Source organism: Trichosurus vulpecula, chromosome 5, assembly GCF_011100635.1.
Source record: "Trichosurus vulpecula isolate mTriVul1 chromosome 5, mTriVul1.pri, whole genome shotgun sequence".
Classification (NCBI taxonomy): domain Eukaryota; kingdom Metazoa; phylum Chordata; class Mammalia; order Diprotodontia; family Phalangeridae; genus Trichosurus; species Trichosurus vulpecula.
This window is the reverse complement of record NC_050577.1, coordinates 265237979-265310067: the sequence shown is the minus strand read 5'-3', so window position 1 is coordinate 265310067 and position 72089 is coordinate 265237979. Positions and strand designations below refer to the sequence as shown.

Here is a 72089-nt window from a genome sequence, read left to right as displayed (position 1 = left end):
CAATTTTGTAGCATTGTGTGTGTGTGTGTGTGTGTGTGTGTGATTGTCCTTTCTATTTATATTGCTGTAGTCTTTTTATATATCATTATATTGGTTCTACTTACTTTACTCTGCTTTGGTTCATGAATATCTTTCCATGTTTCTCTGTATTCACCATATTCGTCATTTTTTACAGCACAATAATATTCATTTCACTCATGTCTCACAATTTTTAGCCATTCCCCAATCAGTGGGAGCTACTTTGTCTCCAATTCCTTGCTATTATCAAAAAAAAAGTGTTGCTATATATGGGGACTTTCTTTTTACCTATGGCCTCCTTGGGGTATAGGCCTAGTAGTGGAATCTCTGTGATTATGGGCTATTTAACCACTTTATTTGCATAATTTCCATTTGTTTTCCAATTTTTTTTTTTACTGATTCAAAGTTCCACCAGCAATGTACCAGTGGGTTTATCTTCCCACAAACTTACTAACATTGGCTATTCCCATTTTTTTTGGTCATAATTGCCAATTTGTAGATTATAAGGCAAAAATTTAGGGTTGTTTTGATTTGTATTTCTCTTATGATTAGTTTTTTGGAGGATTCTTTCATATGGTTTGTTAATAGTTTGCAATTTTTTTGAGAACCTGGTTCGTATCCATTGGTCTCTTATTTATTGGGGAATGGCTTTTACACGCATACACACACACACATATTACCGAAGGTATAGAAACAATTAGCATATATATTCACACCTAGAAATATATATATTCATTCACACATAGAAATATATTCACACGTACATAGAAATACAGATGTATATATTTGATATCCAAGGTATATAAATAATCACATTCATATATATCTGTCAATTGTTTATATACCTTGGATATCAAACATACATATGTGTGTGTATATATATACATATATATATACGTGTGTGTATATTAATTGTTTATATATCTTGAATACCAAACCCTTACCTGAAAAATTTAACACAGTTTTTTTTTGTTTTTTTTTTTCCCATTCACCTCCTTCCTAGGGATTCATTTGTACAAGCTGGGGGACACTGTGAGATGTAGCATGGTGATAGTACTCTAGACTTGATGTCAGGAGAGACCTAGGTTCAAATCCCAACTTACTTGTATAACCTTGGGCAAGTCACTTAATATCCCTTGGTTTCCTTATCTGTAAAATGGGGATTATAGGCTCACAGATTTAAAGCTGGAAGGGATTTAAAGTCATTTACTTCCTTTCCCTCCTTTCACAGATGAGGAAACTGAGGCCCAGAGAAGTTAAATAACTTGCTCCAGGTAGTAAGCATCAGAGTCCTGGATTTGAACTCAGGTCCTCCGACTCCACATTTTTTGCACTATCTATTATAATAATTTTAAGGCCTGCCTTTCAAGATTATTGCAAGGAAAGCACTTCCTAATGCTTAAAATGCTATATAAATATTGTCGTTAGCAAATTTTTCAAGGGGAGGCTGAAATAATCTGAGACTTTGAAAATAGTTTCTTTGATGAGTTCCTGAATGATTGAGGGGAGAAAATGTGTCTCTGGACTAGAAATTGAAAGCTAGTAGCTCAAAATGGATTCCTATAAAGGGAATGAGTTCTGAGGGGTAAAGTCCCTAGGAATGGGGGCAAATTGAGCTACATTCTGCTCTATAGGGGAGACCCTAACTTTGAGAGATACCTCTAAGTAGGATCAGTGGTGCAAGAGGAAGGAGTTTGAGACTGACCAAGAAATCAATAAGCATTAATTAAGAACCTACTTAATGTGTACTAGGCACTGTGCCAGGTGCTAGGGATGCGAAACTAAAAAAGAAGTGGTCCCTGCCCTCAGGGAGCTTATACTCTATCAAGGGAAATAACACAAACACATATAAGCAAATACCACATTTTTGAAAGGGGGTGTGGGGGGAGTCACACTAGCCAAGGAAGGAGGGGTTATGGATCAGGAAGAGCCTCATTGAGATAGTTGTGTCTGAGCTGAGCTTTGAAAGGAGTTAGGGGATTCTGAGGTGAGGAAGTGAGGAAGGAGCATGTTTCAGGGCAAGGAAGACATCCCATCTCTGGAGTGATAAGGTTAGGGAAAGTGGAAGGATTTTTTTGGACTAGGACCCTCTTACAGATTTTCTCCCCTCTCTGCAGTGAGGCAGATTTCAATTGAATTTTCAAAATGATTCGCTTTTCAGAAATGGAATGGTCTCAGGAGTTAGGCAATTAGATTTCCCATCACTGGAGATCTACAAGCAGAGGCCAGATGTCTTAGAAAATCATTGTTTAAGTAAGTACTGAACTACATGACCTCTAAGATTCCTTCCAGTTGCAGGATTCTGTGAAATGTTGGATAGAGGATGGGAAGAGAGTATGGGACCAATCTCTGTGGCAGGAGTCTTTGACCCTTTTTGTCTCATGGTAGCCTTTGGCAATCTGGTGAAACCAATGGAACCCTTCTTAGAATCGTGTTTTTAGCTGCAGCTAGGTGAATCCATGAATAAAGAGGCTGGGCATGGAGCCAGGAAGACCTGAATTCAAATCCAGCCTCAGATACTTATTAGCTGTTTGACCTTGGGTAAGTCAATTAACTTCTCTTAGACTGCATTTCCTCATCTGTAAAAAGAAGGATAAGAACAGTCCCTACCTCTCCCTAGGGTTGTTGTGAAGATAAAATGAGATAACATTGGTAAAGCACTTTGCTATAAATGCTAGCTATTATCAATATGCATAAAACAAAATACATAGGATTACCAAAACAAGACAAATTCTATTGAAATAAAGATGCAATTGTTTTCTCTATATAAGTTCCTGAAATCCATCCACAGATCCCATGAGGGTCCACGGTTCCAAATTAAGAACCCCTCTCTATAGATACCTGAGAACTAACAAGTAAAGGGAGGGTAGTGGGGATTTTAGAGGTAACTCAGTAATTCATCTCTCTCCACCCCACAGAAGAAAAGGCCTGATCTCTCCATGAAAGAAAGAGGAAGAAAAAGGCAAAAGAAAGGGAGTGGGAAGACAGAAGAGGGAGAAAGGGCCATCTGCTTTCCACTTTCTCATATTCATTAATTCTTAGATTCAGGGTCCACTATGGATGGAGTAAGGAGATACCTGGCATGAGGATCAAGGACCCGCAGCTCCTCCAGGTCTCCTCCTCTCTCCCCACCCTGTGCCTGATAGGGGAGAAGGAGCGGAGGAGGGAGCAGCCGTTATATGCTCTCCTGAAATTGCTTCTGAAAATGACCAGACACTTCACCAGAAAATGATGACAATTTGGGCCCTGGGCACAGGAAGAGACAGACGATGCTGATTATAGGAGGAATGGGAGGGACAGCCAACCCCACGGTTGCGTATCCTCTCCTCTTCAGGGCTTTTATAAAGGTCTGTGTCAGAGGCATGGGGTGAGGCTGCCCTCTGCCTCTGAGAACAAACAGCCCTGGAGTCAAGCCAAGAGACGAAGTGAAAACCCTAACTGCCCTCTCTAAAAGATGGGGAAAACCGAACCCTCTCTGTCCTGACTCAGCTCAAGCCTTCAAAGGGTACTGTGCAGGGAGAATTAGATTAATTTGCAGTCTAAATGAAAAGTTACTCATTTCCTCTCCAACTTGATTACGTGGGGCTGGGAGCTGACCGCAGATGGATCTGGGAAAAGGAGGCACCCCCATCCTCAAGGTACAGTGGGTATAGAGATAGGGTTGGAAAGAAAGAAGTGAGAGAAGTGATAGAAGAGGGAAAAGATACAGTGATGGAGGGGAGGCTAAGAGAGGAAAAGAGATACGGGAAAGAGGGAAGCTATAATAAAAACAGAGACCAAAACAGCAGAGAGGGAGGCATGCAGCATGCACCTGAATAAATATTTGGCTGGCTGAGGCAGAGAGAGAGGGACTGAGATGAGGCAAAACAGAACAAGTGAATAGATAATGAATAGGAAAAGACTTTGTAAAGTAAAAGTAGGATTTAAAGTATTAGACATTACTATTAAAGGCAGATAATAAGAAATTCAGAGAGACACAGACTGATGCAGAGAAACTGCAAAAGAAGGTGAGACAATAAGAAGGAATAATCGGGAAGAGAAAAATTGGCGGGGGTGGGGGGGGGTTGTGGTGGAGAGTGAGAGTCTGTCCCCCTCCCTCTCAGTACCACCAGCTGCAGGCCCCAGCTGCGGGACATCGATTGGCAATATAATTGTCTGGCATCAGTGTGGCATCTAGGGTGTGTGTGGGAGATAAGGGGGAATGAAAGGGCCAGGGAGGCAGGTGTGGTCCAGCCAGCCCAACGCCAAGGAGAGGGGCTTCAAAACGGATGAGGAGACACCTGGCTGCTGGAGGTGGGAGTGGGCATTTTCTCCCCACTTCTGCCTCAACCTATCTCTGTCCTCTCTCCTCTGCCCCCCTCCCAGATGAAATCTCCATGAGATCTAGCATTTCCCTGGGACCAGTATGCCCAGCCCATCAGGGACATAGTTAATATGTTGGTCCATGGGCCTCCTTCCTTTTCTTCTCCCACACAGCCTCCTCAAACCTCACCTAAGCTCAGCAGGTCAAAGGGTCAAGAAGTAATTTTCCTTCTAACCTGGCCTCATTACCTGTATTACTGAATCCAGGGAGTCTGATGAGGTTTGGGGTGGGGGAGTGAAGAGGAGAGACTGGTGGTCTAGGGACAACTAGAAGAGGAATTTGGGGAGAGCTGGCTGGTCCTAGAGATGCCCCCACTCAAAATAACCAGACCTTCCATGGCTGACATGTTTTATTAGAAGACAAAAAGGGGCAGGAGGTGGACCTTGAGGAGAAGACAGAAAGGCTGGAAAGGGACTTCTCTATTTCCCCCTCTCCCTTCCTATTCTCCAACTCCTGGCCATGACATTGCTCCTGGAAGGCTGGGGGACTCAAAATCTGCTGCCATTCCAGGAGACAGGCCTTCATGGTTCTCCAACACTCTCACTGTGCAGAAACCTCCAAATGGTTGCTTCCTTTCTTCTTGCAGCTTACTTTGTTTCCCTCCTTCTTTTGGCTCTGAATGACCTTCACGGTCATGTTGTCTTCTTTGAACTTCACAGTGAACCTTGGGATAAGATTAGCGGTGAGAATAAAGGCTGGAGCCCCTAGCAGCTCAGTGATGGGTTTTTTACCCCCTAGACCAGGCACCCTCCCACTCTATGGGGAATTGATCCCTGTTGCCAGATGTCTCAGCAAGCAATCTAAGCAACCAAGAGAACCGGGCTTAGCACATAGTAGATCAATGTTTGTTGAATGAATAAGTGAATTGTCTGGGAGGGAGGACTGAGAGAGAGTTCTCAAAGCACTGTTCACGCACAAGGTAGAGTTCTGCCCAGCATTCTTTCTCCCTTAATGACTCCCAGGTCGTGGTGACCCATAGCTTCCTGGTCACGACCTCCCCAGCCTTTCCCCTAGTGATAATCCTTACTCTTCAGTCACAGTAATTGGCAGCTGCCTCTCCATTTTGTCCAGTGTAGCCTGGTATAGCTTGGTCAACAACTCAATCACATGCTCACTGACCAGTAGAAGGTCTCCCTTGGAGCCCACTGAAGAGATCTTGGGGAGTGGAATGAGAAGAGAAGGAAACCACTGGATAAGGGAGTCATAACAATAATGGGGAAACTGAGGCCTGGATTGCCAGGCCCGGCCCCTACCCTTGCCCCCTTTTCTGGCCTCTGAGAGTCACGCCCATCCTCTGGGTACCTCAGCGAGATGTAAACCAAAGAGTCCATTTTGAAGGCTGCTGACCGACACCTTAGCCACATTCTCCAGCCCAATGACAGCCTTGACTTTGGAGCCCTTGGAATCGGCAAGGATCACATGACCCTTGGTCAGGAGGAGAATCCTTGGGGTCATCTGCGTAGGGTAAAGAAGGATAAGAATAACAATTCACATTTCTATAGTGTTTTTTAAGGATTTACAAAGTCTTTCCTCCCGGCAACCCTATGTTATGCTTGTAAATGTTATTGGGATAATATGACAGATGTGGAAACTGAGGCACAGAGACATGGCAACTTGCTTATGATCATACCACTGGTCAGCGGCCAGGCTAGGACCCCACTGGATTTCTTCCACACTCTACCCCTCCCATGGGGAGGACCTGGTATATACCTTACCTTACTCAGTGCCAGAATCCACATGGTTACTATGTGGTGGTTACAAGGGGTAGAGGTTGGGGATTCAAACCTTGCCACTGGCTCGGTTGACTTTATTCACAGTCTCAGCCATCAGCACAGGCTCATCAGCCTCTCTCTGTAGCTTCTGCAGCTTGGGTTTCTCACGAAGCATCACATAGTCACTTCGGAATGGCACAGGGACACTGAGGGGCACAGACAAGGCATGAGAAAGTAAGCCCCTTCTGGCTTCCCCCTAGCTCCCGCCTCTATCTCCCCAGGTCCCCCTCTCCCCAAGTGTTCCCTTAGAGCTGTCTTCATTATCCATCTTTATTATCCCTTTCTGGATCAGATGGGGCTGGCCGCACTTGGAAAATCTCCTGGTTGTGGCTAACGTAGCCCAGACTCTCCACTGTCCTTACCTTTGGGGATATGAAGCCTTTTTGTCTTTAAACAATTCACTAGCACAGAGCTTCTCCTTCAGGGCCTCTTTCTTCTGTGGGGAAAGCTGATCCCAAAACTTTTTACACTGGACAGAGAGAAAGAAGGACCCAGGCACTAATGGAGAGGGTCAGAACCAGAAACTGGAGATGCTTGAGCAGGGGGTAAGGGGTGGGGAGTAGAGGTGGGGGAGACACTTGTGTACAGAAAAGATTGGATGGAAAGAGGCCTTCTTTATCCTCTACCTCTTCCAACAGTTTACTCACTCTACAATAGTGGAAAATCTTCTTCAGCTCCTGATTTGCCTGAGTAAAGATTTTATAAGGAGGAGGTGGCCAGCTGTGATCAGTGATTTTAGAGGGCAGGTTATTCCTCAGGCCCATCAGGAATTTCTGCACCTGGGGGTGGAAGGCAGGAGAGAAGATTGAGAAAAGGGGCAAAATTGAATCCAGAAATTGAACTTGCAGAAGGACTGAGGCCTCTTCATGGTCATAAAAGTCCCAGGGTGCCTGGGGAGTGGGGACAAAGAAGGGGAAGGGTCTTTATTTTTTTCCAGAGATCTGTCAGCTTAAGGATGTGGGCTATAGAAATGGGAGAGCAGAGGAAACAAGCAATTTGTGTGGGTTGGGGACATGTGCTGGGGTAGAGGGGTGGTAGAGGGAATTCCAAATTCCTCATTTCCTTTTTCTAGCTCTGAAGGTAGGGGTTTGCTGCTACTAACAGTATAGAAGTAACTCCTCCACCTCCTCTCCCCTAGCCACTCTCCCATATCAATGTGTGGGAAACTCCTTGACCACAGGAAGTCCCAAGCTGCTGACTGGTTTTTTTTTGTTTTATTTTGTTTCAAAACAAATTTCTACAAAGAAAGCCTTAGTGAATGGAGAGCTGGCCTTAAAGCCAGGAAGACCTGGGGTCAAGTTCTATCTCTGACATCTACTGGCTGAATGACCTTGGGGAAGACATTTTATCTAGGCAGCTTTCTAAGATTAGAAATTGCAGAAAAGTTGCCAACGTACATTGGTTAGAGGGAGTTTCCTTAACCAGAAATTCCCTATATTGGTGAAATCGCAGGTTCAGTCCTTTCCCTATTTCCTCTACTAGTAGAATCAGTTGGTCAACAAGCATTTAAGTTCGAGAAAATAAATTGGAAAATACTAAGCTACAAAAAGAAAGGGTTTACAGAGTCCAGGCTCCTGAACTGTAAAGGGGGAGAACCAAATTGCCCTGATTTTATGCATAGCGGATACAGTTTAGAACCGTGGCCTGTCTTTCCACCATCCTGTTTTCCATATGTTGCAGAAACCCAGTTTTCACTCTCTGGACCCAGACCACACCGCCTCTCTCTCTGCAGTGGACCCTCTGCCCTTCTGCGTTCAAGCATGATGAAGACACTTTCCTGTCTGATTCTCTCTCATACGTCGAGGGTGCGTGGCACTTTGGAAAAGGTCCCCCTTTGCCCTTTTCATTTGGATTGTCTATCTGGTTCCTTGCCTCAGGAAGTCTTATTTCCTTCCCTTTCTGGTTCCTGCCAAACACTAAAGCTAATTCTTCTCTTAGGTTTAGCTAGATCTATTGTCCTTTGCTCACTGGCATCCAGGTTCACTCTTGAGCAGCCATTTAAGATGATAAGAAGCATTCAACCTCCTTCCGTGACATGAATTTACCTGGAACCTTCCTTACTAACCAAACCTCACCCTTGGCTCTCCTCCTCCTGGGACAAGAAGGTTCCCAAGGTACTTGTTACCCTTTTTACCCATAGCCTCATGCAGGGCACTCCATTCCCTGCCCACCCATCGACTCCACCCCTCCTCCCTTGGCATCTCTTGTGCAAAAAGAGAGAAAACTTTCAGTCTCTCCCTCAATTCTGTTTTCTCCCTTCTCCCAGCCCTATGTTTCACATCTGACGAACTCACCATTCTCCTGTAGATGAAATTTGACAACTGCAAGGCTGCCCCTGACCGGAAATACTTCCGATACTCCTTTCGGATCTGGCAAGAGTGAGGGTGGAAAAGAAAAAAGTAAAGAGTTCCTTAATTCAATTCAATTCTGCAATGGTGTATTGGTGCTGGCTGTGTGCTAGGTGATATAAAGGAAAGACAGTTGCTACCCTTGAGGACCCTACATTCTTTTGGCTTCAGTCCCATATCATCAACTTCCTCTTGGCTATTTCAGTCTATATATTCCAAAGAAATCTTAAACTTATATCTTAAACTTATATCTAAACTTATTATCTTTCCCCCTATAGGAACTCATTATCTTTTCCACCTAAGCTGCTAGGTGGCACAGTGGATAGAGAGCTCAGCCAAGAGTCAGAAACACCTGAGTTCAAACCCAACCTCAGACACTTGCTAGCTGTACGACCCTGAACAAGTCATTTAACCTCTGCCTGCCTCAGATGGTGCTCTCAGGCTTGCAAAGTGACAATAAAGAACAGTTGAAAGAATCTGGGATGTGGACGTAGGTTTGGAAAGGAAAAACATTTTACCTGACTTCAGATGTTTAAAGGGCTCTTACTTAGAAGAAATAGACCTGTCCTGTATTGTTCCAGAGGTTAGCTCGAGGCCAACATTGATGGAAATTGAAGACAGGAAAATGTCAATCCAACTTTAAGAAGACCTTTTGTCCAGCAATGGAATAAATGATCGCTGGTTCCTGAGAGAGTGGACTCACTTTCACTAGACATTTGAGAGCCGTGACTGGGCGACTGTCAGGGAAGAAGAATCCCAGTTCTTGGACTCTGTAACTCTCAAGTTAAAAAAGCTTGATGTTTCAGTGTGAGGCTCTTGAGGGAATCCATCAGAACTAACAAGATTTTTTTTTAAATTTCTTTGTTGAAATGATTGCTGCAGACAAAGGGTATTCAGTGTAGTGCAGCAGTAGAAGCATCAGATTGGAAATAAGCACACTCCACCCCCTCCCCTTTCATTCAGGTTGTGAGTATGCCGTACCTCCCCTTGGTCGAACTGAGACCTGGGAAAGATCTTAGCTTGAAAAGGCCAAGGTCTCCCATTGCACCCTGGGTCACCTCCAGTCATCCTGATCTATATCTGGCTGCTGGACCCAGATGGTTGCAGAGGAGAAAGCGAGGCTGGCACCTCTGCACAGCCCTCCCTCATTTAAATCCCATGCACTTGCAAATCATGGCATCACCTCCCTGATGCCATGGTCCTCTTCTAGAATGGTTTCCTCAACTGTAAAAGAGGGATAGTCACAGCTCCTACCTCACATGATTGTGAGGATTAAATGAGAAAATATTTGTAAAGCGCTTCTTGCACTGCCCAGCACATAGTGGTGCTGTGTTCTTGGTGACCCCATTGGAGATGTTCTTAGCAAAGATACTGCAGTGGTTTAACATTTCCTTCTCCATCTCCAGTCTCCACGCTTTTGCAATGGTTGTTGTCCTCCCCCCACCGATACCTAGTGTATGCTCCCTTCTTTTTTTAAAAAATCAAGTCTTTTCAGTTGCAAATTCTCTCTCTTCCTCCACCCCTCCCCCATCCACTGAAAAGGCAAGAAATATAATATCCATTATTCATATGAAGTCAATGCACTCCCTTCTTATTTTGTCTTAGTCCCTCTCTTCCTCAAAGATGCAGTTCAGACACAATTTTTTACATGAACTTTCCTGATCCCAACTCTTACTTTCACCCCCCCAAATTACCTTGTATTTAACTACTTTGTCCATATATACATAATATGTATGTGTATGTGTATGTATGCGTATATGTATATGTGTGTATATATACATATATAATATAATACACATTATTTATAATGTAATAATATATATTATATATAATATATATGAATGTCTGTATTACTGTGATACTTTGGCATACATTTTTTATATATGCTTGCTGTTTCTCCCATTGGGAACTAAGTTCATTTCAAGCAGACATTGCTTCATTCTTTGTGCTTGTATTCCCAGCACCTAGCATGGAGCCTGGCACATAGTAGATACTTAATAAATACAGACTGATTGATTCTCTGTTCCTTCAACCTCTTAGAGGGCCAAGTAAGAGAGGAGAGGCTGAAATGACAGATAAGCATATCACAAGGAAGAGAGATTAGATGATCTCTCAGGGCCTTTCCTATTTGAGGATTCAGCGATTCTGGGCCAGAGGGCAGAGAATGAGAAGGCAGACATGCACATGCACATACACACACACACACACACACACACACACACACACACACACACGGTCATTATTCTAGACTTCCTTCTCTGTGATCACGAAGTCTATGAACAATGTCTGTTCCTCTCCCCCCACCTCCCGTCAACATCTTCTCTCTGTTAAGTGACCAGCACAATCTGGCCCTGACAGGAATGGGGGACAGAGTGGGATCTGGGGGAGCCACCAGTCCCCCCATGATCCCTTTATTATTTACCTTCCACCCTCTCACAAAGGCCTGGATCATTAATGTTGATGCTCTTATCTTCCCGTAGTGTTTCTTTTGCTGCAGAAAGCATTGGGGGGATGAGGAAGGGGAAGGAAAGGTGTCTCCTTCCTCTCTTCAACCCTCCCCAACCATTACCAGGGATGAACCTTTCCCTCCCATAAGGCCTCAGTGGAACGGACAGGAGGATATACATGTGGTTATGTTGGGAGAGGGGGAAGGGAGAGTGATGGGAGGAGCCCGGGGGTGACTCCTACCACGTTGCCTCGAAACCAGGCAGAAATGAGTATCTGACTTTTGCGCATGAGCTGGTAATTGGTACGGCATCGCCAGCCCCGGTACATCTTCTGGACAAGTGTAACTATCTGATGTATTCGAATTCTCCTTTTCTCCTCCAGATAGAACAGCTAAGGGGAGGTAGGGGTAGGGCGAAGGTGCAGAAAACAGAAAGGAATGGAAGAGGATTGGAATAGGGGACCAGTCTCTAGCCCTTCCCCATTTTGCTCCTATCAGCACGAAGGGTTATTCACAGTCTCTTTCCACAGCCAATCTACAGGCAGAGGTACATACATGTATTTAAAAACCCTCTTGGTTCCATGAGGTGGAAACTCCCCAAATAAGGCCAGATTCCACCCTCCTTCATTGCTCCATCTCCCTTCCCTAATTCCCACTCACCGTCTTGGGGCTACGGATGAAGATCTTGGTCCGACCAAAAGCCAGCTCCCCGGAGCCCAATCTTAGTTCTTCCAGAAGCTTCTCTACCCCTTCCCTATATAGGAAAGCAGATGGGTGGCCATGCCAGGGAGGTGTGTCCCACTGAGAAGTACCCTACCACCCCAGGTGAGAGATCAGGCATAGGGCAGGTCATTCTATGCTCAAGGGAATTGGTTTGAACCAAACACTACCACCACCACCATATTTAGAAGTTTGGCGTTGGGAGGGGGTCTGAGAATGGGGGTCCTTGTTTTTCCTTTTGGTTCTATCCTTAGATCTTTTCCCTTTGACTCTTAGACCCTCATCTTCCCAGATCCCTTGAAACCTACCCTCAATCCTTGCAGTGATTTCCCCTATGACTGCCCTTTCCCCGTTTCCCCCGTTACCGAGCTTGGCCATGCCACCGGGGCCAGGTAGACCGGCTCAGCATCTTGTATCTGTCCAGGAAGGCGCCGTAAACCTGTCGAAAGGCGTAGCCAGCCCTTCGCACACGAATGTTCTCTAGCAGTCCCAGGTACCGGGCCTGGGTGCCCACTAGTTCAGATGAGAACAGACCTTGTTGCTGACGCTCATTTGGCTTGATGCACCTGAGGAAAGGTAGGGTTCATGAACAAGTACCTTTATGGGCGAGGCCCCCTGGAGGATTTCCCTTTGAGATTTTCATGCCCATCCCTCTGACTCTATGTCCTCCAGCCAACAGAGACCAGGGCATTCCTATATTTCCCCATATTTCTGCCCACACCAAGGACGAAGAGATTTGGGGGGAATAGAACATCTGGCCTCCCCTCCTCCACTCTCATTAACCTTTTCTCCTTCTCATCCCACTCCCTTCATTTGTGCTTTGTGAGAATGGAGGATGGTTTGTTTCCACCCTGTTGGGACTTCCTTTTTCAATGTGTTATTTTGTGCTTGCATGGTAGACATTTGTACTTGCTGTGCTTTAATAACACCGGCTTGCATGTACAGAGTTTAAAGCGCCATGGTTACAAGACTCTCTCATGGGCCGTTTAAAAATTTTAACTTTTTTTTTGAGGGGGGAAGACAGGGCAATTGGGGTTAAGTGACTTGCCCAAGGTCACACAGCTAGTAAAGTGTGTCAGGTGTCTGATGCTGAGTTTGAGCTCAGGTCCTCCTGGCTCCAGGGCCGTTGCTCTACTCACTGCGCCACCTAGCTGCCCCTCAAAATTTTAACTTCGTACCCATTCCATAAGGGAGGCTGAAGAAACTGAGATTCAGGTCAAAGGGATTACCTGAGGTCTCACAACTCAGAGATGGTGGAGCCAAGATTTGATCCCAGATGAGGGAACTGGATTAATGGCCTCTAGCTTTGTTCTTATTATTGCAATTCAGTTGTGTCCCACTCTTTGTGACCCCATTTGAGGTTTTCTTGGCAGAGATACTGGAGTGATTTGCCATTTCCTTCTCCAGCTCATTTTACAGGTGACAAACTGAGGCAAACAGGGTTAAGTGACTTGCCCAAGGTCACACAGCTAGTAAGTGTCTGAGGCCAGATTTGAACTCATGAAGAGAAGTCTTCCTTGATTCCAAGCCCAGTGCTCTATCCACTGTGACATCTGGCTGCCCCCAGCTCTAAATCTAGAATTCTATAATTCTATGATCTTAGCAAGACATATCACCTAATATAGTTGGGATTCTTGGAATACAGGTTCTTCATGAGTGTGACTATAGAGTTCTTGAACTGGGTCCCAGCTGTGGGGGGTCGCTTAAGGGAGGCTTGTTTGGGGTCCCCCTCAGGGAACAGTGTCCAAAGCAGGGGGTGCTTGGAACTCCACAGAGCCTGTGACAGATCTCGGAATAGCAGATCATTGTTCTTGTCCAAGAAGCCATCCACGTTGTACGTCACCTGGTTGGAGGGGTGAAGCACGTGTGGGAGGTGGGTTAGCTAGAACCCCCATGGTCTTAGCCTCTTAGTACCCTACTGCCCAGGTTTCCCCAGTCTCCAGCTTTAGTCCCTTTGCCACAATCCCTGGACTTTATCCTCTTTAACTTCAGCACTCCCATGGACCTCAGTTCTTGTATCTTATTCCTCAAATTTCCCTCCCCCAACTCATCTACTCTCCCCTATTCCCCAGTTCCCATCTCCTGCTCCTGGCTTATCCCTACTCCTTCTCCACTCTACTCATGGCCTGCCTATCCCTGATTTCTCTTCTAACCTTTCCCCTCCACCCATCACTCCACTCACCTTGCCGGCATAGTGTTGGATACGAAAGCAGCTAAGGCCCAAGCTGGGGTCATGCTGGTGCTGGGCATTCTGGGTGACCCGGCTTTCATAGTAATTATGTTTAGAGAACATCTGATTCAGCTTCGCTAGTAAGGTAGAATCACTGATCACACCAGGCCGAAGACACTCCTCATCCAACATGGCCAGGATACCCTGCCGATTCTGGTAGGGTGGTTTTAAGGATCAAAAGAGATAGTATTTGTAAAGCACAATTCCTGCATGTGTTTAATAAATGTTTATTCCCTCCTTCCCATCCATGGAGGGGGAAAAGGATTGTCTATCCCAATCTCCCCAAAAAACAACTGTTCCCTGGACCTACAAAACATGGAAGTTCCAACCCTTGGACTCAGTGCTTTCAAAGGACCCTATCCCCTTCTTCCTCTCCTTTCTTCCCTTCAGTCCCTGCCTGGCTGAGGGTGAGAACAGGTGGCTTAGGATGCATCCCATATTCATTGGGGATTCAAATATGGGGGAAAGGGGAAGAGTTGCTCACATGTTCGATGAGGTTGCAGATGATGCTGTTATCAAAATATTCAATCTTATCCCAAGGTATGCCCTAGGGCAGAAAGGTCAAGATAAGTCAGAGGAATAGCACAATGAATGCCAGCTGATGCCTAAACCCCACAAAATGAAGATTAGTGCCTCTCAAAGCTGAGGGAAATCCTCAGTAGGGCTGCTCCCTCCATAATTGGTGATTGGTTGAGAATATTTGAATGGAGCTAGGGTGACATGGGAGCATGAGGAAAGAGAAGAGGAGCTGGAAGGAAAGCCAGGGTTATGAGAGGAAGAATATATCTTGGGAATGAAGCTGGGCTATGAATTGTGAGGTGCAAGAGTTCTGGGATGGAGAAGAGAAGGGGAAGGGTAGGAAGTTGAGGGATGGGGAGGGAGTGTACTCCTTGTGTAGGGGATCTGTGATCAAGGGGGTGGGCAATTTTCCCTAGAGTTGTTAAGTTGTTAAAAGTTGCATGTACTAAGTTGAGTGTTGTAACAAAACAGAAATCACACACACACACACACACAAATTAATCCAACATAAGCTAAATAGATTGCCTTTTCACCTCCACCTCCTTTCCCCCACTCCCCACTACCTTTTGGAATAAGCTGAGTGGTGATATTAAAGAGAAGGGATCTCTGTCCTCCTCTTCCCCGGAAAAAAAGAACAATTTTTTTAATGTCACTGAAATGTCACTAATGAGAAATTCATTGAAGTTAACCAAATATTTGGTTGTTAGAACATCTGGAATGGGAAATCCTTTGGGGCAGAGTTGTACTGGATTGTGTAATGCAACCTGGACAGTTAGCAGGAAGGCAAGCAGCTCCTAGGGAGGACAGTAAGAGCTTCTAAAAGCTGGGACTGGGCAGAAGAGGGATGAAGAAAGGCCAGTAGAGGCCAAAGCCCAACTTTGCTTCTCAGTTTTCTCCAGGCCTGCCCTGCCCTTTACCCCATGCTCCTGGAGGTCAAGCCAAGAATTCTTTAAACTCTTGTTCATTAAGTCCCACTTCATACTCCTGCTGGGAGTATGCCTGGGTGGAAGGGAGGTACATAAGTGAGCATCTCAATGGGAGGGACTATTCTTTTGCCTTTCTTTGTACCCACAGTGCTTACCATAGTGCCTCACCCATCGTAGGTGCTTGCCAAATGGTTATCGATTGACTGACAACATGGGGACTTGGTGCCCTATGTGTCCTGAATGAAAGTTGGGCAGGATCATGATCCGAGATGAGTGTCTAGGACACGGTGGGGAGGAATGAGGGTTTGGGGGTTCATGTGGGGGAAAGATATTTACCTCTTTCATGTATTCTTCCTGTTCCTCCCTCAGTGTCAGCTCTATGAACACCTGCTGTAGTTTCTCATTACAATAATTAATCACGAACTGCTCAAAACTGTTATCCTGGGTGGAGAGATTAGAATACACGGGTTAGAGAGGAATGGGCCCAGCACCCCCTGTGACCAGCCCCTCCTCTCCAATCCAGTCCAATCCAATCCAACAAGCATACATTCCGTTCCTACTATGTGCAAGGTGTTTTGACAAAGACAAAACACCAAAAACAGTCCCTGCCCTCAAGGAACTTACGTTAGGCTTTGTCGGATGCTACATTGGATCTTAGATTTAGAGCTATAAGGAAATTCAGAGGTCATCTAGTCCAACCCCTTTATTTTTACATATGGGGAAGCTGAGGCCCAGAGAAGTTGAGTGATTTTCCCAAGGTCAGACATCTAAGCTAGCAAGTGTCAGAGGCAGGAAGTGAATCCAGGAAAACAAATGTGCATACACAGTGATCTGAGGACGGAAACAGGGCTAAGGACCAGGGGTATAGGAAGAAAGTTACAATAGGCAAGTAGAACATGAGCTGAACCTTGGGTGAACTGAGAGATTCAAGAAGTAGAGGCGAGGAGGCAGTGCATTGAAGGAATGGGGAGCGGGGGGGGGGGACAGTCTGTGCAGAGAATCAGAGGCTAATAATGAAATGCCAAGTTTGGGAAACAGCAGAATCCGAATCAATAAACATTTGTGTGCCTATGCGTGCCTACTACGTGTACTACCACGCTCAGTGTTGGAAATACAAAAAAATAAAAGGATAAAGTAATCTCTGCCTCCAAGAAACTCACAGTCTAATGGGGGAGACAACACATAAGAAGCTAGTGAAGGGGTCTGTCTCAAATCTAGAGTATGTGAAAGGGGGTTATGTGGGAAAAAAGCAGACTGGGAAAGGCTATAAATTCCAGGCTGAGGAGTTGCTGTTATCCTGAGCAGGAGAGTGATATGGTAAAACCTGAGCTTTAGGAAGACTATTTTGGACCCTATATGGAGAATGGATTGGAGAGAGGAAAAACTAGGAGGGACAGCAGTTAGGAGGCTGTTGTGGCAGTTTAGTTGAGATATGTGAACAAGGCCTGAACTAGGGTGTGTGGAACATTTTATACCATTTTATATCATTTTTGTAATTTCAATCAAGGGCCAGGGCCTGAATTAATGATCATCTGGGCCTGGGCTTCTTTGTTCTCTAAAGTTTGCTCAGAGAATATCTTTTATCTGTCAACCAGGCCAGATCCGGCTGACCTAAGAATATTCTTTCCCCTGTTAACCATTAAGGGATGAGACCGTAATCCTGAGAGACTACCTCAATTAATATTCTATGGGTATATACTTCAACTGACCCTTGTCAATACTCTTATCTTACTGTATTTACAAATCTATTCCACTGAGGAAAATCCTCTTCTTGTATCCTGGTTAAACATACATGGGGATCATAAAAGTGAGGTAACACAGGCTTGTTGAGTCCGCTAAAAATAATGTATATAAGTTTCCTCATTCCTTTGTTCAGGTAGCCAGAGCTTATGCTCTGACTCCTTGTATGTACAAGTAAGCTAGCTTAGCTATGCTTTAAGAGAAAATAATAAGCAACATGGATTTTTCTATCACCTAGCTTGTTTGCCTCCTTCAACCAAACTTTCAGGTTTAACAGGTGGTAGCTGTGGGAGGTGGGATTGAAGAAGACAGAGAATGGAGATGTTATAGAGGAAGAATAGACAAGATCTGGCAACTGGTTAGATGGACGTGGGTGGTGGTAGGGAAGTAAGGAAGAGGGAAGGGTCAAGAGTAACTCTGCTTTGGATATGTTATATATGGGAGAAAGTTCCAGCTAGCAATTGGTGAGGTGGAATTGAAGCTTGGTAGAGAAAGTATGGATGTAGAGAACTAGAAATCATTGGCATAGATGGCCACGGGGAACCGAGAGAGAGTGGAAGAGAGAGACAGATAGAGAGAGAGAGAGAGACAGAGAGAGAGGGAAAGAGACAGAGAGAGACAGAGAGAGAGAGACAGAGAGAGGAGAGCAGGGATTCTAGACCTTTTCTGTGTCCTTGATCCCTGGTGACAATGTCTAGTCAAGGAGGACCAGGAAAGAGTAGTTTCCCCAGGCTACTCCAGCTCTAATTTGCCCTCTACTCATCATGTTTCCCATGGGATAAGCTCACTTCCAGTGATTTCATCATCATGGAGATTGCTTTGGTTCTGGCATTCAACACCTCACAAGTAATCTCAGTTGCCTCTTTCCCCTCTGATTCAAGAGCTGGAGAGCAGAGAAAAATCTCCTCCCAAAGCCTCCCTTTATATAGAGGGCAGAATTTTCACTAGAATTAGAATTTCCAGACAACTTTGCATTTCTCACCAGCTGTGGTTTCAACTCTACAAATTGTAAGCTCCTAGACAGCAAAGACCATCTTTGTCTTTCTTATTCGTATCCCCAGCAGTTAGCAGAGTGCCTGGCATATAGTAAGTGCTTAAGAAATGTTTATTGACTATTGACTATCCCCTAGAAGTCATGAGTCAGCCAGCAATCCATCTATCAGTCAATAAGTATTAATGGAACTTCAGAAAGGGAAGAAATTCTCACCTCCAGTATCTCAAAGCCATAGATATCCAGCACACCCATGACCTTCTTTTTAGCTGAATCACTCACCTGAAGGGGGAATGGGAGATAGACTTGGATAGCCAGCCCCATACATGTACAAGAGAAGGAGGCTCAGGGGAGAGGTGATGGGAAGAGGGGGTAGAATCATGTAGGTATAAGCAGGCTGGGCTTGTGGTGAACAAGAAAGAAACTCTAAAGGTTCTTGTTCTCTTCTAGAGGAGGGTTCCAGGGGGAGGGCGGGGGGGGGGGGGGGGGGCGGGACTTAGGATCGTTAAGTCCTGAGGTGGGAACAATGAGGTCTGTGTCACCTTAATGTTCTCATTAATCCGGTTAACTATCCAATTGAAGAGACGACTGTAGATGTTCTTGGCCAGGGCATCTCGGGCATAGCATGCCTGTGAAAGTCCCCAGACTAGGTGAGTCTCAAGTGGGGATGATGAGGCTTCAAAACATCTCAGAAGAACCCAGACTTATCCCCTCCCTCTCACCTGAATTTTGCTCAATGCAGTGACCACTTTCTCCTTGTTTGTTTCCATGGTCCGGGAGCACAGGGCTCTTTCCAGTACCTCTGGCTGCAGCCTCATGAGGTCTGAAATCTCCTTGACAACTAAGAATGAGACTCGATGTCAAGAGGCTGAGGCAGCTTTACCACCCATTCTCCAGAAGAGGAGGGGTCAGAAAGTGAGTAACAAAGAAATATTCAATTGAATCTAATTATTTATATTTAATTTGATATTTGTAAACACTAAAGATTTCATGGAGAAAACTCATTAGCATAAATAGATAAATCAACAAAACTGGAAGGAAAGATGAGCATTTGGTGGACAGAAAGACTATCCGGACAGACAGGAAACCTCTGTTTGAATTCTGCCACAGAAACTTGTTAGTTATGTGACCCTGGGCAAGTCACTTAATCTCCTTCAGCCCCAATTACCTCATCTGTAAAATGAGGATAACAAAGGCATGTACTCTACAGGGTTGTTACGAGGATCAAATGAGACAGTGTGTGCAAAGTGTTTGGCAAATCATAACAAAATATGTAGAAATAACATTTAAGCTATTATTGTTGTTATAAAAGAGATTACAAAGTTCTTTTAACAAATACCATAAGATAAAGAAAAGTGAAGTTTTATGAAATACAGACTTTCAAAAAGCACAGAAAAACAATTTTAAAATTCCAGAATAACTCAAAATAAAAATGAAATTCACAAAAGAAGAAATTAGAAATGAAGGTAGATCAGAATTTAATGTTCTCAATGCAGAATTTTAATTTAGTGGATTAGGAAAAAATGAGACTACAATAAATAGTTTCCCTAAAGAAGTGAGAGATTAATAGATATGTAGCACAAAATTCTGCAGTAGTAGAAAATCTGTCAGAAAAAAGCAAAAGGCAATGATGTTAAGAACACAAGATTTCTATAGAAGTTTAAAGTGATTGACCATGAAGATAGAATTGGAAAGACAACTTAAAGATAAGTCTCCCAGAAGAACATGACATATTAAAAAAAACTCTAAATATTATAGTGCAGGAAAAAATGCAAGCAAACTGCCCAGAACTTCTAAATATAAACCACAAATAGAGAGTAGTCATGGATTTTCTCCAGAGAAGCACAAGCATCTCAAACTCCAAGACACATAGGGGTTACATTTAACAATTTCAATGACAACAAATTCTGCAAGCAGCCAAGAGAAAGATCTTAGAAATTGAATAACCCAAGATTATTCTATACTCATGAGAAACTGCAAGAGAGAATAGAATAGTATTTCCAAAAAGAAAGGAGCTCAAGCTGCAACCCAAAATTATATACCCTGCAAATCTAAATCCTAATCATCATTGTAAAAGGATGATAGGGAAACATTATGGTCTCAGTGTAAGCAGGAGAATCAAAGGGGTTTTTCCCCAGTGAAAGTTCTGGGACTATCTAGGGATGACTAGCAGGAAATTAGGATAAAGAAAAGTTATCTCCAGGATTCACGTGTGTGTGTGTGTGTGTGTGTGTGTGTGTGTGTGTGTGCATGTACATGCGCCTTCACATGAACTTGCTTGCATACACATATGAGCTGAGATTAGCATATAGCCAGAAATAGAGAAAGAATATAGTCCAAAGGAGGAAGATGTAAGAGTTTGTAGAGTGGATTCCAGCTAGGGTAATATTACCTTTTTCGTCACAAATACTGCTCCCTGCCACCCCATTGGCTTGGAACTCATCCCTCAGCTCCACATTTCCCAGCTTCAGCACCATGGCTATCACCTCAAAAATCTGCTGGATCTCCTCAGTGGAGAATCCAATGATGCCCATGGCATTCTTAGGGAGAAAACAGATATCAGACCCTGGCTTAGACAATGGCCCCTACCCAATTATCCCACCTCCCATACCCATACTCTGATGTCCATAGATTCTTAGGGAGAAGATAGAAATCAGATACCTGATTTAGACAATTGCCTCTACTCAATTATCCCACCCTCTGTTCCCACCCTCCCTTTCTTGGCCCCTTGCATAGGGGACCCTCCCTCCTCCTTCCTTCTCAAGGTGAAAGAAGTGGACTTGAGGAGATGAGCTCAAGGGCACAAACTTGCCCAGTTGCACCTGTAGACCATCCCATACCCTCACCTGCACCACTATGAAGTTGGCTGCATCATCCATCCCGCCAACCCTGGAAGCTTCACGGTTCAAATAAGAGTAGCAACTCCCATCCCTTTCCAGCCTCAGTGCCCCTGGAAATAGGAGTTGGTGGAAGAAGAGTTAGTTTGTTCCCCACCTGCAATGCCTAGTCTTAATCCCTTTTACCCCTGAGCCTAATATCTACCTCTCCCACTCCTAGACTGTATCAGGACAGAAATGGTGATAACCTAGGGGAGGGTTGGAATATGTCAGCATCTTCAGAAAACACTTTTCCAGGATCTAGTGTACTGATGCTGCATATATTTATCCAGTACTGGGAGTCAGGACTATAAAGAGGTAGAAGACTCCGACCTCCAGAAATAAACCATGTAGTTGAGGGAGGAGTACAGAAAATGACCAAACCCCACAATATAACATATGCAAAGTACATATGGAGAAGCACAGAAAATGACCAAACAATGCAATATAGCATATGCAAAACATCAAATATTCTTATTATACAAACAATAGATGCTATGGGAAACAGGGTCATGAGTGGTCATGTTGGGCTAGGATAGCTACAACATGGGTAATAAAAGAGGGGGAGAGAAGGGTCCAGATACATGTCTTGGAAGACCTGGGTTGTTCAATGAGGTGTCTTCCCCAAGGGTTCCTAGAGAGAGACAGGAAGAAGGCTCTATGGGAGAGTCAGAGGTAGGTACATACTCAGCAACTGGGCATCTGCCCCAGCCAGCAGCTGGTAGAAGATATGGAAGTTCCTTTCTCCTTTGATATGCTTCACTACTCGGGATTTTTCCAGCAGATCTGGGAAGGAGTAGATAATGAAGTCCTGGGAAGAATCCCACCTATATTGGAAAATATCTTGGCCCCTCTTCGTGATTCTCCCCATGCCTGGTTCTCCATGGAATTTAGGAAACTACCTCTCTCCCTACAGCTGCAGGGGTAGGTCAGGGAGCACAGTAAGATGATAGGGTGAATGGAAATGGCAAAGTACTTACAATTTGTGATGACACCACCAAGCGGGGAACCCTTAAAATCAAATTCGATGTCCATGTATTTGCCCTAAGAATGAAGGAAACAGATACAGAGACCCAAGAGAAAAAGTCTTTATTCCCATGACTAGCAGAGGATGCATGGGTCAGGGCAATAAACTCGGTGATCACTAAAGTCTTCTATACCTCTGAGGCCCTGTTTTACCAGTCCATATGTTTGATCCCAAATGTTCCCCCAAATGTCCAGAACCTTTCCCTCAAGTCCATCCAAGGTTTCACTCACAAATCTGGAGGAGTTGTTGTTTCGGGTCGTCTTGGCATTGCCAAAAGCTGCAGAGATGTGGGTAGAGGATAGATAAGGCAAGTGAGATAGGAGAACTGGGAGAAAGCAAGGAAGAAGGGCAAGGGAAAGGGGGTGGCGGTTCTAGTGAGGGCAGGCACACCTCAGATTTGGTCATGGATGAACCACAGCAATGGTTGGCAGAGCACTTTGGGGTGGGGTGGGGAAGAGAGCATAGAATGATGCAGTATGGGTATGGCTTCTTACCCTCCAGTACAGGGTTTGATTGCAATAGCTGCTCCTTCACTGAATTCACCTCCTCTTCCTTCTCACACACGGCTGCCACATATGACATCACCAACTTACTGGCTTCTGCTCCAAAAAAAAAAATTCCCATCATCCCCACTCAGGGTCAACCATTTCCCTCACCAGCCACATTTCCACCTCTCCCCTCACTTTCAGGATCTCATTTCCCAGCAGGGAGTCCTTCCCAATGTCTATCTCAAATCCCTCTTGCCACAGTTTGTACCTTGGAAATCTGAGGTGGGCATGGCTTAGAGGATAGTATAGGGTGGAGATGAGAGCATGAATACATTAGGAAGGGGTGTTTAGGGATTCCTCTAGCCAGTCCCCTCACCAGTTTTCCCAGATCCGCTCTCTCCCGTGATGATAATGCACTGGTCCCTGTCATGATCCTTCAATGATTGATAGGCTTCATTTGCCAATGCATAACTAGGAATAGAGGGCAGGATGATGATTAAGATGGAGTCTGCAGCTAAGGGAAAAACCTCTCACTCACTTCCCATCCTTCAACTCAGCCACCACTTTCGTCATGGATTGGGTGGAGGTAAAAGGTGGTGATGAGGTGAGAAGCATCAACTTCATGAGACCAAGGGGTTCTCAGGAATCAAGGGCCATGGAGAACCATTAGGGTAGAGATGGAGGAAACGAGGCAGCCAGTGGAGAACAATGGATGAGGGGAATTTGAGAAGCTGGAATTGTTTGGGGCAGAGAATCTGGGGTTCTCCAGAGAAGGAAGTTTCTCTGGGCCTCTCCCCACCCACAGGGGCTCTCACATGTGGGGCTTCAGCTCATAGAAATTGTACTCCTTGTACTTATCAATGAACTCAGGGCCAAAGATGGGCAGCTGTTGGTAGGGATTCACAGAAATCAACACATTCCCAATGTAGGTCTGGAATATGGAGAAAGGAGAGCAGAGTGAGCTTGAGGGGTATGGTTCCTTGGCCAGCTCCCTCCTCCCTGAAAATCCAACTCTGTCCTCTGCCCTCTTCTCCAGAACTTAGAGCTCATCCCAAAGCCTGACTGTTCATCTCTAACCCAGCCATGTTGGGAGTAGAAGGGTGAGGTGGGACAGGCAGATTCTTATACTTACATAAATCTCTTTGTGCTGAAATCGCTTGTCAAGGTTCTCGAGCAAAGATTTTTCATTCAGGGGTTCCAGAAGGACCATGTCCCCCACCCCCACTGAACCCTCTAGTAAAGACATCTCTTTAGGGAGAGGTATAGAACCTGGGGGAGGAAAGGGAAGAGGATGGAGAAGAGTAAGACAGGTTGATGGGAATTTCCCAGCTCTAAGGCATGATTTGTATTTTTATGAGGATGGAATGTAAAAGAATCCAAGGGAGATCCTTCACCCATGAACAAACTTCCACTGAAATCCTCAAAAAGGAGTTCCCAAGCTTAGGAGGGGCTTCTAGACCAGGTCAAAGTTAGAATAAAAATGCCCAAGAACTCTGCTGGAAGCAGAAACACTCTCTGTCCTTGACCCTCCTGCCACAGAAGAGGCAGAGGTGGTGAGGGGGACCCTTCTCTTGGACCACCAGGAGAAAGGACAGGGTGATGGTAGAGACTAAGGGGTCAGAGCAGGGTGAATTTGTGTATCCTGGTCAGTCCCATGGTAGGTAGGACTGCAAAGCTGTTTGCCTCCTTCATTGTGACTCCAGCCAGAATCCAAACCCACCGATTACTCAGGGGAGGGTCCCTTTAGCCGAGTAGTCATCCACCTCCTTGGATAGTTTTCTCCCCAACCTCATCCCTTCTTGTTACTATTTGAATATATTTGTAAATAAGGATTGATGAGAAGGGCAGACTGAGAAATAGAATTGCCCAAAATGCAATTGTTATCTCTCCCCCAAAAGGGCAAGAAAGGTCAATACTGATTCCCAAATGCCCAAAGAACCACTGTAAAACCCCCTAGGTCTGTGAATGGGCCTAAACACCTGCACCTATATAGATTCTATCCATCTCCACAACCTTCCGGCTTGGACTCTGCCCCAGAGGGACGCACCCACACCCAGTTTTTTAGTAGTGGGAATGCAGGAGGTGTGTGTGTGGTCATGGTGGTTAGCTGGGGGTGGGGGGAAATGCATAAGGTGCCAAGGGTAGGCCGGGGTGGGGGGGAAGAAATCTCTAAGGAGTTCTATTGGTAGGTGATTTTTCCTCACAATTGTGTCAGATCACGTTCCATGCAGCTGGCACATGGCAGAACTCCCTAAGGTGACATGAGGGGAAGGTCCTCTGTGGGACAGGGGTGGGGACCCAGGGCAGAGGAGATAAACATCAGCACAATGGTCAATGTCTCTGCTGCAACCTCTATACCCGCTCCCCACCTCCACTCTTCCAGCAAAAGAGCAACATTATTTTGCTCTTTGCTTTTCCTCTGAAGTTCTCAGCAGGAGGAAATGGAAAAGGAAGGAGGATTCCTGGCAAGAGGTCAAGAGAATCATTCTTCTTCCCTTGTGTTCCTCCTCCAGGGGTCCCAAGAGAAGGGAAATACTTTTGTTGCCACATCCTTTTGGAAAGTGGCTGAAGGAGTAGCTGTGGGTAGGGGTGGTTAGTGGGAGAGAAAAGGAGAGGGGAGGAGAAGATATTTCCTTGGGAAGTTTTAGAAGAGCTTTGTCAAGAGTCACTGTCCTGAGTTCTCCATGGAGCCATCGAACTCAAGGGAATGTGGAGATGGAGGGATGTGGGAGAGAGAGAAGGGCAAAGAGTCAGGATAGACTTAGCTAATTGGGAAGTGGGGAGTGAAGACAGGAGGGGAACAGAACTCACCTGATGCTGGAACAAGAATATGGCAGCAGCGATCCTTTGGAAGGCAGTAAGATATCAAATACTAGGCAAGACCGGAATAGAAGGCTTAAAGGGCACCTGAGAGCAAAGAAGTAATTCCTTTAGGAGGAGCTGTCCATGGTGTGGAGCAGTGGGGTTGGTTGGGAGCCCACTGGATGACCAAGACTGGGAGGCTGCTCTCTTCTCCTCCTCCACTCTCCTGTCTTTTCCTGTATGTGTCCAGCCAGGGTTCCCAGTGCTGCTCAAGCAAGTTGACAGGCAAGCACAAAGTCCAGGGCAACTCCTGTGGAGGGTGTGGTCCAATTAACCCATCAGAGCTCATATGCCTTAGTGAGAGAGGCTGTTTCTTCCAAGAATCTCAGCTGGAAAGAGAAGGTGATTTAATTGGCCCTGGTTCTGACCTTGGCCTTGGCCCTGGGATATCTTGGAGAGGAGGAGGTGTGGGGAGTGGATAGGAAATAAATTTTCTAATAACAAGAGATAGGTTCTCTGCTGTCACTTTGGAAAAAAATAGCAAGAAATGACACCTAGAAGCAAGAATGTCTCCATCCCAAAGAAATGACATCGATTAACTCTGTTCCCTCCCTCCCTGCCTGGGCTGGAGGAGAGTCCATCTAGACAGTGGGTAAGGTGAATGTGCCAAGCTGTTGAGTCTACCATTCAAATCTGGAGGACAAATGCTACCTGCTTACTCAGCAGAATGAGCTCTGAGGCCAAACAGAGGGAACTCAAGGAGACAAGCTTCTAATACCTTCAGTCTCTCCCATAGTGAACCACAGCCCTTCCTGATGTCTCCAACTTTAACCCTTTCTGCCTGGTTTGGGACACCAAAGACCTTGGAGTCTCTTGATTATCCATGAGAATGGTCTCGTCTCTGTCTTTTGGAACAAGGCACCTGTTTTGTTGTTGGCCAAGACAATCTTAAAATTCTCTTGCTCCTTCCTACTCCTGTACAGACAGGGTGATCTGTCTTTAAGAATAGATGCTTCCGTACTAGACTCTTCCTTCACCCCTGCAACCAAACTGCTTGGCTCTCTATTCCAGGGAGTGAAGTAAATTCCCAGGGAGTCAACTGATCACCTTTCCTACATCAAGCTTGAGTGACTCTGGTATAAGGTCCATGTTTTATTGGCCTCACAAAAAGCATTACCCATCTGCTCCTCTGAGTACTCATCTGCACACATCCACACACTCAAACACAAACATGAGAAAAAAGCAACTCAAGATGGAAAATTGAGAGTAAAAGTGTAACCCTGGGTAGAGGCTTGTGATGATAAACAAAGGTCCATGGTCTGACAAAAAGGTTGCTTAGAATAATAACACACTGCAGGCTAAAATACAAGGAAACAGCATTTGTGAACTGTTTCTTTAGACTGGGAATCCAGGTAAGGGACCCAAATAATTCTCCCTTTCCTCCAAATCTTTGTAGCTGGAGCCAGAGGGAATTGAAAAGCAGCTGCCAAGTATGCTAAGGACATACTAATTTTTACATTAACAAATGTTGGTCCCAGAGGAGCAAAATTAGATGGCAACATGCCACCGACATGAGTTGAAGTAGGGAAATGCTTTGCAGTTAGGGGAAGGGGAAAGCTGGTTAGTGAACAAGCATTTGTTAAGCACCTACTATGTGCCAGCCAAGTGCTAAAGCCAATTTATAAATATTAGAACCAATGGCTAAAGCCATTTATAAATATTAGAACAGAGGAGAGACATGGAAAAAGAGGAGAATGTAAAGGAAGGAAAAGAAGGGTTCCTTAAAGAAGGACTTACCCTTCCACAGATGCTACTATAAATTCTTGTTAGTACAGTAGCAAAAAAGTACTGAATTTGGAGTAAAGATAATACAATGGAGAGAGCACTGGTTTTGAAGTTTTAAAGGACTTAAGTTCAAATTCTACTTCTGAAACCACCCTGTGGGATGTTGGCTAAGTCATTCAGTTTTCTGGACCTCAGTTTTCTCATCTGCAAAAATGAGAGAATTGGACCAGTTGACTTCAAAGTCTCTTCCAACTTTAAATTCTATGAATTTCCTGCAAGAAGGTGACCTTTGGGGAGGGGGTCTGGGTAAGGCTACACCTCCTTCTAGGAAATAATAAGCATGCTGAATTTCCAGCTTGCAATGCAAAGAAAAAGTAAAACTACCCTCCCATCTTAGTTTCTCTGAGGTAGGGACAAAGTAAATGATATACTTTGGGAACCATGTTATTTCTTTCAGACACTATCAATGTGAATTATATCTCTAGCACCTTCAGAGTGCCCTAGTCACTTGAAATTCCCCTACACACCAAAGATTTGCTGATAGGTGATTTTGGCAGAGGAGAAAAGTCCATTTTATTTCATAAAACTTCCATATAGAGATTGTATGAATTGCTAGGAAAGAAATGCTATGTTCCTATACAATACTTAATACAATTCTGTAGCAGAATAGCTATGAATAAGCAGAAAAATATATTCCATATTTATACATGATTGATCTTTTGTCAAGAAATATATTAATTAAAGTTTTAACACTATCAGATTTTTTTTTCAAAGAGGGCCAGCCCCACCCCAAAACTTTGTATCAAACACTTCTGCTAAAAGTCTAGCACCCAAAATGTGTAAGTAACTGACATATTTACAGAGCAAACAATTCTCCAGTAGACAAAGTGATTCAGGACTACAGTATAAAGAAGCAATTCTTGAAAGAAGAAACCTAGATTATCAACAATTACATTAAAAAGTTCAAAATCTTTAATAAACAAACAAACATTAAAACAGTTCTGAGATTCCATCTTGTGCCTGTCAATTTCACAAAAATAATAAAAGACAAGTTTAATGCTGGTTTAGCTGTGGCAAAACAATTATGCTATGTGGGATATATGTGCTGGTGGGATTGCAAATTAAGTCTAGCAGTATGGAAATATGTGCACACCCTTTGACCTAAGGGTCCTGCTAGTTGAACTATCTTTCAAGGAGACTGCTGAAAGGTAACTGAGGCTGTAGCACCTACAGGAGCAATTTCGAGGCTGCATTTCTCCAGCTATTGCTCCCCAAGATGATAGGTACAGTCACTGTGCTGGAAGCACCGCTATCCTAAGGCTCTTGGGTCCAGGGTCCTAGCTTGTCTCCATCTGGAAGTGAGGGGAGATTTTGGTGATCAAGGTGGTGATGATTTGATGCATCTGGCTCTTGCTACTTCCCTTCTGACCTTCAGGGTGCCCTGATGCTTCAGCTAGAATGGATGACCTATCTTAGGGGCAGCGGTTGGTTGGAATGGCTAGCCCCATTTCTACAGGAGCTGCAGATGGTGGCTAAGAGGGCTGGGTGAGAAGTAGGACCAGCGGTCTTGGGGATGCTGCCATTCTCACGGCTCTTTATCTTTTTATCTGCCTGTTGATGGCAGCTGCCGAGCAGTTGTTCCTGATGGTGAATGATTTCTCCTCTCACTGATGACTTCAGGGGCTGGAAGCAACTTTGGTGAAGACTGCTATTTCCAAGGCTCTTGTCTAATGAAGGAAGACCATACATAAACAGTGGCTTGAAAAGGGGAAGGGAGTAGAAAAGGTTCCCACCTGGGGGTAAGGTGAAAAATGGGCTCAGGAGAGGAATTGAGAATTGCTGCTGCCCTTCCTGAAAGTGTTCTGGGTAGTCAGTCTCCAATGAGGAATGTGGAGCTCCAGAGCACATGTTTCTTGACTGTAGCAAGGCGGTCCCCTCCTGTTGAGGAGGAAATTAGCTTACTGCAAGAAAGTAATTTTGTTCAGTTGTGTCCAACTCTTTATGACTCCATTTGGGGTTTTCTTGGCACAGATACTGGAATGATTTGCCATTTCCTTCTTCAGTGCTTATTTTACAGATGAGGAAACTGAGGCAAACAGGGTTAAGTGACTTGCCCAGGGTCACCCAGCTAGTAAGTGCCTGAAGCCATATTTGAACTCAGGAACTCTTCCTGACTCCAAGCCTGGCACTCTGTCCACTGCACCATCTAGCTGCCCTGTGCAAGAAAGTGATACGTTGTAGTTTAACTGGGGAGAGGAGGTGGCCAAAGTGGGGGGAACTAGTTTTAGGCAAAATCAAATGTCTGATGATCACCAATACCAGTCCCTCCCTTCTTCGCCAGACCCCTCAGCTTGTGCTAAGTCCCCAACACAGCACCTCACTTAGCAATGCCACCCCACCCCAAGATGCTGCATCCTACTAAATTACCACTCCTACTCTTAGCCTAATCAAAAGACCCATCTAGTCATTGCAACTCATCTCACCTAAAGTTCATTTAAATGCCTCTTTCCTCATTTTCCTCACAAGTCTGTATAAGCTAGGATATTGCTAAAGGCTTGTGCCCAGATTTTTTTATCTCAATTTCCTCATCAGCCTTCCGAAGGACATTTGCTCCTAAACTAAGTTACAGGGAAGAGGGGCCTCCTTAAATCTCACCATGCCTGCATCAGCTAACCTGAGCTATTCGGCTCTTCAAACCCTCCACTTCCAAACACACAGGTCCTCTAAAAGCTACACATCTCTCCCCACCACACTCTATCCCCAATTCACATCAACAGGTAACCATATTCTCTTTTTTTCTGGGACAAAAATAAGCATAAATACTAATATGTCTGTCACACCTAGCAATTAGGCTTTTATTTCCCATCCCTGGCCAAAGACATTTGGAGAGGGAAGAGTTTTCTTGAGCAAACCTCCAAGACTGAATAATGAAGACAGGTGAGCCACTTCTCCTAGGGCCCCCTGAGATCCCTGCTCAAATTTATTTTGCTTTAGGAAGAAAGGGAGGGGGTGGAGATGTCAGTCCCACCAGTGTTTAGTAATTTACATAAACTTGCATAGAGACTGCATCATATCTTTTTTCTTCTGTCCTCCCACTCTGTCTTTAAAAATGGCCAATTTATTTCCATGGAGTCTAAAAAGCGGGGAAGAATGGATAGACATAATCTATGCAAATACTTGAAAGATAATGCAAGTGAACGGATCCCAGAGCTAAGAAAATAGTCAATAAATATAGTGGAAATGAGAGTTCTCAGACTGCTACTTCAGACAAATAGTCTGGATAAAAATTGGGCCTCTTTCTTCATGGCGCCTCACGCTTGCAGCAACCCTGCTTGCCCTCACACAAAGTTTTCCTCGGGTACTTCACAGCTAAGCCTGTGACCTATCTGGAAGCTTCTTTCTGCAGACAAACAAGGTCCAGAACAGAAAATGCTCTAAGGCAGAAAAAGACAGGCAGCAAAGCCGGAGGGGCTCAGAGAGGCAGCCAGGGTTAATGTACACTACACTCTACTAGAAGACGGTTTGCAAACCTGACAATGTAGGAAATTCTACCTAATCCACCTGGTGCAGGTACATCTAATTCTGACCCAAGAACTGAAAGATGGAGGCTGTGGAAAGGGAAATGTTTAAGTCATTAAAAATGAGAAACCTCCACCTAGAAAGATGATGATAGAAGTCAATCCTGGAGATGCGAAAATAGGGTGGTAAAATTAAAAAAAAAAACACACACACACAAGAAAATCACAATGTATAAAACTTTATTAAAACTATTTACAAGCTATAAAACAAGTCAAGATCAAGCTAAAGAAATCATTTTTGTTTTTGAAAAGGGGAGGACATCAACATTTTAAATATTCATAGAAATGTTTTTTTTAAAGGCAAGCACCAAGGCATTGCCCATTGACTGATACTACTTCCTCACCCTCATCCCTTCCCCCCACCCCCATTCCAAAGGCACATGGCAGATCAACTCTACTCTGAGAAGACCACAGCCTAGATCTAATGCTTCTCTCACTGGTATAGTAGGTTTGACCTAAAATGGAGTTTAAACACAGAAAACATTTCTTGGGAGTGACTCAAGACAGTGTCACCACCTTCAAAGTTGTCACAGGTTACTGGGAGCTGAGGGGGAAAGAGGCATTAGGTGAGTGAGGCCAAGGATCCTGTATTTAGGGAAGGGGTAAATTGATCTTGAAAGTTACCTCATAATTATAGCTCATAGAACACTCCATCTTTCACCCTTAAGACGTTAAACCCTAAGAGGGCAAAGACCACAGCTTACCTAAGCTTTCTAACATCTTCAGCACCTAACACAGCACTCCACAAGTGCTTGATAAATGTTTCTTGAATGACCGAACATTTGGGATACTTAGCAACCCCTATAAAACCCAAGGGAGACGCTTCCCCAGTTATGAACTGGGACCCATTTCTCAGGGTTTCATCCACTGAGAAGCAACCTGAATCCAAACCCATATTAATAAGACACTGTGGGGCTAAGATTTTACAGGAGCCCAGGCTCCATTTTTGCATAGTTAGTTCACTTCTGCTCCTGCTATAGTGAAGTCCATAGAAACAAGAAGCTAGGTGCATTTACTGTGTGCAATGTCTATCTTATAGATAGGTTTATTACTTAATTTCAGTGCTAGTAGAACATGTAGGCACAATAAATCTGTTAAACTACCTTTCTCTGTGGTTCTAATCAGTTCAGATAAAATTCTTGGCATTTTCACAGGCAGTAGTATCCTGAAAATCTGACCTGAGTCCAGGGGAATACTTAAAGGACATCTCATTTCCTTTCCTCTTCCAACTTTCACTCTTCATTTTGCAGAAAAACACAGCACACAACCTGGAAATATTTTTATGTCAGCTTCGGCGTTACTCTATCATTTTGCTGGGTGAAAACTGTTCAACTCACTTTCGAATGTTACAACGATATCAAGGTTTAGATGTGACTAACAGTCTATCTCCAGTTCTTTCACAGATCCCAGTCTAATCATTCATTCATGTATGTTGCGTACACACACACACACACACACACACACACACACACACACACACACACTCTAATTTGGGTTTGGGAAGGGTGGAGAGCTTGCTAATCGATGGAGAAAAGGCATGTGATTACTAACATACAATGTAACATTGAGATCCAAAGATCACCAGCATAGCAGCTTTACCCTAGTGATCCACGAGTAAAAGGTCTGGACAGAGAACAATCTCCTTTTTGGGTGGGATTAAAAGCGGCTGCTAGGGTTTTCTGATGAGGTGTGGAAAGGCATCCCAACGATGCTTGAATTTAAGGTAGCAGAATACAAGTTCCAGGTCCAGACAGACAGGATCTCCTCCACAGGAGACAAGAGATCTCCAATGTGATGACAGAGTGCCCTTGGGCCAATTTATGGCCTGGCATTTGCCACACAGAGACTGATGTAGTGGCAGCAGACAGGGCTCCAACATTCAGCTCACTCTGTAGTTATCTCCTTGATGAAATCAGTCTGGGAACCCAGAGACGAGGCAGTGCTGAAATTGCAGGAGATATAACTGCCAAAGAAAATTAAATGGGGGCTTCAAGTAGTGACTGAGGCAGGAGGCTAAGCAGCAGAGGGGAAGCAAAGCAATCTCTGCAACACAGCCCTGAAGCACCTGGGGCAGAGGAACACAATGAGTAAGAAGGAACAGGGTCAGGGCAGCACACAAAAGACACCTCCCTCCTTGACTTTCAAGGACTGTTTGAGGCTTTGGTTGAGCTTTGAGAACCAAATGCCGTCTGCACTGACAATAACCCCTTACTTCCAAAGAGATAATGTCAAATGTGATCCTACTGCACTCCCAGCTCAGGGAGGACCCTTCCTCTGCACAGAAGCAGCTTTCTGGAGGGATTAAATACCTGGCTCCACCTCACCCCCCCCCCCCAGTCAGCCAGGCAAGCAAATTCATTTAATCAGAGTCTATACTACTGAATGCTAACCCCAAAGGAAGAGCTTATGAGCAAGAAAATATGCTGGGTCCCAACCAAAAACTGTAAATAAAAACAAGTCCCTGAAAACAGATGTCTAAGATTTCCATAGGGTTAAGTGAGCAACCCACTCCTCCTTCCCCTTCCAGATAAGCAATATACTCGACTCAGGGCATCCAGGACTGGACATGGCTTCCATGAAATTCCTTTTGTACTCATGTCCCTTTTCTATCCCTTAAGCTCTGGCTTCTTCAGTTTCCACTGTGTGACTACTCCCCTGTCCAAGGAATGAACTTCAAGTCTGTGATTATCCATGAGGCCTGAGGATTATTCATTTTTGGGAATCACTGTTAGAAATAACCTCTTCCTCCACAGTTTATCCTTTTCTCCCATCACACCACTGGCCACACAAAGGGTGGAATCTCAGAAGTGCCGTTTTGAAAGTCCACAGCTAAGCTTAAGGCATTTCAGAATCTCTGCCAGAAAGACTGCTCTGGAAAGAGTCACTGTTGTTTTCACAGACTGACTCGCCTTTTCCATGTTTACAGTGGGATCAATGAGTGTGAAGCCTCTCCTGATCATGCTGTTCTGATGGATTTCTATTCTCTGAACTAATTTACTTTTCTAAGAGGTCTGAATTTCATGGGGTTCTTGGTTGAAATCATGGAAAGTCAAACAAGAAAAAGGCACTTGGCAACTCAGCCACCCTTAAATGACCAACTTAGGATGGAAGGCTTTTCTAATAATCCTTTGCTGGTGGGTGCAGGTCAGCTCCCAATCCATCAGTCTTTCTTACGGTGAGAAAATCTAAAATGAGGGGTTAATGTCCCTCTATCCCAGATGATAAAGTCACTCACAAAGCCTCGAGCAAAGATCACTTCGATGCTTATCTATCAACTTCAATGGCAATGAGAGGCCATCCTGAGGTCTACTTTGCTGGTCCCCTGAATGGTGGCACTTGAATAGTTTGGGATTATTATTTTTTAATCACGAAGCTCTTACTGGCAGCACTATAACTACTTCCTCACCTCTATTCCTCCATTCTGAAGGCACATGGCAGAAAAATTCTACTCTGAGAAGACCACAGCCTAGATAACACCTCTCCCACTGACTCCCATAGACGGCATGGGGTGAGAAGGAGAGATGAACTAGACAGAAAAAGAAAGAGGAACAGGAGGTAGCAGGCTGCCTGATTTCTCTGCTGACTCAAAGGCATGTGGCCCCTGAATGGAGAAATGGGGAAGTAGGGGGAAAAATTATCTAAGTTTTCGGGACAAAGTTACACACTGCCCATGCCACCCCAACTGGCCCAGACAAAGCTAACAGGCTTTTCTGAGAAAAAGACCAACAAAACTTCAGATGAGAAAATGAACTGTAGCCACTTCAAAGCGAAAGCAGCAGACAATTCTTGGAGGGAATGGAAACTGATACTCTTAAACGGAATGCAGAGTTCCATAAAGAACCCTTTGACAATCTCTTATAACCAGAGTGAATTAATCAAAAGCTGAAGCATTCTAATTTATAAGGCTTAAAATGGCTGACAAGCATGACAGTGTGATCCAATGATTCTTGTCACTCTGAAGCATGAACTTTTTTTAATTTAAATGCAGTTCAGTCAAAATCCAAGAGAAAGAAGCGCACCTTCTCCTCCAAACAGCCAAATAAAAATCTCATCAGGGACAGAGGAAGTTCCCAAGGACCTGTGGACTGCCCTATAAAGAAGCAGAGATTGAGAAACTTGCCCCACTCTCTATCCGAACACATTTCTGCACTTATAATGAACGGTGGTCCTCAGTGCCAACCACACAGAACACTGGAACAGGCCCAGCTGCACAAAATCCTTGTGTAGAAGACATCAACCAGATGCCAGGGCTATAAAAACATCGGCATGAACACCATGGGCAGGATGGCCTGCAGGGGGAGAGGAGGCGAGGGCACAGCTCACTCCATCTAGAAGGAAGTGCCCATGTTCTTTGGTTTGTTGACTCAACTCCTAGCTTCCCATAAGATCCTTACACAGATCCCAACCAGGGTTCAGAAGGCATGCCCATCAGGCTTCTAAAGTGGCATCTCTGTAGCATCTCATGCCTCTTTCAGATGGCCAGGAAACACTTGTATACACACACATAGAGTGTTAAAGCTCTGGCCACCTTGAAATTAATTCAGTCTATGCGAAAATACCAAGATGCCACCTAAGACACTAAATGGTTCTGTATGACTGAGGGACCTATGTAGTCCTCCTCGTCCTCTTCCTCCAATGACATGTCCTCAAAGAGTTCATCCTCTGTAAAATTGCTCCCTAGTCCGTATTCTTGCTCATGGACAGAAACTTCACTTGGTGTGAGGTGAGAAGATCCTTCCACAAAGTCAGCAAACCTGAAACACAGAGAAAGTAGTCAGCCATTAGGAAACTGCCTTTCTTCTTCTCAGCTCACCTTTGTGCCTAAACACAAAGCAACATGACATGGGGGAGCTCCTAAGCCATGTTGAATCTAGCCAGCCTGCTCCTGCTCAACATATAGATAGGGAGATCAAGGCATAAAGAAAAAGAAGACAGAGAGGTGCGCCACCACACCCAGACTTCCCTGCGTCTCAACCACGCTTAACAAGCAATAAGTCTGCTTGCCTTTAGTCACAGCAGCCCTCTATTTCCTTTAGTCATCCATAATCCTGATAAGAAGGGACTAAGGAACATTACACATTTACAGCTGTTTACTGCTTTATGGACCTAGAAACTATAAACTTTATGCTGGCAGGACAGCGAGTGTTTCAGCCTTACTTACTCACTGGTACACTCGCTCCCGAGACGAGGGAAAAAAACACAGCTCTGAGAGAACATGGCAAGAATGCAAGCTACGAAACGATTTAATTTAACAGGCCTCTCATCTCAAGGTTACAAAAATTTGGAATCAACAGGTGTAAGCGGCATGTTGTGCCCAGTTGTGAGGAGGCTGGCTCCTGCTGAACTCATGAAGATTCACCCAACTCTGCTTTGATCGCAGGATCAAGATGGGTGGGGAGGCTAAAGAGATGCACGCACTGTCATCTAGATAAGAAAGATGAGTGCTAGAAGTCAAGATCGCCTCGTGACCAAACCCCTCAGATAACAGCTGCACTTGTACCTCTTGGGAGACTGGATCCGAGCAATGGCCTTCCACGCAGAAAACTCTGGGCTGCTGCAGTAGTCTCGGAGCTCCTCCAGGGCCTTTCGGGTCTCTACTTCCCCTTGGACGCGGTATTCTTCTTCAGTCAGGAGACGAGGGGGTGTCGGCTTTTCTGCTGCCTTATACACCTTTCTGTGCTCACCAAAATAACACCGCGAATGATTAATCACATGCACCTAGATCTCCATCCTTATTTTCTATCTCCCTTCATGGTGCCAATGGCAACTTGCGTCCTGAGGGCCAGTCCTACTTTATCCCCTTTCCAAAGTCTCCCTTGGTGATCCTCGGTCACAATGACCTCTTTCCACTTTAGGATGGGAGGGAGGGCCAGCCACAGAAGTCAATGCTGTTCTCCGACCGCAATGGAGGAAATGGGGGGGCAAATGCATAGACAAAAGGGAAACCATGACATAGATCAGCAGGATGGTTAATTCGGTTTCTCAGCCTGACAGGGTTTATCATGTCCATTTCTCATTCAAAAAGATAATCAAAGCCAGAATGAATGACTGCAGATAATATCGCAGGATTAGAGTAACTATGTGCAAGACAGTACCATGCTGTGGGTTACTTTCAGTTTTATCTACATACTGAGATAAGAATATAGCCATACACCCCGTCAGGCAACAGGAAGTATCTGAAAACCACAACGTGGTGTAGAAGTGCTAAGTGTCTAAGTGATGCATCTTGCGCCACCTAGTGGCCACAGGAACAAATGACACTATACAAGAACAATTTTTATTTTATAAAAACTAGAGGGAATTCCAGATATCAGGTACTTTAGACTCAGAAACAAAAGTCAAAAATGCTAGAGAAAAAGCATAACCCAGTAACAGTTACTTGCAAACAAGGCCCTACGGTCACCATCTGCCGCTGCCTCAGGCGACTGCACATGCTGATGAACAAAGACAACGCAGGTATTGCTTTCTAATCACCTGTAGGTGGTGTAAATCCACTGAATGGGGTATTCCAGGTTTTTAGTGCAGAAGGCAATGATGATAAGGGCGAAGGCAATCTGCCGTATCTGCACACCACAATACATGAGCAGCAGGCCTGTCAGCTGCAAGGCCCAGGTCAGCAGGTTGATGCTGCGTTCATTCTCCAAGGGTCCGTACTTGTAACACACAGCAAAACTCAAGAATCCAACTATGAGGACATAACCTATAGGAACAGCAATCAGGAGAAACACTTGAATCACTGCAGAAAGGATAGCACAGGAAGTGGCGGCGGTGTTGACAGTGGCGGTGGTGAATATTTTATGTGCTGAACCAGGAAGCAACACAAAGCCAATAACAGCTAATGAACTACAATATCCCTCTCTTCTAAAAGTAAGATGTGTCTACTTTGATGCCACTCCATTCTTTATTCCTCCCCCAAAGTTTCTGGTGTGTTAACAAGTTACCTGGTTTAAGAAAAACCAAAATATAGAAATCCAAATTACTTCCCCCCAAACAATAATTATCTGCCAAAAAAAGGGATTTGTTTATTTAAAAATTAATTTACCACAGGATTCTTCAGGTAATACTTTGCTCCTCTAGCATACTTAAAATGAATAAATTTACAAAAATTCAACTTACAACTCTAAAAATACACCTATTATGTAAATGAAACAAATTCAAGCTCTATCCCTAGAAACATTTTACTTTAAGCATAGAAGATAATTGTAAAGGGAGTATAAATACATGAGGACTGGAGGCTAAGGCATGAACAATAAAAATGACACATGGCATTAATTCCTTTGACAACACCATTCGTAGCACAAAGTAAACTTAAGTATCTTAATGTATGCATAAAATAGAATAGCAAGACTAAACACTTACTTAAAAGATACTGCCAATAAAACCTGCAGATTTCTTGTAAGTTTTTAAAAACCAGCTGTATTAGGTACAAAGAAATGGACCAGCCTCCAACCAAGATGATGTAGAGGGGACTTTTCTAGGACAGAAGGGTAGGAGTGAAAGCAAAAAGTTACCACAACAGACTTTCTACATATAAGAGAAGCAAACTAGAACTGTAATTTTTAAAAATGAAATGATTAAATGCTGCCCACTGAAAAGTTTCACAAAACCCTGTTACTCTTAAAGAGGTCGAACTTCAAAGGAGGTAAGATAATATGCTAAATACTTTAAGAGCAGTTACATAATTAACAGATGGAGAAACTTCCACTTCCTACTAAACTCCCGATTAATTATGAAAAAAAAAATCTGATAGCCAGTTTCTCCAATAACATATATAATAAATACCTTTCTGGATAAGGGTATTAGCCAAAAATTGATCAACCACCAATTCCCATTTTCTAAGACAATCCTTGAAATTTTATTAAATTTAATAAAATTTTATTTCTTTAAATTTATTTAAAATAAATTTAATATTAAATCTAAACTACATGTACATGGCACTCCCCCCCCAACCCCAATAAATGCACATGGAAACAGTTCTACTCACCTTGGGCATGAACTTGGACATCAGGAAAATCAAAATTAGCAGAGAGGCCAAAATCCCCAGGCTCATCCCAGTGGAGTAGTAGAAAATCTGACTTCTGCAAAGACAAAAGAATTTCAAGACACTACTCAGATTTGTTTTATGCATAAAGGATTAATTAGTCTCTGTAAGTATTAAGTAGTGTTACTGACATACAATCACCCCCCTCCCAAGAAAACATGAAAACATTTAAGAGAAAATGTCCTTATTTTTCATTATTAGGCCTCAAAATGCCATCAGCTACTCATATGATATTAAGTGCACTTGCTCTCCTAAAATCAATTTGTATCTTGCATTTACTTATCTATGTACATCTTGTAGCCCCTCTAGTAGAATGTAAGTGTCTCAAGAGCAGAGGCCATCTCATTTCTGCCTTCGTATCCACATCTACCCTGATGCCACTCCATTCTTTATTCTTCCCCCAAAGTTTCTGGTATGTTGACAAGTTACCTGCTTCAAGAAAAACCAATACATGGAAATCCAAATTACTTCCCCCAAATGATATATTAGAGGGTGATTATCTGCCCAAACAAAGGATTTGTTTATTTAATTAATTTATTACAATTTATCACAATCACAATTTAGCACTATGCACAGTGCCTAGTGCATTTTGGGCACTTAATCAATGTTTCTTGAACTGAATTAGTGCAGTAAGATTAATCAAAAAGTAGAAAGAAACAAGAAAACAAAACCAAGGAAGAGCCAGTGGGGGGTCCACCTGTGTTTAAAACTTGCCTTTCAGACCAGAGGACTGGCCCAAAGCAGTGGGTACTGAATCTAACTGGGGATTTTAGTGTTAGCAATGCAAGGCCCTTCAAAGAGACACTGCTTTCTGTGCTCCTGTCCTCACCTGGATTTAGTAAAAATCTTGCTTATATGGAGCAGGCAAGTAAACTATTCCCTTTCAGAGGAGCCAAGAAGGTTGTATAACAATGAATGGCCTCGCCTAGAGATAGAGCCAGGAATAGGGCACAGGTCCCCACAATGGCTCTTCCAGAACTGTCTGCTCAACAGCCTCCTGAGTTCCCAGTTACTACAAGTGTCCAAAGAGAGACAGGCGGGGATATTATAGGAGGGGCTCCAATATGGAGAGGGAGGTTAGACTAGATAAACCCTCATTAAACCATCTATTAAGAAATGAAGGAGTTGTAATATGCACTGGTAGAAGTAACATATTTCTGAAAACATGGATCCCTAAAGTATAAATTATTAATATTTACTTTCATCTTTGCTCAGTGTTTATTATTAATCATCTATACGTCTTTATGTTTATACGCAGAGCTTAGAGGTATGTAGTACCATAAAGTTAAGTTCCTAGCAGTCTACCCAACAGCCTGACTCAGAGAATATCATCATAAAGAAAAAAATTTGTTAATTTTACAAAAGATTATTTTTGAGGGCTATCCTGTCTTACAACTTAATATAATCTTCCTAGCTGTAGATGAATACCATAATGGCCCAATCTATCAAGAAGTTACACTGCTGTCGATCTCAATGAACACAAGACAATAAAAACATCACACGCTAGAAAATGGATGACTTCTCCATACCAGGCAGAGGCTAGCCAAATAAATTCCAGGATTAGGAACGAAAGTGTTTATTGCTTTTATGGAAATAGCAAAGCAATTGAATTCTGAGCCCAGAAGAGCTGCACACCCTGATGGGCAACCTACCTGCTTAGTAAGTCCCCGCAAAAGAAGAGCAAAAGTCCAAGGAGGAAAACTAGGAAGAGTTTGGGGTCAAATCCTGGGGGGAAAAAATTAAACATATACTTAAATGAAAGGCTGAATATCTAAGGAAATACATAATACAAGGTCATTTTTAGCCATGTTAGACTATAGCCCATCCAAACAGCAGCATAAACACCGGGAGAAGGAGAGAGAATCGATACGACAACCCTTCGAGGTCAGTGCTATTATTATCCCCAGGTTATAGTCCAGGGAGGTGAAGCCAACAGAGCTTGAGTGACTTGCTCAGGGGCCGAGTCTGAACTCCGGTCTTCCTGACTCCAGACCCCTAGGTCTGGAGAGGCCTCCATCTGCCGCACTGCCTCACAGAAGGCATGTTTCCAGAGACACAGGGTAATTCCATCTCTGCCCAGTCTATACTTTCTTGAAGATCTTTTTAAAATTTTGGTTACTTCTTACCTAGAAAACTGAGACTCCTATTAGGTGAAATGCCATCCGTCCTTCTCTTGACTGACCACAAGGGGTCTTCGCTACTCTGATTCTCAAGCTCTGAGGCTTCCTCAGGCTGGGTTCAGCAGCTGTTCCTTGGAATTTTGGTCCTGATGTCAGGAGCTCCCACTGGTCCCTGTCTTGGCACCTCTCCCTACCCAACACCACTTCTCACTAACAGGAGAGCTTCACTAGAAAAGGCCCCAGTGAATCCCATCCCATCATCACTGGGCTTGGGCACGCTAGACACTTCAACAGTTCCAACGCTAAGTATCCCAAACCAGGCCAGTCCTGACACCAGCAGAAGAGTCACTGTTCCTCAGGCCAGCTGGCAGGGTACATCAACAGTGGTAGAGGTGACATCCCATCCCAAGTGTCCTCTGAAGTAACCACAGAAGCCAGAGGATCATACCGAGGACATCCTTTCTCCAAGAGAGCATAACCTTGGCCACCTTCCCTCTTACCAGATCCTGATGACTAACACCACTCGACTGCAGCATGAAAATATTCTCTTTTCTTAGGTACAATGTTCATCTTGAATTGTACCCTTGTTTTACGTTTAAATATCCATTTTTTCCTCTAAATGCTTAAACATTTCAATGTAAATACTCCAGAGAGGGCAGGAATCGTGCCAACCTTTCTGATGTGCTCTGAAGAGCAGAGAACATATCAGCAAATGGATACTAACAGTCAGGAGCATAAATCTTCACAAGCTTGGCTAAGGAGGGAGTCCTAGATAACTCTAAGAATCCTCTTTCATATGAGAAGGTACCTCTCCCTCTCCCAGCTTCTTTGTACAAGTGGGGGCCCACATGTATAAAACATTGCATATGATGTTAGACTTCTTGATATGATGGTTAACTAAACTATTTTTTCCAATTTTTAATTTGCTGTTATAAAAGATTACTCTCTAAGAGGAGGGGGATCACAATGGGAAATACAGCTGATATAAAAACAAAAGGTTTCAATAAAAAGTTCCTTAAAAAATTTTTAAAGAGTGCTCTCTAACCTAATAAAATCACCTAAGAGGTAATGGCCAACCCACCTCAGGATTTTCACTCTCGTCAGTGAAAGACTTAACTTGATGAGAAGCAATTAGAGCCCAGGTGGTAGTATCCTAATGGGGATGGAGTCTTCTGATAAACTAATCAGAATCTCTGAAGCTCAGAACTTCTTCCAGCCCGGTAAAACCATTTCCTCCTTGCTCCTCTAACTCCTATGATTTGACCTTTGATATCTAGGTTATGTATCCACTTGGATCTTATCTTGGTACATGGTTCATGAGGTGTTGGTCTGAACCTAATTTCTGCCAGAGTCCTGTCCAGTTTTCTCAACAGTGTTGGTCAAGTAATAAGTCCTGACTCCATTGGTCGAGGTCTTCCATTTATCCAGTATATACTTGATTGGTTCCCCGACTGAGCTCTCTATTTTTTAACCAGTACCAAACCATTTTGATGATTACTGCTTTGGGGGATAGTCTGAGATCGGGTGCTGCTAGGTTGTCTTCCTCCCCACTTGTTTGCATGATTGCACTTGAGATTCCTGACCTTGAAGTTCCCTAAGATGGAAAAGAAGGCCCTAGTGGAGAGGAGGCTTACTTCGGGACAGGCTGATGCTGTACTCCGTGTCCTTCTCAAGGACCTCAACTTTGAGGCAGACCTTGGTGCTGTAGAGGTCCACATTGACATAGGTGTCGTTCAGCTTCTCCTTCAGGAAGGATGAGAACAAGTTCCAGAGACTGAACTGCTCTAGTTCTTTCAGCTTCTCTTCATTTTCCACTTGCGTAACTCTCACCACTCTGGAGCTATTTACCCGAATCTGTCAGTCAGGAGGTGAAGGGAAGAAAGAGAAGGGAAGGAAAGATGAATTTCCAAAGTCGACAAACACATAGCCACAATGTTAAACCATCATCACCGCTGGGGTTTTTCCCACAAGACTAATCAGAAGTGTTGAAAGTTATAGTAACTAAAAAAAAAACTGACAAAGAATGTTTTCTATATGCAACAACATGAAACAGAGAGGTGTGTATGAGACTAACTTGATTTTATTACAGTGTCTCTAGAACTACCATTTGTTACAGAAAAAAAAAAGTCTTTCAAATGAAAGGGGTCATCAGCTATTTACAAAAGAGTTTACAAAACCTAGGGCAAGAGCATTAAGCAAATTGGCAGGTTCCAGCTAGGCCTAGGAAGATTGAAAATAATTCCCATTATGGTGGTGAAGAGATTCTCCTCATTGTCTGCCACAAATCACTGGTTCTGGGAACATGCCGGTCACACATGCTCTGCAAGGGCTAAGATCTTTGCATCAAACAATAAAATAAAGAAAAATAGATTTTAAAAAACCCAACCACCAAATTACCTTAATCATCAACATGACTATTACCCCCCATAAGCTGCAGTAAGAGTGCCCCTAAGTGAAAGAACAGGCACCCATCTCCAAAAGGACTCATTTTGTTCAATCACCATTAGATCCAGATGCAACGGGCTGCCAGCTAACTTGATAGTGTTAGGGAATAAATGACCAAAATAATTCTTCTGAGGGGACATACTGGACTCAGGGTGTTTATGAAAACTATGCTCGTGTGAAATCAAAACAGAATTAGGAATAGCAAGTTAAAAGTGGTTATGTCAGCATAGACATACAATTTCCAGCTCAAGAAAGGAAAGAGGGCTGTGAAACTGGGGTGCAGGGGCATTCAGGGTCCTTGAGATGGAGGAAATATGCCACAAAAACACACCAAGGAATACAGAATATTCTATGCTCCTCAAGAGTGAGGACCATCTGTTATTATTTCTTTTAGATCCTCCACATAATAATTATAACAACTCACAGTACCCTGGTACTGATGAGCCAGGAGAGGTGAGTGGTAATTAATGGCAAAATCTAGAATAATGCTAAAGAGGTTATGAGAAATAATTTCCTTATCCCAGGGGCCTAAACAAATACATAATCTTGACTATTTGCATGGCAATTATGCCCTCCAATGGTCTTCAGGTATCTTACCGTCACTCGGGTCCACAATTCATGCCACTTTGGGACAAGAGTGTTCTTATAACAGAATTGCTGACTACTAGTCTCATTATAAAATTGGGATTCTTGCAGAGTCACCACTTGTACTTCAATTCCAGCTTTATGCAGAAAGGAAGGAAAAGAAAATGTTTAAGCATAGCAAAGACATGAACATTCCGTTAACAAAGAACAAAATGGCCATTTTCTTGAAGTCTGTATTTTACCTTTGAACTAACAGATTAAAGGACAGAAAGATTCAATTAAGGTAAAAAGCCTGACTTTGCAAACATCACAATTTCGGACAAATACCATTAATCTGGCCTTTTAAATAATCACTCATCCCGGGTATGTAAAAAACAACGTATGGTTTCTCCAACAATTTCCTGGGCAGGATAAGGAAATTAGCAAAATTTCTTTACTTACAATAAGGCAGTAGTAATTGGTTTTTAATGCAGTTCAATTTTTTAGCCTTTTGTTCCATCCAAAGAGCTTAGGAGAAGTTAATTGTTACATCTGCTCCTATTATCTTTCATTAAACAAGTCATGTTCCTCCGGGAATTGTCTTGAATCTTAGTCAATTTGGTGCTCAAAGATGGCTATTCTGCGGCCCCCAGGCCTTCCTTCCCTCCCACGGCTCAAGCAATAGCACCTGGTCCAGAAACCTGGGTAGAGATTACCAGCTTGCGAAACAGTTCAGTAAAAGGAGGAATTCAGCAAGCATCCTAGCAAAAATGATTTTCTGAGGATGCAGGTGCATGGATTTTAAATGCAACAAAGGGGAATCTCAGCCAAATGTCTTGAAAACACCAAAAATCACACAGAAAAAAACTGACCTGGGACATCAGCCCATCAGGCCAGGAACAGGTTGGGGATGAAGGTAGGATTACTCAGGTGTCTAAAACCAGTCTTTGTTTCCCAGTGTCTCCCTAAGTGGAAGTACAATAAGAAATTTGTAAAGGAAGAAAGGGAAGGGAGAGTAGAGGAGCACCAGCTGGTTTAGAGACTTAATTTACATGACATCATAGGTATTAGGGGATGGGGCAGAGGGTTTTAGAAAGATCACTTTTTGGCACCTACTTTAGCTATCCCAGGTCTCGCTGAGCTAAAAATTCAGTACAAGTGCCAGGCTGTCAGGAGTTTTGCTAACCTCCTTAAACCCAGCAGCTGGACTAAATCTAGACTCAAAGGAAAATGGTTCGTAAGCTGTTATTTTCCTCCAAGCTCATATTTCAGAAGATGCAATTCTCACAAAACCTTACGTCCATTCTGTTTGCTAACGCTAAGTCCATGAAAGCACTGAGAGCACAGGAGCCCGCAAACGTGAATTAGCTGGGAAGTGAACTCCAAAGCTACAGAGGACAGCTTGACGCCGTTTACAAATGTACTGAGGCCTGCAACGGAACCGAATTGCCCAGGAGAGCTGTCAGGTAACATCAGAAAATAAAGAGTAGTTTCGTACACAAGTCCAATAGCTATAATATTTGATTTCAAATCATTTTCAGTCAATTCATTAAAGCCCTGAGCAGCAGGCACACCTATTAACTGAAGCTCACCCAAAATTCATATTTATTCACCCCCAAGAAATGTCAGAATGACTCACTTTAAAATCCACTGATCCACTCAAGAGTGAAGTAAGATACAAATAACATACGGTAATAACATCAGGCCTTTCGAAAAGTGTCGGGTCAAGAGAAGTTCTATTTGTTTCTAAACTAGCTCAAAAACCCTCAGATGACATTTCCCTAAAGAAGATTTATGCCTATGATACTAACTGAAGACATCACAGAATTATATCATCCCTTGAAATCCAGTCTCTATTTCCAAAGGCTCTCACTATGCCCAAACTGGTGGGGGGGGCCCGCAAAGAGGGGGGTGAAGAAGACACCCCCCCCATCACAGCCTCCTACAGAGACCAGCATTTGTCTCCTTCTGCAGGTCAGGAGGAGTGCCAACGCTGGAAGGAGCCGATATTTGAAACTCTTACCACACAGGCTATGGCCTGAAACTGTGGCAACCCAGGCTGGTACACAGGTCACTATGTGACGTTTACAGAGAAAAGCTGGCAAGATGCCCAACAGTGGCACTGTGTATGCCCCATTTTAAAATGCCAAATGACAAACAAATGCTTTCCCCCCTCTCTCCTACCCAAGTAGTTGTTTCACCTTCTCATGTGTTAGAAAGCAGGCCCATCACCCCTCTCACCACAGATAGGAATCTGGCTCCTTGGCAAGATCCCTCTCTTGAACATCAATGACCATACTAAACTTATGTGCAAAGTTCATTAAAACATACGACCCCAAACGGTCTGATATTCATCTTACCCCAGAGATTTTCCCCCTCCCCCATCTTATAACTTGTATGTCACCAGCTCAGATAGTGGTCACTTTCCTTTTAGTCAACAAATACTAAGGCCCTACAACGCACAAGATACCAATCAGTATGGGTGTGTATCTCTTATTCCAATTAGAGGCATCATGGTTTAGAAGGAAAAGTAATATATTTGGAGTAAAAATTTAAAAAACCCTGCCTCTCCCACTTACTAGTTCTGTGACACTCCCTGAACTCTATGAACCTGATTCCTCATCTGTAAAGCAGGACCTCCCTCAGACGGTGGTTTCTGAACTCCTACCGAGATCATGAAGATGAAAGCACCACACAAATAAAAAAGATTCTTCTCCCCCGATCCTGATTTACCTATCTCTTTCGATGGTATCTCCCATGGCCACAACCACAGGGACATTTTTAATGCTCCCACACATCCCATCCATTCCCCAGTCCTTTTGAGCCTATCTTTCACTACCACCGGAATCCAATCTACCTAACACTGTCTAAGCACCTACAACATGCCAGTCTCTGGGGATGCAAAGCCCACCAAAAGAGAGCTAGTGCCATCCTCCCTACCAGAGACACAGAACGTCTAAACAGCGAAGCAAACACACAGTAGTTTGGGGAAGAGGAGAGCCAGAAAGGCTGAACCCTGGAAAGCCAGGAAGAGAAGGGCTCTGGGAAGGAGAGACCACAACCAGGCATGGGGCGCATCTCTGATCTCGTGGAAGGCCCCACCCAGGGGCCCTTCATTTCTTAATGTCACAGAAACATTCAAAAATACAAAGAATAGAAAGAAAAGAGAGTTCCATATAAAACTGTGTTAAAGCACACACTCAATTTAACATGACTAACAAAGCTGCCATGCTGGTCTGCATCCCCCCTCCCAAATCTCCTTCTTGCATACTGTTTGAAATGCTACATGGATATGCCTTCCTTCTTTTAAAATCTCTATCACTACCCATCAATCCCTACTCCTCCACCATAAGATACTGGAAACACTGCCCCCTCACCCCCCATGATAACCAAAAAGTGGAGATGAACAAAACAAATCAGCACCTTTGCTAGGCTGATAAACATCATGCCTCTTTGTGCACCTCTGGTTCATCCCTTCTGTTGTCTTCAGGGGTCACGCCTGGTCACTGCACTGATGACGTCTCAACTGTTTTCCTTTATATCCTCCTGGTCACAGTGTAAACTGCTCTGGTTCTGCTCACTTCACTCTCATCAGGCTTCTTATGAATCTGTCATTAGTCATTTCTTACAGTGCAATACTAATATTCCATTAAACTCCTTTCTCATTTCTATGTTAAAAATCTTTCTAATGCTTCTTCAAGATGAGAGATGGATGCTGAGTTCAGGGAACAGCAAAGAGGGCAGTCTGACTAGAACGGAAAGAGGGTGAAGAAGGCTGTGTGAAACAAGCCTCCAACTGATAAACGGTCAAAGGCAGTTTTCAAATGAAGCAATCAAACCACTATCTATAGTCATGAGAAAAAATGCTCTAAATCAGTATTGATTAGAGAAATGCAAATCCAGACAACTCAGTGGTACAAACTCACACCTATCAGATGGACTAGTTTGACAGAAAAGGAAAACGACAAATGTTGGAGAAGATGCGGGGAAACTGGGACACTAATGCGCTGCTGGTGAAGTTGTGAACTGATCCAACCATTGCGGAGAACAATTTGGAATAATGCCCAAAGGGCCATAAAACTGTGCATACCCAGCAATGCCACTACTCGGTTATATTCCAAATAGATTTTTTAAAAAGGAAAAGGACTCATAGGTACAAAAATATTTATAACAACTCTTTTTGTGGGGGCAAAGAATTGGAAAATGAGGGAATATTCATCAATTGGAGAATGGCTGAACAAGTTGTGGTATATGAATGTAATGGAATACTCTTGTGCTATAAGAAATGATAAGCAGGATACTTTTAGAAGAACTTGGGAAGACTTACACGAACTGACACAAAGAGGAGAGCAGAACCAGAACATTGTACACAGTTACAGCAATACCATACAGTGATTGACTGTGAATGACTTGGCTATTCTCAGCCACAAAATGATCCAAGACAACCCCAAAGGACTTACCATGAAAAACGCTATCTACCTCCAGAGAGTGAATGGATGGAGTGTGAATATAGACTGAAGCATGCTTTTTGTTTATTTTTCTTGGGGCTGGTTTTTCTTTTGGTCTGTATTTTCTTTCACAACATGACTAATATGGAAATGTTTTACATAACTATACCAAATTGCTTGTCTTCTCAAGAGAGAGGAGGGAAGGAGAATGTCAAAAGTTGTTTTTATATGTAATTGAAAAAATTATTAAAAAATAAAAACAAGCCTGCAAAATGAGGCTAGAGTTAAACTGGGAAGGACTTGAAATGCCAATCTCAAGAGTTGGTATTTTATCTTAGAGAAACTGAACCACTGAAGATTCTTGGGCATGGGAATAGTATAGTTAAATTAGCCCCCCCCCCACTCCCACTATTCCCCTTGCCCCCCACCCCCATATTTTTTATATATATATATGATGTGTGTGTGTGTGTATACATATACCTATACACACACACATACATACACATAAAAATAAAAATAAAATTCAGGCCTCTATTAGTACTGCAATAATCACAATTTGAATCTCCTAGTCTCCTGAGGCATCGTCCCATTTCAATCCTTCCCATATAACACTACCAAATTAATGCACATATGTCAACAAATTATTGGCCTGCTCAAAAAACCTCCAATGACTCCCAACTATTTTGCCTACCACAATCTGGCACCAATCGAACACTGCAGCCTTACTGGCACACTACTCAACCTAACATAGTCCATGCTCCCATCAAAGAAGATTATTCAATATTCCCTCCTCCACGGGCTCCTGCTGTTCCCTAAAGCTTAACCCCAATGCCATTTCCTCTGCAAAGCCTTTCCTCCCAAGCCCAGCCCTCTGCTAGAAGTGACCTCTCCCCTCACTTAATATCCTTTATACTGCTCTTCTACATTTATATTCCAATTTCTATCATGTGTGTCTCTTAACTCCTACTAAAAGAGTTGGGGAAGCCTGTAAGAGGAAGTCACAAAAGGCTGCCTGGGTCAACTAGAAATTCATGCTATTTAATGTGAACTCTCACCACTGCCAGCAGATCCTTCTACTAATCTCTGACAGACTTCCTACCATACTCCCCATAATGGCTGCTTCAAACCTCCTCTCCTCTAGCTCTGCAAAGAGTCTTAGATTTCTACATTACTGAGAGTAAGGCAGCCTCCTCCATCAGCCCCAGCTTTTTCCATCAAGCCAGAAGCCTAACCTCACACCTCTTGATATAGCTCCTCTGTCTGTTGGAGAGCTAAACTCCTCTAGTTATACTCTCTTCTAGTATATAAACTCACCATGTTCCCTTCCCCACTCGCTAGTCATTCTTTAATTCAGGCTTCCAACTTTACTCAAACTGTTCTCTCTAAAAATCATTTAAGGGTCTTTATAATTTGGTTGCACCCTGCCTTTCCAGCTTAACTTTACATTAGTAAATCTTATTTAACCAAGAAAATTGGGGCCATTGGCTCTGACTTCCCTCTTCTTCTCAGAACCTCTTGCTCACTCTTCCCCTTCTCTTTGCCATGGTCACCTCCTCCACATGGGACCTTGATTCCATCCACTCTCTTCTTCAGCTGACTTCCCCTCCTCTTCCTCTAATCTTAAAACTCTCCCTATCTAGTTGGCTTCATCTCTATTGCCTTCAAACATGCCCAAGTCTCCCTCATCCTTAAGAAATCTTCATCTGACCTTACTGTCCTTAATCCATCCTTAACCTTCTTGCTCCGTTTCTCAGCTAAATCACTAGAAAAAGCTGTCTACAACAGAAGTGCTAAGCACCCCACCACCACTAGTGCCATCTCCACCAAAATGAAATGTAATCGGAAAATATGTAAAAAACAATAAAACACAGATAATGCATTTTAAAACTAGTACATGGACTGCAGACTTTCTTATTCTATTTAGGGGTCCCATTTCTATTTGCATTGGACACCACTGGTTCCTCACTCCTCTACCCTTTGCATCTGGCTTCTGAACTCATTACTCAAAATCAAACTGTTCCCTCTGACGTCACCAATGTTTCCTTAATTACCAAATCTGATGATCTTTTCGAGCCCTTATCCTACTTTACATCTCTGTTGACCACCATATTCTCCTAGATACTTTTTGCTCTCTGGATTTTCCCAGCACTGCTCCCTCTTGGTTCTCTTTCTACATGCCTTATCACACATCCTTGGTCTCCTTTACTGTTCACTGTCCATATCATGGTCTCTATCTCTGACTTCCCCAAGGTTCTGTCTGGGGGTCCTATTTTCTCTCTTGCTGATCTCATCAACTCTCACAGGTTTAATTATCATCTCTATGGACCAAGCTATCTATAGCCCTTTGAAAAATGCTCCAAATAGCTAATCATTAGAGAAATGCAAATTAGAGCAACTCTGAGGCTTCACCTCACAAAAATAAGATAGGGAAAGATGACAAAAAAATGGAAAATGACAAACTGTGGAAGGGCTGTTAATGCACTCTTCATGGACTTGTAAATTGGTACAACCATTCTGGAGAGCAATTTGGAATTATGTCCCCAAAGCCACTAAACCGTGCATACCCTTTGACCCAGCCAAAAATACCACTACTAGGCCTATATCCCCGAGAGATCAGTCAGAAAAGAATCCATATTTACAAAAATATTTATAGCAGCTCTTTTTTTGTAGTGGCAAAGAATAAAAATCTAAAGGAATGGCTAAATAAATTATAGTATATGAATGTAGTGGAATTATGTCATAAGAAAGTATGAAAGGGACAGTTTCAGAGAAACCTAGGAAGCCATGTATGAAGTGATGCAGAGTTAAATGAATATAATCAGAACAATAAATAACAACATTGTAAAAACAAACAACTTGAAAGATATAAGAACAATGGAATGACTTACTTATGATTCCAGGTGCTACCCACCTCCAGATATAAAGGTGAGAGACAAGACACAGAATAAGACATATTTTTTGGACATGGCCAGTTTGAGAATTTGTTTTAACTGTTTACAATTGTTACGAGGGTATGGTTTTCTTTTTTCTTTTTTTTCCCCTCTGGGGGCAGGAGAAGTGGGATCAAGAGAAAATAAATGCTGGTCAGTTGAGGAAAAAAATGTTTTAAAAAATTATCTCTATGTAATATGACTTCGATCTCTCCAGTCCTCATCTTCTCTGAACTTTTGTCTCCTATCGGCAAAGGTCAATTGGATATTTCAAACTAGGTGTTCTACAAGCATCTTAAACTTAGTTATGTCCAAAACAGAATTCTTTCCCCAAAAAACTGTCACTTTGCCCAACTTCCCTATTTCTATGGTAGGAAACTCCATTCTTCCAATCTCTCGTGCTCATAACTTCAGTGATACCCTCACCTTTTTTTTCCCCTTGCCCCATACATCCAATAAATTGCCAAATCTTGCCACCTCTCATCTAGATTGCTGCATGACCTCCCAGATGGTTTCCCTGCTTCAGGGCTCTCCCCACTCAAATCAATTCTCCATCAACTCCAAAAAAGATTTTCCTTCAACACAGATCTGACCCTGTCACTCCCCCAATCAATAAACTCCAGTGGCTCCCTATGACCTCTAGGATAAACCAGAAGCTCCTCTTTTAAAACCTTCCACAACTTGTTATCAACCCATCTTTCCAGCTTCACATTAGTCCATTTCTACTCTCCACAATCCAGACAAACAGGCCTTTTCTCTGTTCCTTACACATAGCACTTTGTCTTCAGTGCCTTTGAACTAACCATCCACACACACCCTGCCCCCCGCCCCACCTCACCCACCCATATACTCCCTGCTCATAAGTGCTTCATGGGAGGCAGCTCAAACACTACCTTCTCCAGGAAGACTTTCGGATTGCCCCAAGTGCTGGTGCCAGCCAGCCCTCCCTCCCTATTTTACATGTATTGTTTATTTGCATGTGTAATGTTTCCTTTGATAGAATGAAAACTCCCAAGGAGTAGGGAGGTCTCCTTATCCTTTACATTTGTATCCACAGTGCCTAGCACAATCCCTGGTACACGGCAGACACTTAATCACTGTTTGTCAGCTAACAGATTCAGTACCTCTACTGTGAAGGCCTCTCACAACCCTCCTTCCTCCTTTCTATCTGCTACAAAATCTTTCTCCTATTTCGTGGCTCAGTTCAGATGTCATGTCTTCTATGAAGCCATCCCTAATTCCCCAAACTCAAAGTGTTCAATCTACCTTGGAATCTTCCTGGCAATGGGCACTTTGTACGGCTCTCTCACTTGCTGTATCACACTCTATCTTATACTGTACTTTTCGGTGTGTCCTATGTTGCCAGTATAGCAGTGATTTGTACATAGTTAATAAATGTTTGTTGTATTAAACTGTAAATGTCATTAATATTTCTATCTCCTCCAGCGCCTCTTCCAGGGCAGTCTAATGCGCACAGTCATCAACTGGCATCAGGTCTGCACGACCTGAGATATCCAGGGGTAAGGATGATAAGGAATGACAGCCGGCCACCAAGGGGATGCCTGGAGGGTTTATCATAAACTCCCTGCTGCTGAAGGTTCTACTCCCTCTTAGCAGAGCCTCAAAAACCCTGGCTAGGCTCCAGAGGTACCACATTTATAATTCCTTGAAGGACGATGAAAAAGGGCCTTCAAGCACCACTTTTCTCCCAATTCTGCCTACTTCTCAAAGGGGTGGGGTATTGCTACCAGCCCAAAGTCTAGCATCCATCAAGCACTGCTCCATTGGAGAAGCATGAATTTCGGGTCAAGGCTTGGTGCGGATGGGGGTACCTGCCTAGGCTCGGGCAGCTTGGGGATACAATCTTCCTTTCTCCTGCTTTCCAGAAGCAAGCACGTTTTCTCCTCTTCCTCCTCCTCCTCCCCCACCCCAGATGCAGCCCGGAACGCTACCCGTGCTTGATAGAATTATCGATTTTGGTCTGGAAGAGACCCGACTGAGCCCGGCGCTCTCTCCGTTTTCCAGGCTTTCGCCTTGGATAAGGGAGCATTTGGAACCAGAGTCCCGGGTTCGAATCGCGGCTCCGCTACTTTCCAGCGAGAAGACCCTTGGGACTGGTCCTTTTTTTTCTCTCTGGGCCTGAACCCGGGCTCGGGCACCTCTCCGCTGCCCGCCCGCCCCCCGCACGCCGCCCGCCGGGGCCCCGAGGGCCTCGCGGGTAACGTAACTGCCACGCCCCGTAGACAAGCCCGGCCGCCGGGTCCCCATCCTAAAAATACCGTCCCCTTCCCCTCCGAGCTTGCACCACGCCTGCCGCAGCAGCCGCCGCCGCCTCCGACGCTCCGGGCGGTACCTGCGCTGCAGACGAGGCAGCCGCCGAGAAGCAAGCGCAGCCAGGCCGTCCCGCCGCCCCGGGCCCTCCAGCCCGGGGACCGGGAAGCGACCGGCGGCGCCGGCGCCACTTTCATTCCTCCCGCCATGGTTGCCGCCGCACGCCGCCTCCTTCTCACGTGCCCACCCCGGCAACCGGCCCAGAACGAGCAGCCGTCTGGGCCTATCGGAGAGCAGGATCCACAAACAAGACCCGCCCCCTACCAACCCTAGCCCGGATGGGCGGGGCTCCGAATTTCGGTGACCCCTAGTGACAGAGCAGTGAGAACGCTCTCTTGGTAACTGACAAGACAGGGAGGGCGGAGTTCGTTTCTGACCTATTAGAAAAGAGATTAGCTACAGGAAGATGCCGCCCCCAGCAACATGCTTCCTCTGGAATTTATTTGAACAACAGTAAGAATGATTGATATAAGGGCAACCAATAGGTGACTGGGATGGGCGGGCACTTCGAGATCACACGTTGCGCTTTCCTTCGTTGCTTCCTCATTTTCTCCTCCCCCTCCCTCCCTAGTTTTTTATTATTGTTGGGCACCCTGTACTCACACTCTTATCATTTTCTTGCCCTTTTTGTAATACGTCATTCCCCTTTTCACATTCTTTCCATCTTGCATTCATGAAAATTTGGCTGTTCCCAGAAAAAATTGCAAATCGCATCACTGATCATTCACTGGGGATACAAAAACAAAATTGAGACAGTCTCTGCCCTCGAAGAGCTTCCATTGTTCTATCCGGACCCTTGTTGCTGTTAACCACCGCCCCACCCCTCCCCGCCCCAGTTGTTCTCCCTCATTTTTCAAGTTTATTTGCTAACACAGTCTTCCTCTCCTGATGTTCAGTGGACGAATAGTGGACTTGGGAATCAGGAAAGCCTGGGTTCAAATTTCACCCCATCACTTACCATTTCTGTGACCGTGGTTATGTCACTTAACCTGGGTCTCAGTTTCCCCATCTGTAAAATGGGATAATAAGGCTCAGATTAGATGATTTACATAAAGTGATTTGAGCTAAAGGTTGATATCCCTTCAAACACTTTGGTTTCCCAATTCATCAATCTCCTCAACTTCTATGACCTTATCTTCCCTCTACCTCAACTTCCCACAGAGATGCTTGTACCCTTGACCTCGCCACGACCCATGTCCATACTACTACATCCATAAAACTCACTGAGGAATCTATGTGGAAAATGAGTGGTCTGCCTGCTGCTCAGACAGCCATCTTGACCATAAGTCCTTCCCATCCTTTTCCCTAGAAAAGCAGATCTCAGTGCTAGCATGGCAGAGTGGCAGGAAGTAAGACAGTGAGTTCTCCTCCAAAAATACCTCCAAACAGAACTAGAAAATTCACCAAACTGAATCCCGATGGGGAAATCCAAGAAAAAAAAATCACAATGAATCATTTTTCCATCCCTGGTATAGGCAGACAGATAGATAGGTAAGTGGACACTGGGGATGGAGTCTAGCCAGGCATACACACGGAACATTCCAGTGCAGGGAGAGGCTGTGCAATAGGGCAAGAGGAGGCTCCAGACCCAAACAAGCCATACCAGGACACTTCAACAGGGTCACGTGCCAACTGGGAGCTTTGCACCTACTACACAGTTCCTGGTCACAGATCCAGGGCGGAGTGAGTGCCTCAACCCCTCCCCCTAATCCAATGCAGGTTCTGAGCTGTGTGCAGAAAGAAGAGCAGGTTCAGAAGCAAGAGAAGCAGGGTCTCAGTTTCTAGCTTCTAGCAGCCTAAACCCAGACCAAAGGAAAACCTGCAGTGTTTTCTCTCTGATCCAGCAGAGCTTCCCAGCTGGCTGATAGTGGTGGCTGAGTCTAGCAGCAATCTACTGTCATCAAGAACCAAATTCAAGTCAGGAACCTGTAGAGCTCAGACCAGAAGGACAGTAATCAGACTTTACCCTCAGACTATTTTGGCAGCTTGTGGGTCCCCAGCCTGAGTTGTCCCTGAGATCCTGAAACAATACAACAGTCAATTCTTCAAGAAAGTAGCAGCAGGACCAGCCTAGACCTTCCCTTCAGAAGTGAACAGAGCCTAGCCCTAACATCAAATCATACGTCAGGAATTAGGCTGAAAAAAAATGAGCCAACTAAAAAAAGAATCCCACCATAAAATGCTATTATAGTGACAGGGACACTCAGGACACAAACCCAGAAGAAGAGAATGACTCCAAAAAAATCTATGAGCAAAACCTCAAAGAAAAACACAGCATTGATACAATTCAACTGGAATTCTAGGAAGAAATTAAACGAGTAAAAAAAAAAGTTAAAAATATTTTTATCAAAGAAATGAGAGGACTAGAAGGAAAAAAAATTGAAAAGAAATGAGGACTTTGGAAGAAAGAATTGGAATGAAAATTAACACCTTAGCACAAAAGGTACAAAATCTTACTCAAGCAATAAACCTGAAAATTAGAATGGACTAAGTAGAAGCCAATGACTCCATGAAACAAGAAATATTAAAAATGAAATCAAAAGATTGAAAAAAAATCAAAGAAAATGAAAAATATTTCATTGCAAAAACAATGACCTGGGAAACAATTTGAGGAGAAAAAAAGTAAGAATAATTAAACCACCTGAAGGTCATGAGCAAAAAAAGAGCCTAGACATCATTTTCAAGAAATCTTACAAGAAAACTGCCCAGATTTCTTAGAATCTGAGGTCAAAGTGGAAATAGAAAGAATCCGCCAGTCACCTCCTGAAAGAAACCCTCAAACGAAAACTATGAGCATCATACCCAAAATCCAGAGCTTCCAAGTCAAAGAAAAAAATACTGCAAGCAGACAGAGAAAGGATTCAAATACCAAAGAGCCAGAGTCAGAATCACACGTGACTTGGCAGCCACCACCACAAAGGAGCAGAGAGTTTGAAATACAATATTCCAGAGAGCAAAGGATATAGCAGCCAAGAAAAACTTATCCAGCAAAACTGATTATAATGCCGTAGGGGGAAAAAATAGATCTTTAATTAAAGGAGTTCTAAGAATTCCTAACAAAAAGACCAAAGTTGAGAAGATACTTTGAAATACAAATTCAGTAGTCAAGAAATACATAAAAAGGTAAACACAAATAACTAATCATAAGGGACTAAATAGGATGAACTGCTACAATCTAATATGGAACTACATTCTAATATGGAAGATGAGGCAGCTATCTGTCCCCTCTGAAACCTATCATGAGTCACAGAGGAATCTAATTAGACAAGGCCTAGGAATCATTCTGTGATGTCTTGATCTTCAGAAAAGAATGAAAAGAGAGGGGAAGAGGAATACGCTAGAAGGGAAACGAAAGGTCAGGGAAAATTATTTCACATAATCAGGATTGCCAAGTTGGTATCTGTATGTCCAGAGGGTCCACAGTGTGTTTTCCTTTGAGAAGAATCTAAACCACAAGGTGGCACTATGCATCTGAAATGGACTGTATAAAACCCTGTGGGAGACATGAATTCCATGAGAATGTCAGAATGTTGTCCTGCTGGCAACCCTGAGTTCAATTTCCTGAGAAACTAAGGGAAGCTTATTGTCTCCTATGAGTTCTTTTAGTGTTTCCTATAAGTTTTTATAGATGCCTGTGAGTTTTTTGTGGCTTTTACATTTTCTGTGGGTAAATAAAGGCTGTCCTTTACCAAATATGCATTTATTACCACAAATGCTTGTATTTGAGCTGAGAGTTTTGTTACCCACATTTGAGAAAACCTAGACATGAACATCTACAGATATTTCCTAAAGGAAATCTTGGGTGGGGACATAATGAACCAAAAAGAGATATTGATCTTTTAAGATCTGCCCAGTTCATCTGAGTCCAGAGCTTGGGAGGCCCTGGGCCATAGGTTACACTGTAAACCAGTTATTCTCAAAGTTTGGTACCAAAAGCCTCTGGGGGTCCCTAATAGTCTTTCATAGAGTTTAAGAGGTCAAAACTATTTTCATAACAATACTCATATGTTTTAATTTCTAATAATGTAAATATCAATAGATATTACCTACATAAACATAAGCTCATTGAAGGATCTTTAATAATTTTTAAGAGTCTAACATGGTCTTGAGACCAAAAAATTTGAAAAGTGCTATGAATATTCCCAGGTCCCCTCAATCCTTAAGCATTTATTAAATACCTACTATGTGTCAGGCCCTATGCTAAGCACTTTACAATTATTATCTCAGAATATCCTTACAGCAACCCTGATGGGTAGGTGATACCTATTTTACAGATGAGGAAACTGAGGCAGATTGAGGTTAAGTGACTTATCCAGGGTCACAAAGGTACCAAGTGCCTGTAGTCAGATTTGAACTAAGGTATCCCTGCCTCCAGGCCCAGTCAGGCCCCGTGCCTATACACTGTGTCACCTAACTGCCACCTTCACTTGACCCTACCATCAGTTGCTTTAAGCTCTTGACCTATAACTTTTCCCTTTCACAAACTCCTAGAAAAAACTCCTCTACTCTCTAATCTCCCACTAATTTCTTAATCCATTGCAACCTTTACCTTCCAACTCTACCACTCAACTGAAACTGAAACAGCTTTCTCTAGGATTACCAACAATCTCTTAATTGCTAAATTCAATATACTTTCCTCTGGCTTTATCCTTATTGATTTCTCTGCAGCTTTTGATACTTGACTACCTAATCCTCCTGGATACTGTCTCCTGCCTGGACCTTTATGACATTGATTTCTTGGTTCTCTTCTTCCTCCTGCTCAGTCTCCTTTACTGGATCAGGATCTGTTTCCCATGTCCTCAATATGGCTGTCCCCCAGCCTCCATCCTAGGCCAGTCCTCTGTTCTTCATCTTGCCTCTAATGGAGATCTCACTCATTCCTGTATCAGTTCAACTATTGCTAAGCAGATTACCACCAAATCAATATATTCAGTCTGCATATGTCTCCTGAGCTTTCTGTCTTGTATCACCAACTGCTCTTTAGACATGTCCACTGGATGTCCTACAGACATCTCGAACTCAACATGCCCAAACCAGAACTCTATATCTTCCCTCCTTAAACCTGCCCCATATCCAGACTTCCCTATTTCTACCATCTTTCCAGTACGATTGGTTCAAAACCTCAATCTTACTCTCTACTCTTCATGCTCCCTTACTCCTCCCATCTAAACTGTTGCCAAGTCTTATCCATTCTACTTCCACACAATTTTTCATCCATCCCTTTTTCTCCTCACTCATGGCCACCACTCTGATTTAGTTCGTCTTACATGGATGATTGTAACAGCCTCCTAAGCAATCTCACTACCTGTAATCTCTGCCCTCATCAGCCTATTCTTCACATAGGGGCCAAAAGAATCTTCCAAAAACACAGGTCTGATTATGTCTCTCCTGGGTTCAAGAATTTTCAGTAACTCCCTGATACACCTTAAAAAACAACAACAATATGTGGTATATGAATGTAATGGAATACTATTGTACTGTAAGAAATGATGAGTAGGTGGGCTTCAGAAAAACCTGGAAACACTTATATGACCTGATGCTGAATGAAGCAAGAAGTACTGTATGTACACAGTTACAGCCACATTTTGTGATGACCAACTTTGATAGACTTGGTTCTTCTCAACAATACAGGGTTCTAAGACAACTCCAAATGGAAATGATATCCACATCCAGAGAAAGAATTACAGAGTCTGAACGCCGATCGAAGGATACTGTTTGCTCTCTTTTTAAATTTTGTTTCTTCTTTCTTGTAGTTCATTCCATGGGTTGTAATTCTTCTTTGCAACATGACTAATGTTAAAATATGTTTAATGTGAATGCATATGTAGAACCTATATTGAATTTCATGCCATCTTGGAGAAGGGAGGAGAGGGGAGGAAGGGAGGGGGAGAAAATTTGGAACTCAAAAGCTTGTGGAACTGAATGTTATAAACTAAAAATAAATAAATAAATTTAAAATCAACAATAAAACAACAATAACAAAAACAAACAAACAAATTCCTCAGCCTGGAATTTAAGGCTATCCATAATCTGGCTCCATTCAACTTTTTCAGTCATTTCATTTTATTACCCTTCATGCACACTACATCCTAGCCAAAATGGCCTCTTTGCTATTTCTTGAGCTCAGCATTCCATTTCCTGCCCTTGTCCCTTTGCATGGACACTTTCCCACACTTGGAAAGCTCTCCCACTTCACCTTACTCTCAAGAGGCTCAGCTCATGTATTACAGCAATCCTTTCCCAAAGTCCCTGGCTCTTTCCTTTCTCAAACTATTTTGTGATTCTTTGTCACATGTGTGTTACATGTTACATGTTCCTTGTGTGTTGCATGTTTTACATGCATGGCATGGTAGGACATACTAGTAGTAGAGACAGAACTGAACACAGGTCCTCTGGTGAATTCTAGACCACACATTTTAGATGTCATCCTTTCCCTTCCATCCTTCTCTATTCCAATATCCAGAAGCTGCCAAGAAATCTCCAGAGAAGATAGAGTCCCAGAATATCTTCCCCACACCTCTTGAGTTAAATCCTACCCACCCTTCTAGGCCCAACTCAAATCTCATCTCCTCAATGCAACCTTTCCCACAGGCAGGGACCTATTCTCTCCTTGGTACTTCTAATGTATTTATTACCTACCACTCATTTGGAAATTACTTTCCTAACATTTTACCCTGTTTCATGTGTATTTAGCTTATCTTTCCAGCTACAGTACCTGGATATAGTAGGGGCTTAATAAATTTGTGTTGAATGAATGAATGAATTGTAAGCTCTTAAAAGGACTAGGGCCACATATAATTTTGTACCCTTCACCTCACCTAAGTGAATGTTTGCTACTTATTACCTATGTGGTCTTAGGGCCTCAGTTTAAGCTTTAGTAGCTTAAAACAGCACTGAGACTTTCAGAATACCCTATATACAAAATGAAGGGACTGTACTACGTGAATCTGTTAATTTCCCTTCCAACTGTAAAATCTATGATTCTATGATTGACTGGTCTCCCTCCTTCCCCGCCTCTTCTTTTACTGAAGTATACTCTCCTGCTTAGTAAACTCAATGGCACTATTAATCTTAAACACAGACATTTAGCTTATATGGTATGATTCTCCTCCCAGCTGCACTCCAGACTTCTTCTACCATGCCTTAGAAACCTCTTCATCCTGGAAGCTCACTCCAGCCCTGGAATTCGCAAATACCCTTGACCCTGATTCATCTCTTTCCTATTGGATGGCTCCTTCCAGAACCTCCATTTAAGGAGGGTGCCAGGACAGCCATGTCTTCCTCTCCAGGCTGCACTGGGATTTTCTTTTTTTTTTTTTTTTTGTCTTTTTTGTTTTGGTTTGCATTTTTTTGCACTGGGATTTTCTTAACAGGATTCTGGCTTTGGGTACCTTCCCTTTCCTCTTCCTTTCACATGTTGTCTTTCCTCATTAGAATGTAACCTCTTTACAAGTAGGGACTGTATTTTAGTTTGTAGTTGTATTCCCACGCCTAGGGTAGGGCTTGTTGACTGATGATTTCAGGATGCAAAAAGGCCTATCCTAAAGTATCTCTTTCCCTCACCTCCAACATAGCTCTCTCTGGCTTAAATCTCCTACCATGAGAGTCAGGGTTGGAGAGGGCTAGAGATGTCTCTTCCTTTATGCCATAAGCTTTAGCCCCTAGTAGTTACTCCCAATGTTAGCCAACAGCAACCAGTTCTAGTTAACCACTTAACATCAACTAGATTTTACAAAGGGATATTTACTTTGAAGATATAACAAGAACAAAAATACAAATGTTTCCTGTCCTGCCACCCAACAACTCAGGAGGGAACAGTCTCCTCTATCCTACATTTGTTTCTGAGGAAAGTGGGTTCAAACTTAGCTCAGTTCCTACATAACATTGTTCACACAAAGTCCACATCCAGATTCACCATGACCGACAGAAGAGTCCTTGGCTTAACTACCCCTGAGTTTAGGTCTCAAGGGTCAGCCATAAAGGTCACTCCTTGTTCCTTGGGTCTTCAATGTTGAGATGGCTGAAAACCCATTGGCATATTGAGATACCCAGGAAGAGTCAAACAAAGAGCAGGGCAGCAAAGAAAAAAAAATGACCAAGCCTAGTTCCTTGTTGAAAGTACCACTAGTTCCAGCTATGCAGTCCTTTTTTTTTATAAAAAGCCTTCTTGAGTTAGACCAGAAGTAGTAACACGCTGTCTACACATGCTCTAAAGTCTCTAAGATTCTTCCATTACACTTCATCATGACTCTCCCTGGAACAGGCCTTCTGAGAGAATTCCAGGGAAATTTACATTTGGAAAACACAATGATGTAGTCTGTGAACAAACCAGTCCCCCCTTATATATGCAAAAGGCCAGTGACTCTAAAATCATAAAGTATGACTGTAAAGAAATGAAACCAACAGACTACCAGAGCTTTTTAATCCAAAAAAGTACTTATCCCTTCCAAACAAATGTTAAATGTACTTTGTAAATGTCAGATTTTAACAATATCCTTGAGAGACCACATATTTATTCAATTGCTCAAATATTTTGGAAGCTTCTCTTTGGGAATTGTCTTTAGAGCATAGGATGCCTTCTCTTCTCCCCCCACCACTTGATAGTATTTTATTCTTTCCCAATTTAATGTAAAAATAGTTTAACATTCATCTTCGTAAGATTTTGAGTTCCAAATTTTTCTCCCTCCCTCCCTTTCTTCCCACCTCCCCAAGACAGCAAGCAATCTGATACACACACACACACACACACACACACACACACACACACATACAATCATGTTAAACATATTTCCAAATTAGTCATGTCATGAACGAATCAGAACAAAAGGGAAAAAACCACGAGAAAGAAAAAAAAAGTGAAGATAGTATGCTTCGATTTGCATTCAGACTCTGTAGTTCTTTCTCTGGATACAGACAGCATTTTCCATCACGAGTCTTTTGGAATTGTCTTGGATCATTGTATTGTTGAGAAGAGCTAAATCTATCATAGTTGATCATCATATAACGTTGCTGTTACAGTATACAAGTTCCCTTGGTTTTGCTCACTTCGTTCATTCAGCATCAGTTCATATAAGTCTTTCCAGGTTTTTCTGAAATCCACCTGCTCATCATTTCTTATAGCACAATAGGATTCCATTACATTCATATACCACAACTTGTTCAGGCATTCCCCAATTGATGGGCATCCCCACAATTTCCAATTCTTTGCAACCACAAAAAGAGCTGCTATAAATATTTTGGGACATGTGGGTACTTTTCCATTTTTTGTGATCTCTTTGGAGTACAGACCTAGTGATGGTATTGCTGGATCAAAGGGCAGCACAGTTTGATTGTCTTTTGGGCACAGTTCCAAATTGCTCTCTAGAATGGTTGGATCAGTTCATGACTCCACCAATAATGCTTTAGTGTTCCAGTTTTCCCACATCTTCTCCAACATTTATCATTTTCCTTTTCTGTCATATTAGCCAATCTGATGGTGGCAGGTGGTACATCAGAGCTGTTTTTAATTTTCATTTCTCTAGTCAATAGTGGTTCAGAGCATTTTTTCATATGACTATGGATACTGTTAATTTCTTCATCTGAAAATTGCCTGTTTATATCCTTTGACCATTTGTCAATTGGGGAATGACTTGTGTTCTTATAAATTTGATTCAGTTCTCTATATTTGGGAAATTATCAATATTTGAGAAATGAGTCCTTTATCAGAAGAACTGGCTGTAAAAATTGTTTCCTAGTTTTCTGCTTTCCTTCTAATCTTGGTTGCATTGGTTTTGTTTGTGCAAACCTTTTTCATTTAAAGTAATTGAAATTATCCGTTTTTCATTTCATAATGTTCTCTATCTCTTGTTCAGTCATAAGTTCTTCTCTTCTCCATAGATCTGACAGGTAAACTATTGCTTGCTCTCCTAATTTGCTTATGGTATCAATCTTTATGTCTAAATCATGTACCCATTTCAACCACATGTTGATATAGGGTATGATATGTTGGTCTATGCCTAGTTTATGCTATACTATTTTCCAGTTTTCCCAGCAATTTTTGTCAAATAGTGAGTTCTGATGCCAGAAGTTGGAGTTTTGGGGTTTATCAAACAGTAGTTTGCTATAGTCATTTACAACTGTGTCTTGTGTACCTAACCTATTCCACTGATCCACCACTGTATTTCTTAGCCAGTACCAAATAGTTTTGATGATTGCCACTTTATAATATAGTTTTGGGTCTGGTATGCCTAAGCCACTTTCCTTTGCATTTTTTCATTAATTCCCTTGATATTCTTGATTTTTTGTCCTTTCAGATGAATTTTTTTTCCTAGCTCTATAAAATAATTTTTGGTAGTTTGTATTGGTATGGCACCGAGTAAGTAAATTAATTTGGGTAGAATCAACATTTTTACTATATTGGCTCGGCCTACTCATGAGCAATTGATATTTTTCCAATTGTTTAGATCTCATTTTATTTGTGTGAAAAATGTTTTATAATTGTGTTCATATATTTCCTGAGTTTGTCTTGGCAGATAGACTCCCAAATACTTTATGTGGTCTGCAGTTATTTTAAATGGAATTTCTCTATCTCTTGCTACTGGACTTTGTTGGTAATATATAGAAATGCTGATGATTTATGTATGTTTGTTTTATTTTTTCTTATTATATTTTCTTATTTAATATTTTTAGTTTTCAGCATTGATTTTCACAAGATTTTGAATTACAAATTTTCTCCCCATTTCTACCCTCCCCCCACTGCAAGATGGCATATATTCTGATTGCCCCATTCCCCAGTCAGACCTCCCTTCTGTCACCCCACTCCCCCCCTCTCCTTTTCCCTTACTTTATTGTAGGGCAAGATAGATTTATATGCCCCATTGCCTGTATATCTTATTTCCCAGTTGCATGCAAAAACAACTTTTTTTTAAACATCTGCTTTTAAAACTTTGAGTTCCAAATTCTCTCCCCTCTTCCCTCCCCACCCATCCTCCCTAAGAAGTCAAGCAATTCAACATAGGTCACACGCGTATCATTGTGCAAAACCCTTCCACAATACTCATGTTGTGAAAGACTAACTATATTTTGCTCCCTCCTATCCTTTATTCCCACTTTATTCAATTTTCTCCCTTGACTCTGTCCCTTTTCAAAAGTGTTTGCTTCTGATTACCTCCTCCCCCTATCTGCCCTCCCTTCTATCGTCCCTCATTTTTTATCCCCTTCTTCCTTCTTTCCTGAGGGGTAAGATACCCAATTGAGTGTGTATGTTATTCCTTCCTCAAGTCAAATCCGATGAGAGCAAGATTCACTCATTCCCCCTCACCTTCCCCCTCTTCCCTTCCAACAAACTGCTTTTCTTGCCACTTTTATGGGAGATAATTTACCCCATTCTATCTCTCCCTTTCTCCCTCTCTTAATATATTCTTCTCTCATCCCTTAATTTGATTTTATTTTTTTAGATATCATCCCTTCATATTCAACTCATCCTGTGCCCTCTGTCCATATATGTGTGTGTGTATGTATATATATATGTACATATATTATTTATATATGTATATATATATTATTTATATATATATGTGTGTGTGTATATATGTATATGTATATGTGTGTGTGTGTGTGTGTGTGTGTGTGTGTGTGTATATATACATATATGTATATTCCCTTCAGCTACCCTAATGCTGAGGTCTCATGAATTACACACATCATCTTTCCATGTAGGAATGTAAACAAAACAGTTCAACTTTAGTAAGTCCCTTATGATTTCTCTTTCTTGTTTACCTTTACATGCTTCTCTTGATTCTTGTGTTTGAAAGTCAAATTTTCTATTCAGCTCTGGTCTTTTCACTGAGAAGGCTTAAAAGTCCTCTATTTTATTGAAAATCCATATTTTGCCTTGGAACATTATACTCAGTTTTGCTGGGTAGGTGATTCTTGGTTTTAATCCTAGCTCCATTGATCTGCAGAATATCATATTCCAAGCCCTTCAATCTCTTCATGTAGAAGCTGCTAGATCTTGTGTTATCCTGATTGTGTTTTCACAATACTCAAATTGTTTCTTTCTGGCTGCTTGCAGTATTTTCTCCTTGATCTGGGAGCTCTGGAATTTGGTGACAATATTCCTAGGAGTTTTCTTTTTGGGATCTTTTTCAGGAGGTGATTGGTGGATTCTTCAATTTCTACTTTACCCTCTGGTTCTAGAATATCAGGGAAGTTTTCCTTTATAATTTCTTGAAAGAAGAAATCTAGGATCTTTTTTTGATCATAGCTTTCAGGTAGTCTAATAATTTTTAAATTATCTCTCCTGGACCTATTTTCCAGGTCAGTAATTTTTCCAATGAGATATTTCACATTGTCTTCCATTTTTTCATTCCTTTGGTTCTGCTTTATAATATCTTGATTTCTCATAAAGTCACTAGCTTCCACTTGCTAGTCTGTTCTTTAAGGTGTTATTTTCTTCAGTATTTTTTTGGATCTCCTTTAGCAAGTCATTGACTTATTTTTCATGATTTTCTTGCATCACTCTCATTTCTCTTCCCAATTTTTCCTCTACTTCTCTTACTTGATTTTCCAAATCTTTTTTGAGCTCTTCCATGGCCTGAGACCAATTCATATTTTTCTTGGAGGTTTTTGATGTAGGCTCTTTGACTTTGTTGACTTCTTCTGGCTGTATGTTCTGGTCTTCTTTGTCACCAAAAAAAGATTCCAAAGTCTGAGTCTCAATCTGAGACCGTTTGTGCTGCCTGTTCATGTTCCCAGCCAACTACTAGACCCTTAAGCTTTTTGTCGGGATATGACTGCTTGTAGCATAGAGAGTACTTTGTCCCAAGCTTGAGGGGTTGCACTACTGTTTTCAGAGCTACTTTTACACAGCAAGCTCTGCCATAGTAGTGCTCCTTCTCCCCCAAGAACCACCAACCAGGATTGAGGCCCAGATCCAGGCAGGGCAAAACAGGCTTGCACTCCAGCTCTAATCCGCTGCTTAATTCCTTCCACCAGGAGGGCGTGGGGCTGGAAGCAACTGCAGCTGTAGCTCTGGAAGCAGCCTCAGAGCTGCACCACCTCTGCCATCCCCCCCCACCCCCGCCCCAGGGCAGTGGCCAACCGTGAACTCCTTTCACTCTGTCCCAGCAACTTTTCCCACTAACCTGCTCTGTTGTCTTCGGCGTTTGTGGATTGAGAACTCTGGCAACTGCCACAGCTCAATGATTCAGGTGCCTACGGCCTGTTCTGCCTGGCTCCTGGTCCGGTTGGTCTCAGCGCTGCCCACGCTGGGCTCTGCTCTGCTCCGCTCCCAGCTCTGCGCAACAGACCCTTCCCAGCGACCATCCAAGCTGTCCTGGGCTGAAGCCCTGCTTCCCTCTACTATTTCTTGGGTTCTGCAGCTCTAGAATTTGTTCAGAGCCATTTTTATATGGGTTTGGAGGGACCTGGGGGAGAGCTTAAGCAAGTCCCGGCTTTCCAGCTGCCATCTTGGCTCTGCCCCCATGTAGGTTTGTTTTATATCCTGCAACTTTACTAAAGTTGTTAATTGTTCCAAGTAGTTTTTAGTTGATTCTCTCGGATTCTCTAAGTGTGCCATCATATCACCTGCAAAAAGTGATAGTTTTGTTCCCTCATTGCCTATTCTAATTCCTTCTATTTCTTTTTCTTCTCTTATCGCTAAAGCTAACATTTCTAGTACAATATTGAATAGCAGTGGTGATAATGGGCATATAAGGATGCCTTTTCTTAGATAATACTGGTAGTGGAAAATATTTATCTTTTGAGGGTAAATTAGATTTTCAGAAATGTCCCATAGTTAATCACCACTATGTCTGGTAGAACATCAAAGGATTAAACCAGGCAGTTTACCATTTTGGCTTCAAAAGTTTTTTTTTTTTTAAGTGGTCATTAGTTAAAGCCTTGGCCTTACTTCATGAATTATCTTTCCCATAAAGAGGTTGTTACCTAGTTGTTAACTAGTTACTAGGTTGTTAACTAGTCTACTGGTGATAAGTCTCTCTGTTCTTAGCTAGGTTAGTTCTCAGAGGATTCAACATTGGGGGGGCTTATCTTTAGCTTGATTAAAAAACACTAAAAGAAAGTGTGGGCCCATAGTATAACCCCAAAGGCTCTGCAATTTACTAATCAGAGGGTAAGAAGATGAGTTGCATCTTACCAGGAGTATGCATAAACCAGCTTGGGCTGGAGAGAACCTGTTAAATTTTTAGTGTAACCATTTACTCCTGGGAAATCAACAAACTACAAAATCAGGGTGTGATTTATTATTTTGTTGATTGTCTAGACTCTAGAATTTTAAAAGTAATGGGAAAAATGTTAACAATGCAGCTTATACTTAAAAGTGTTTCATGTGCGCTGTCCCCCCCCCCCCCCCCCCGACCCAGAGAGTTCTTAAACATTTGCCAGTACAACACACCCCTGCCTCCCATCCTTCCTGAGAAAGCCAATCATCCCCACGCCTCTTTTTCTGTTTAGGGAAATAACTTGCACAGGATGAACAGGCATAGATGAATTTCTTTATCTACATTTCAGATCTTATTACATTATCTTTCCCCCCAAATCCACCTTCTTCCAAACTTATCTATTTCTGTTGAGAGAACCACCATTCTTCTAATTACCCACTTCTGTCGTCCTCACCTTCTCACTTTTACTTATTCCACATATCCAAGCAGTTGCCAAATCCATCATTATAGCATCTGTCCACTTGTACAGCCACCATTGTAGTATAGGGGCTAAAATTGTCTTTTCCATAGGCTTGCTGTTATTGTCGTTCAGTTGCGTCCAACTCTTCATGACCCCATTTGGGGTTTTCTTGGCAAAGAGACTGCAGTGGTTTGCCATTTCCTTCTCCAGCTCATTTTACAGATAAGGAAATCAAGGTGAACAGGGTTAAGTGACTTGCTCACGGCCACAGAGCTATTAAATGTCTGAGGTCAGATTTCAACTCTGGAAGATGAGTCTTCCTGACTCCAGGCCTTGCACTCTGTCCATTGCATGTATCAACTATCTGCCTTAGACTATTACAATAACCTCACAAGTAGTTTCCTGTCTCAGGTCTCTCCCCATTCCCATCCATCCTCCATTCACCTGCCAAAGAGATTTTCCTGAAGTATAGATCTGCCCATCCCCTTGCGCTCAATAAAACTGCAGAGGTAATCCCTACTACTTCTAAGATCAAACATAAATTCCTGTTTGGCATTTAAAGCCATTTGCTACTTGACCACAACCTTTATTTCCAGTCTTTTAATGCATTACTCTAATTCCTATATTGTTCTGTCTAGCCAAACTCACCTCACTTATACAAAGAGACAAGTAAAATATCCATACCCCAACAGGAAATTAAGGTTTGATATCATCCATTAGGCAGAACTAGGTAAACAAAGAGGAATCGATTTATACAGAAAACTTGCTCCTGAGTTGAAAGTGGAGATGATTCACTTTTGTTGGTTATTTTTATATTGCGTATGGTTAAAAACAAGACAGACTGAAAAGCTGTTAGATTCATTGACTATTATGACCTACCATTTTGTTTTAGTATCTCTTTAAAATAAAAATTATCTTCGAAAAAGAAATTAACCTGCTTGCCTAGCTATAATAAACAAATAACTGAATAATTAATTACTAACACAATTATTAATTACAAGTCTGCCCTATCCACCAGGACACACATAGGGATTTTTCAAAACTAAAGAAGCATGTTCAAACATATTGCTTCAAAGAGCAAAAAGGTTTTTTGTACTACTAATAATTTTTAAAAGATTATTTATTTTATTCTTATATTATCCTTTGAAATTTCTATTTTATATATGTTTTATGGAACATACACAATTCATTGCATAATAGTACAGGCATATTATTTATTAACATATATTTTTATTAACATAACATACATATTTAACATACATATTTGGGGTATTGCTAGACAATATTTTACTAATAGGTATATCTCATCCAAAAATTTGGAGACTTCTATGCCCAAGCTGACTATGTATAGTATGTATATATGCATAGCTTTGGAGAACCACAGGTCACCTCCACACCACAGTAAGTCAGCACATCTGGGGAGCATCTGGGAAGAACACAAACAAGAATTATGTGGGATGAGAATACCTAGAGCACCCATGATCTGAACCACTGGAGGGAGTATACTTGCCAGTGAGATCAGAAATCCATGTAAGCAATGAGACTGATTTGATGATGCTTTTTATTTGTTTCCCTATGCATTTCTTCTCCAATACTTTTTCCCCCTTTGATGTGCTCTTCCTTAAGTGTTGTTTTTTTGTTTTGTTTTGTTTTTTTAGGAAACTGGGCTTGAAGATCCTGGGTCCCTGTTCTCTAAATTGCCTCATGTTACTTCCCTCCTTACAGAATCCTCACACAAAGCTGGAATACTGAACAACCAGCATTTCTAAGAGCTATGTGACTGACTGCACATGTATAACATATCAGACTGCTTGCCGTCTTGGGGAAGGGGGAGACAGGGAAGGAGAAAAATGTGGAACTCAAATCTTATTAAAAAAAATGAATGTTGAAAATTGTCTTTACATGTAATTAGAAAAAATAAAATACTATTTACACAAAAAAGAGCTGTGACCCTGGGCAAGTCACTTAATCTCTGTTTGCCTCTGTTAAAAAGGTAACACCGACCCATCAGAGTTGCTGTAAGGATATCATGAGATAATAATTGTAAAATGCTTAGCACAGGGCCTGACACATAGTAAGCTCTATTAATGTTAGTTATTATTTCCCTACCTCCATTCCTTCATGCACACACTATTTTCTATGCCTGGAAAACCCTTTTCCACCTACCCCAAACTTTTGAAATTTTAGCTATCCTTTAAGGCCAAATTGAAATACCACCTCCTCCAGAAAGCCTTCCGGATTCCCTAAGTCATTAATAGCACTTTCCCCTCAAGAATCCACTCAACACTTTTCTTGCAATTCCTCTAAGTACCTACCAAGTGCTATTTTTTAAACTGTGGTTACTTATTTATGTCTCATATCCTCATACCTCCAGGATGGTGGGAACTATCTTGCCCAGCATTAAGCTCTACAAACCAGTAATTGCCTTACAGAGAGGGTATTTAATAAACGCTTAGTAAATGGAATTAAATTGCAGGAGGCAGGTAAAGGGGAGAATTAGTCTATGAACAAATGGCACGTAGTCCTAATGTAATAAATTGCACATTATATGAAAACTCAAAACTGATAAAGAGCTCACGTTTCTGCTTTGAAAACCAATCGAAATGGAGACTTAGAGAAAAAAAATGGGCCCTTTTCCCAATCAGGCAAGAAAGTGGTCTAGGGAGTGGGGAAAAGGAAAAGCTTATAAAGAAAATGTTTTTGTGTGTTTTTTTTTTCTTTTCATTTGGTTCCCTTGAAAGAACAGGCTTCTAATTTGGTTACCGTCTCTATTTCCCTTTGTGTCTCTATGTAGCTTCTTAAGGCCCGATTTTTGTTTCTTTGTCTCTCCCTTTTCTCAGGTCTGGAAAATCCTTGTTCTCAGAGGAAAGGAGTAGGAGGAGGATTGGAGGATGGTTGAGAGGGGGAGGAGGAGAACAGACATCTCAGCAGCTCTGGCTGCGGGGGCGGCTGTGGCCGAAGGTGGAGCCTGACAATTCATTGATTTTGAAAAATAACTTAAAATCCACACATAAGAACCCAGAGATACAAACACTCACAGGGACAAAGACACACATCTAGAACACACAAATTCTCTTGGACAGCGACACACAGTATCAACCCCGTAAGATACACAGTCACACTCACAAACACTAGCGATCACCTTCCACGCCAAGTAATTGTCACCACTCTCCTATCCTGCCACAACTTACCCCCTCGATAGGTACAACCTACTACCCCAGGGGGTATGGTGGGGGGAGACGCTCCTGCCTTTTGTTTAGGGAGTTCAAGCACTAATAGCTCTCCCTCTCCCTACCAAACCGTCCTCTTGCCCCACATCAGCAGCGAGGCAGGGAATGCAGGGGGCGAGGGAGGTAGGAACCGGCTCCGCCTTCTGTCCCCGTCTCCCCGGCCTGGTCCCGTCCCAATCTCCTCCTTCTCCCCTACCCTGAGCCCACGACTCAGGCCTCCTTCCTCCTCGCTCCCGGCTCTCCCTCCGGACCTAGGGGCTCGGCGCCTCCAGAGGGCGTCCGGGTGGGAGGGAAGGAGGCAGGGAGGGGGCGCAGAGAGCCCGAGGCTGCGGGGGTGGAAGGATGTGCGTCATGGGGAGCGTGGGCAGGAAGGGGGGCACGTGGAAACCCGGGGCCGGTGGCTGGCAGCTCAGGCCCCAAAAATAACCCGAGGGGTGGGGGAGGGTCCACCTACGCACGCGCCGGGGCTGGCGTTCCAGGGAGCCCCCCCACCCTCGTGAGGGCAGCCACCAGCAGACGGACACAGCTCCCTCCGGCCCATGCTGGTCGCCCTGTGGTTTGGAGAGGGTGAAGGGGACAATCTTATTTGCTCAAGTCTCACCCCCGCCCCGACAGGAAATGCCCCAACCTCCAGGGAATGTAGACCCAGCGAAAGTAAAGAAAGCGCGCCCGGTGCCTCTAACCCTCATCGGCACACCGCCCACCCGTCCGTTTCAAGTGTTGCGTGGA

At 43.0% G+C, this 72089-nt stretch overlaps 2 protein-coding genes across 2 annotated transcripts; both read right to left on the bottom strand.

The window, feature by feature from the left end:
- Positions 1-4921: 4921 nt before the first annotated feature.
- Positions 4922-23710, bottom strand: MYO1A (myosin IA). The gene is made up of 27 exons (XM_036760979.1): positions 23597-23710; positions 23280-23395; positions 22841-22935; positions 22471-22575; positions 22207-22253; positions 21930-21993; positions 21637-21735; positions 20920-21023; positions 20466-20613; positions 18796-18914; positions 18616-18702; positions 18290-18355; positions 15679-15783; positions 14382-14444; positions 13850-14050; positions 13284-13510; positions 12033-12233; positions 11608-11701; positions 11190-11339; positions 10924-10992; positions 8448-8522; positions 6801-6932; positions 6516-6622; positions 6167-6299; positions 5684-5836; positions 5409-5536; positions 4922-5045 (listed from the first exon to the last, which is right to left on the bottom strand). Exons 1-27 carry the CDS (start codon positions 23708-23710, stop codon positions 4922-4924), a joined length of 3126 nt encoding a protein of 1041 aa, XP_036616874.1.
- A 7082-nt stretch (positions 23711-30792) lies between these two features.
- NEMP1 (nuclear envelope integral membrane protein 1) lies at positions 30793-53671 on the bottom strand. The gene is made up of 9 exons (XM_036761749.1): positions 53531-53671; positions 43833-43957; positions 42425-42644; positions 40323-40395; positions 38614-38707; positions 37989-38103; positions 37104-37329; positions 36130-36303; positions 30793-35383 (listed from the first exon to the last, which is right to left on the bottom strand). Exons 1-9 carry the CDS (start codon positions 53655-53657, stop codon positions 35200-35202), a joined length of 1338 nt encoding a protein of 445 aa, XP_036617644.1. The 5' UTR covers positions 53658-53671; the 3' UTR covers positions 30793-35199.
- Between the last annotated feature and the right edge of the window lie 18418 nt (positions 53672-72089).

Bases quoted from the DNA above. Each gene is read 5' to 3' on its own strand.
- NEMP1 (XM_036761749.1), bottom strand. From the start codon at position 53,657: ATGGCGGGAGGAATGAAAGTGGCGCCGGCGCCGCCGGTCGCTTCCCGG. The intron at 42,645-43,832 runs GTAAGATACCTG...CCTGACTGACAG, and splicing joins AATTGTGGACCCGAGTGACG to ATTCGGGTAAATAGCTCCAG. The intron at 38,708-40,322 runs GTAGGTTGCCCA...TTGTCTTTGCAG, and splicing joins TGCGGGGACTTACTAAGCAG to AAGTCAGATTTTCTACTACT.
- MYO1A (XM_036760979.1), bottom strand. From the start codon at position 23,710: ATGTCTTTACTAGAGGGTTCAGTGGGGGTGGGGGACATGGTCCTTCTG. The intron at 14,445-15,678 runs GTAAATATCTTT...TTTCTGCCCTAG, and splicing joins AGGAAGAATACATGAAAGAG to GGCATACCTTGGGATAAGAT. The intron at 6,933-8,447 runs GTGAGTTCGTCA...TTCCACCCCCAG, and splicing joins ATTTCATCTACAGGAGAATG to GTGCAGAAATTCCTGATGGG.